Consider the following 71,043-nt stretch of genomic DNA (forward strand, 5'->3'; position numbering starts at 1 on the left):
GGGTGAGGTTGTATCGGCATCCTATGGCAGGTGAGGTTGTATGGGCGTCCTATGTCAGGTGAGGTTGTATGGGCGTCCTATGGCAGGTGAGGTTGTATGGGCGTCCTATGTCAGGTCAGGTTGTATGGGCGTCCTATATCAGGTGAGGTTGTATCTGCGTCCTATAGCAGGTGAGGTTGTATCGGCGTCCTATGGCAGTTGAGGTTGTATCGGAGTCCTATGGCAGGTGAGGTTGTATGGGCGTCCTATATCAGGTGAGGTTGTATCGGTGTCCTATGGCAGGTGAGGTTGTATGGGCGTCCTATAGCAGGTGAGGTTGTATCGGAGTCCTATGGCAGGTGAGGTTGTATGGGCGTCCTATAGCAGGTGAGGTTGTATCGGCGTCCTATGGCAGGTGAGGTTGTATGGGCGTCCTATGGCAGGTGAGGTTGTATGGGCGTCCTATAGCAGGTGAGGTTGTATGGGCGTCCTATAGCAGGTGAGGTTGTATGGGCGTCCTATAGCAGGTGAGGTTGTATCGGAGTCATATGGCGGGTGAGGTTGTATGGGCATCCTGTGTCAGGTGAGGTTGTATCGGCATCCTATAGCAGGTGAGGTTGTATCGGAGTCCTATGGTAGGTGAGGTTGTATGGGCATCCTGTGTCAGGTGAGGTTGTATCGGCGTCCTATGGCAGGTGAGGTTGTATCGGCGTCCTATGGCAGGTGAGGTTGTATGGGTGTCCTGTGTCAGGTGAGGTTGTATCGGCGTCCTATGGCAGGTGAGGTTGTATGGGCGTCCTATGGCAGGTGAGGTTGTATCTGCGTCCTATAGCAGGTGAGGTTGTATCTGCGTCCTATAGCAGGTGAGGTTGTATGGGCGTCCTATGGCAGGTGAGGTTGTATGGGCGTCCTATGGCGGGTGAGGTTGTATCGGCATCCTATGGCAGGTGAGGTTGTATGGGTGTCCTATGTCAGGTGAGGTTGTATGGGCGTCCTATGGCAGGTGAGGTTGTATGGGCGTCCTATGTCAGGTGAGGTTGCATGGGCGTCCTATATCAGGTGAGGTTGTATCTGCGTCCTATAGCAGGTGAGGTTGTATCGGCGTCCTATGGCAGTTGAGGTTGTATAGGAGTCCTATGGCAGGTGAGGTTGTATGGGCGTCCTATATCAGGTGAGGTTGTATCGGCGTCCTATGGCAGGTGAGGTTGTATGGGCGTCCTATAGCAGGTGAGGTTGTATCGGAGTCCTATGGCAGGTGAGGTTGTATGGGCGTCCTATAGCAGGTGAGGTTGTATCGGCGTCCTATGGCAGGTGAGGTTGTATGGGCGTCCTATGGCAGGTGAGGTTGTATGGGCGTCCTATAGCATGTGAGGTTGTATGGGCGTCCTATAGCAGGTGAGGTTGTATGGGCGTCCTATAGCAGGTGAGGTTGTATCGGAGTCATATGGCGGGTGAGGTTGTATGGGCATCCTGTGTCAGGTGAGGTTGTATCGGCATCCTATAGCAGGTGAGGTTGTATCGGAGTCCTATGGCAGGTGAGGTTGTATGGGCATCCTGTGTCAGGTGAGGTTGTATCGGCGTCCTATGTCAGGTGAGGTTGTATCGGTGTCCTATGTCAGGTGAGGTTGTATCTGCGTCCTATAGCAGGTGAGGTTGTATCGGCGTCCTATGGCAGGTGAGGTTGTATGGGCGTCCTGTGTCAGGTGAGGATGTATGGGCGTCCTATGGCAGGTGAGGTTGTATGGGCGTCCTCTGTCAGGTGAGGATGTATGGGCGTCCTATGGTAGGTGAGGTTGTATGGGCGTCCTGTGTCAGGTGAGGTTGTATGGGCGTCCTATAGCAGGTGAGGTTGTATGGGCGTCCTATGGCAGGTGAGGTTGTATGGGCTTCCTATGGCAGGTGAGGTTGTATGGGCTTCCTATGGCATGTGAGGTTGTATGGGCTTCCTATGTCAGGTGAGGTTGTATCTGCGTCCTATAGCAGGTGAGGTTGTATGGGCGTCCTATGGCAGGTGAGGTTGTATCGGTGTCCTATGTCAGGTGAGGTTGTATCTGCGTCCTATGGCAGGTGATGTTTTATCGGCGTCCTATGGCAGGTGAGGTTGTATCGGCGTCCTATGGCACGTGAGGTTGTATGGGCGTCCTGTATCAGGTGAGGATGTATGGGCGTCCTATGGCAGGTGAGGTTGTATGGGCGTCCTATGGCAGGTGAGGTTGTATGGGCGTCCTATGGCAGGTGAGGTTGCATGGGCGTCCTATGGCAGGTGAGGTTGTATGGGCGTCCTATGGCAGATGAGGTTGTATGGGCGTCCTATGGCAGGTGAGGTTGTATGGGCGTCCTATGGCAGGTGAAGTTGTATGGGTGTCCTATGGCAGGTAAGGTTGTATCGGCGTCCTATGTCAGGTGAGGTTGTATCGGCATCCTATAGCAGGTGAGGTTGTATGGGCGTCCTATGGCAGGTGAGGTTGTATGGGCGTCCTGTGTCAGGTGAGGTTATATGGGCGTCCTATGGCAGGTGAGGTTGTATGGGCGTCCTGTGTCAGGTGAGGTTGTATGGGCGTCCTATGGCAGGTGAGGTTGTATGGGCGTCCTGTGTCAGGTGAGGTTGTATGGGCGTCCTATGGCAGGTGAGGTTGTATGGGCGTCCTGTGTCAGGTGAGGTTGTATGGGCGTCCTATGGCAGGTGAGGTTGTATGGGCGTACTATGGCAGGTGAGGGTGTATGGGAGTCCTTTGGCAGGTGAGGTTATATGGGCGTCCTATGGCAGGTGAGGTTGTATGGGCGTCCTGTGTCAGGTGAGGTTGTATGGGCGTCCTATGGCAGGTGAGGTTGTATGGGCGTCCTATGGCAGGTGAGGTTGTATGGGCGTCCTGTGTCAGGTGAGGATGTATGGGCGTCTTATGGCAGGTGAGGTTGTATGGGCGTCGTATGGCAGGTGAGGTTGTATCGGCGTCCTATGGCAGGTGAGGTTGTATGGGCGTCCTATATCAGGTGAGGTTGTATCGGCGTCCTATGGCAGGTGAGGTTGTGTGGGCGTCCTATAGCAGGTGAGGTTGTATCGGAGTCCTATGGCAGGTGAGGTTGTATGGGCGTCCTATAGCAGGTGAGGTTGTATCGGCGTCCTATGGCAGGTGAGGTTGTATGGGCGTCCTATGGCAGGTGAGGTTCTATGGGCGTCCTATAGCAGGTGAGGTTGTATGGGCGTCCTATAGCAGGTGAGGTTGTATGGGCATCCTATAGCAGGTGAGGTTGTATCGGAGTCATATGGCGGGTGAGGTTGTATGGGCATCCTGTGTCAGGTGAGGTTGTATCGGCATCCTATAGCAGGTGAGGTTGTATCGGAGTCCTATGGCAGGTGAGGTTGTATGGGCATCCTGTGTCAGGTGAGGTTGTATGAGCGTCCTATGTCAGGTGAGGTTGTATGGGCGTCCTATGGCAGGTGAGGTTGTATGGGCGTCCTATGTCAGGTGAGGTTGTATGGGCGTCCTATATCAGGTGAGGTTGTATCTGCGTCCTATAGCAGGTGAGGTTGTATCGGCGTCCTATGGCAGTTGAGGTTGTATCGGAGTCCTATGGCAGGTGAGGTTGTATGGGCGTCCTATATCAGGTGAGGTTGTATCGGCGTCCTATGGCAGGTGAGGTTGTATGGGCATCCTATAGCAGGTGAGGTTGTAACGGAGTCCTATGGCAGGTGAGGTTGTATGGGCGTCCTATAGCAGGTGAGGTTGTATCGGGGTCCTATGGCAGGTGAGGTTGTATGGGCGTCCTATGGCAGGTGAGGTTGTATGGGCGTCCTATAGCAGGTGAGGTTGTATGGGCGTCCTATAGCAGGTGAGGTTGTATGGGCGTCCTATAGCAGGTGAGGTTGTATCGGAGTCATATGGCGGGTGAGGTTGTATGGGCATCCTGTGTCAGGTGAGGTTGTATCGGCATCCTATAGCAGGTGAGGTTGTATCGGAGTCCTATGGCAGGTGAGGTTGTATGGGCATCCTGTGTCAGGTGAGGTTGTATTGGCGTCCTATGGCAGGTGAGGTTGTATCGGCGTCCTATGGCAGGTGAGGTTGTATGGGCGTCCTATGGCAGGTGAGGTTGTATGGGCGTCCTATAGCAGGTGAGGTTGTATGGGCGTCCTATAGCAGGTGAGGTTGTATGGGCGTCCTATAGCAGGTGAGGTTGTATCGGAGTCATATGGCGGGTGAGGTTGTATGGGCATCCTGTGTCAGGTGAGGTTGTATCGGCATCCTATAGCAGGTGAGGTTGTATCGGAGTCCTATGGCAGGTGAGGTTGTATGGGCATCCTGTGTCAGGTGAGGTTGTATGGGCGTCCTATGTCAGGTGAGGTTGTATGGGCGTCCTATGGCAGGTGAGGTTGTATGGGCGTCCTATGTCAGGTGAGGTTGTATGGGCGTCCTATATCAGGTGAGGTTGTATCTGCGTCCTATAGCAGGTGAGGTTGTATCGGCGTCCTATGGCAGTTGAGGTTGTATCGGAGTCCTATGGCAGGTGAGGTTGTATGGGCGTCCTATATCAGGTGAGGTTGTATCGGCGTCCTATGGCAGGTGAGGTTGTATGGGCGTCCTATAGCAGGTGAGGTTGTAACGGAGTCCTATGACAGGTGAGGTTGTATGGGCGTCCTATAGCAGGTGAGGTTGTATCGGTGTCCTATGGCAGGTGAGGTTGTATGGGCGTCCTATGGCAGGTTAGGTTGTATGGGCGTCCTATAGCAGGTGAGGTTGTATGGGCGTCCTATAGCAGGTGAGGTTGTATCGGAGTCATATGGCGGGTGAGGTTGTATGGGCATCCTGTGTCAGGTGAGGTTGTATCGGCATCCTATAGCAGGTGAGGTTGTATCGGAGTCCTATGGCAGGTGAGGTTGTATCGGAGTCCTATGGCAGGTGAGGTTGTATGGGCATCCTGTGTCAGATGAGGTTGTATTGGCGTCCTATGGCAGGTGAGGTTGTATGGGCGTCCTATGGCAGGTGAGGTTGTATGGGCGTCCTATGGCTGGTGAGGTTGTATGGGCGTCCTATGGCTGGTGAGGTTGTATGGGCGTTCTATGGCAGGTGAGGTTGTATGGGCGTTCTATGGCAGGTGAGGTTGTATGGGCGTCCTATGGCAGGTGAGGTTGTATGGGCGTCCTATGGCAGGTGAGGTTGTATGGGCGTCCTATGTCAGGTCAGGTTGTATGGGCGTCCTATGGCAGGTGAGGTTGTATGGGCGTCCTATGTCAGGTGAGGTTGTATTGGCGTCCTATGGCAGGTGAGGTTGTATGGGCGTCCTATGTCAGGTGAGGTTGTATGGGCGTCCTATATCAGGTGAGGTTGTATCTGCGTCCTATAGCAGGTGAGGTTGTATCGGCGTCCTATGGCAGTTGAGGTTGTATCGGAGTACAATGGCAGGTGAGGTTGTATGGGCGTCCTATATCAGGTGAGGTTGTATCGGCGTCCTATGGCAGGTGAGGTTGTATGGGCGTCCTATAGCAGGTGAGGTTGTAACGGAGTCCTATGGCAGGTGAGGTTGTATGGGCGTCCTATAGCAGGTGAGGTTGTATCGGTGTCCTATGGCAGGTGAGGTTCTATGGGCGTCCTATGGCAGGTGAGGTTGTATGGGCGTCCTATAGCAGGTGAGGTTGTATGGGCGTCCTATAGCAGGTGAGGTTGTATGGGCGTCCTATAGCAGGTGAGGTTGTATCGGAGTCATATGGCGAGTGAGGTTGTATGGGCATCCTGTGTCAGGTGAGGGTGTATCGGCATCCTATAGCAGGTGAGGTTGTATCGGAGTCCTATGGCAGGTGAGGTTGTATGGGCATCCTGTGTCAGGTGAGGTTGTATTGGCGTCCTATGGCAGGTGAGGTTGTATGGGCGTCCTATGGCAGGTGAGGTTGTATGGGCGTCCTATGGCTGGTGAGGTTGTATGGGCGTCCTATGGCTGGTGAGGTTGTATGGGCGTTCTATGGCAGGTGAGGTTGTATGGGCGTTCTATGGCAGGTGAGGTTGTATGGGCGTCCTATGACAGGTGAGGTTGTATGGGCGTCCTATGGCAGGTGAGGTTGTATGGGCGTCCTATGTCAGGTCAGGTTGTATGGGCGTCCTATGGCAGGTGAGGTTGTATGGGCGTCCTATGGCAGGTGAGGTTGTATGGGCGTCCTATGGCAGGTGAGGTTGTATGGGCGTTCTATGGGAGGTGAGGTTGTATGGGCGTCCTATGGCGGGTGAGGTTGTATGGGCGTCCTATGGCGGGTGAGGTTGTATGGGCGTACTATGGCAGGTGAGGGTGTATGGGCGTCCTATGGCGGGTGAGGTTGTATGGGCGTCCTATGGTGGGTGAGGTTGTATAGGCGTCCTATGGCGGGTGAGGTTGTATCGGCGTCCTATGGCGGGTGAGGTTGTATCGGCGTCCTATGGCTGGTGAGGTTGTATGGGCGTCCTATGGCGGGTGAGGTTGTATGGGCGTACTATGGCAGGTGAGGGTGTATGGGCGTCCTATGGCGGGTGAGGTTGTATGGGCGTCCTATGGTGGGTGAGGTTGTATAGCTGTTCTATGGCGGGTGAGGTTGTATGGGCGTCCTATGGCAGGTGAGGTTGTATCGGCGTCCTATAGCAGGTGAGGTTGTATCGGAGTCATATGGCGGGTGAGGTTGTATGGGCATCCTGTGTCAGGTGAGGTTGTATCGGCATCCTATAGCAGGTGAGGTTGTATCGGAGTCCTATGGCAGGTGAGGTTGTATGGACATCCTGTGTCAGGTGAGGTTGTATTGGCGTCCTATGGCAGGTGAGGTTGTATGGGCGTCCTATGGCAGGTGAGGTTGTATGGGCGTCCTATGGCTGGTGAGGTTGTATGGGCGTTCTATGGCAGGTGAGGTTGTATGGGCGTTCTATGGCAGGTGAGGTTGTATGGGCGTTCTATGGCAGGTGAAGTTGTATGGGCGTCCTATGGCAGGTGAGGTTGTATGGGCGTCCTATGGCAGGTGAGGTTGTATGGGCGTCCTATGGCAGGTGAGGTTGTATGGGCGTCCTATGTCAGGTCAGGTTGTATGGGCGTCCTATGGCAGGTGAGGTTGTATGGGCGTCCTATGGCAGGTGAGGTTGTATGGGCGTCCTATGGCAGGTGAGGTTGTATGGGCGTTCTATGGCAGGTGAGGTTGTATCGGAGTCCTATGGCAGGTGAGGTTGTATCGGCGTCCTATGGCACGTGAGGTTGTATGGGCGTCCTCTGTCAGGTGAGGATGTATCGGCATCCTATAGCAGGTGAGGTTGTATCGGAGTCCTATGGCAGGTGAGGTTGTATGGGCGTCCTATGGCAGGTGAGGTTGTATGGGCGTCCTATGGCAGGTGAGGTTGTATGGGCGTCCTATGGCGGGTGAGGTTGTATGGGCGTCCTATGGCGGGTGAAGTTGTATGGGCGTCCTATGGCGGGTGAGGGTGTATGGGCGTCCTATGGCGGGTGAGGTTGTATGGGCGTCCTATGGCGGGTGAGGTTGTATGGGCGTCCTATGGCAGGTGAGGTTGTATGGGCGTCCTATGTCAGGTGAGGTTGTATGGGCGTCCTATGTCAGGTCAGGTTGTATGGGCGTCCTATGGCAGGTGAGGTTGTATGGGCGTCCTATGGCAGGTGAGGTTGTATGGGCGTCCTATGGCAGGTGAGGTTGTATGGGCGTTCTATGGCAGGTGAGGTTGTATGGGCGTCCTATGGCAGGTGAGGTTGTATGGGCGTCCTATGGCAGGTGAGGTTGTATGGGCGTACTATGGCAGGTGAGGGTGTATGGGCGTCCTATGGCGGGTGAGGTTGTATGGGCGTCCTATGGCGGGTGAGGTTGTATGGGCGTCCTATGGCGGGTGAGGTTGTATGGGCGTCCTATGGCGGGTGAGGTTGTATGGGCGTCCTATGGCGGGTGAGGTTGTATAGGCGTCCTATGGCGGGTGAGGTTGTATCGGCGTCCTATGGCGGGTGAGGTTGTATGGGCGTCCTATGGCGGGTGAGGTTGTATGGGCGTCCTATGGCGGGTGAGGTTGTATGGGCGTCCTATGGCGGGTGAGGTTGTATGGGCGTCCTATGGCGGGTGAGGTTGTATGGGCGTCCTATGGCGGGTGAGGTTGTATGGGCGTCCTATGGCGGGTGAGGTTGTATGGGCGTCCTATGGCGGGTGAGGTTGTATGGGCGTCCTATGGCGGGTGAGGTTGTATGGGCGTCCTATTGCGGGTGAGGTTGTATGGGCGTCCTATGGCGGGTGAGGTTGTATGGGCGTCCTATGGCAGGTGAGGTTGTATGGGCGTCCTATGGCAGGTGAGGGTGTATGGGCGTCCTATGGCGGGTGAGGTTGTATGGGCGTCCTATGGCGGGTGAGGTTGTATGGGCGTCCTATGGCAGGTGAGGTTGTATGGGCGTCCTATGGCAGGTGAGGTTGCATGGGCGTTCTATGGCAGGTGAGGTTGTATGGGCGTTCTATGGCAGGTGAGGTTGTATGGGCGTTCTATGGCAGGTGAGGTTGTATGGGCGTCCTATGGCATGTGAGGTTGTATGGGCGTCCTATGGCAGGTGAGGTTGTATGGGCGTCCTATGTCAGGTCAGGTTGTATGGGCGTCCTATGGCAGGTGAGGTTGTATGGGCGTCCTATAGCAGGTGAGGTTATATGGGCGTCCTATGGCAGGTGAGGTTGTATGGGCGTCCTATAGCAGGTGAGGTTGTAACGGAGTCCTAAGGCAGGTGAGGTTGTATGGGCGTCCTATAGCAGGTGAGGTTGTATCGGTGTCCTATGGCAGGTGAGGTTGTATGGGCGTCCTATGGCAGGTAAGGTTGTATGGGCGTCCTATAGCAGGTGAGGTTGTATGGGCGTCCTATAGCAGGTGAGGTTGTATGGGCGTCCTATAGCAGGTGAGGTTGTATCGGAGTCATATGGCAAGTGAGGTTGTATGGGCATCCTGTGTCAGGTGAGGTTGTATCGGCATCCTATAGCAGGTGAGGTTGTATCGGAGTCCTATGGCAGGTGAGGTTGTATGGGCATCCTGTGTCAGGTGAGGTTGTATTGGCGTCCTATGGCAGGTGAGGTTGTATGGGCGTCCTATGGCAGGTGAGGTTGTATGGGCGTCCTATGGCTGGTGAGGTTGTATGGGCGTCCTATGGCTGGTGAGGTTGTATGGGCGTTCTATGGCAGGTGAGGTTGTATGGGCGTTCTATGGCAGGTGAGGTTTTATGGGCGTCCTATGACAGGTGAGGTTGTATGGGCGTCCTATGGCAGGTGAGGTTGTATGGGCGTCCTATGTCAGGTCAGGTTGTATGGGCGTCCTATGGCAGGTGAGGTTGTATGGGCGTCCTATGGCAGGTGAGGTTGTATGGGCGTCCTATGGCATGTGAGGTTGTATGGGCGTTCTATGGCAGGTGAGGTTGTATGGGCGTCCTATGGCGGGTGAGGTTGTATGGGCATCCTATGGCGGGTGAGGTTGTATGGGCGTACTATGGCAGGTGAGGGTGTATGGGCGTCCTATGGCGGGTGAGGTTGTATGGGCGTCCTATGGTGGGTGAGGTTGTATAGGCGTCCTATGGCGGGTGAGGTTGTATCGGCGTCCTATGGCGGGTGAGGTTGTATCGGCGTCCTATGGCGGGTGAGGTTGTATGGGCGTCCTATGGCGGGTGAGGTTGTATGGGCGTACTATGGCAGGTGAGGGTGTATGGGCGTCCTATGGCGGGTGAGGTTGTATGGGCGTCCTATGGTGGGTGAGGTTGTATAGGCGTCCTATGGCGGGTGAGGTTGTATGGGCGTCCTATGGCAGGTGAGGTTGTATCGGCGTCCTATAGCAGGTGAGGTTGTATCGGAGTCATATGGCGGGTGAGGTTGTATGGGCATCCTGTGTCAGGTGAGGTTGTATCGGCATCCTATAGCAGGTGAGGTTGTATCGGAGTCCTATGGCAGGTGAGGTTGTATGGACATCCTGTGTCAGGTGAGGTTGTATTGGCGTCCTATGGCAGGTGAGGTTGTATGGGCGTCCTATGGCAGGTGAGGTTGTATGGGCGTCCTATGGCTAGTGAGGTTGTATGGGCGTTCTATGGCAGGTGAGGTTGTATGGGCGTTCTATGGCAGGTGAGGTTGTATGGGCGTTCTATGGCAGGTGAAGTTGTATGGGCGTCCTATGGCAGGTGAGGTTGTATGGGCGTCCTATGGCAGGTGAGGTTGTATGGGCGTCCTATGGCAGGTGAGGTTGTATGGGCGTCCTATGTCAGGTCAGGTTGTATGGGCGTCCTATGGCAGGTGAGGTTGTATGGGCGTCCTATGGCAGGTGAGGTTGTATGGGCGTCCTATGGCAGGTGAGGTTGTATGGGCGTTCTATGGCAGGTGAGGTTGTATCGGAGTCCTATGGCAGGTGAGGTTGTATCGGCGTCCTATGGCACGTGAGGTTGTATGGGCGTCCTGTGTCAGGTGAGGATGTATCGGCATCCTATAGCAGGTGAGGTTGTATCGGAGTGCTATGGCAGGTGAGGTTGTATGGGCGTCCTATGGCAGGTGAGGTTGTATGGGCGTCCTATGGCAGGTGAGGTTGTATGGGCGTCCTATGGCGGGTGAGGTTGTATGGGCGTCCTATGGCGGGTGAGGTTGTATGGGCGTCCTATGGCGGGTGAGGGTGTATGGGCGTCCTATGGCGGGTGAGGTTGTATGGGCGTCCTATGGCGGGTGAGGTTGTATGGGCGTCCTATGGCAGGTGAGGTTGTATGGGCGTCCTATGTCAGGTGAGGTTGTATGGGCGTCCTATGTCAGGTCAGGTTGTATGGGCGTCCTATGGCAGGTGAGGTTGTATGGGCGTCCTATGGCAGGTGAGGTTGTATGGGCGTCCTATGGCAGGTGAGGTTGTATGGGCGTTCTATGGCAGGTGAGGTTGTATGGGCGTCCTATGGCAGGTGAGGTTTTATGGGCGTCCTATGGCAGGTGAGGTTGTATGGGCGTACTATGGCAGGTGAGGGTGCATGGGCGTCCTATGGCGGGTGAGGTTGTATGGGCGTCCTATGGCGGGTGAGGTTGTATGGGCGTCCTATGGCGGGTGAGGTTGTATGGGCGTCCTATGGCGGGTGAGGTTGTATGGGCGTCCTATGGCGGGTGAGGTTGTATAGGCGTCCTATGGCGGGTGAGGTTGTATCGGCGTCCTATGGCAGGTGAGGTTGTATGGGCGTCCTATGGCGGGTGAGGTTGTATGGGCGTCCTATGGCGGGTGAGGTTGTATGGGCGTCCTATGGCGGGTGAGGTTGTATGGGCGTCCTCTGGCGGGTGAGGTTGTATGGGCGTCCTATGGCGGGTGAGGTTGTATGGGCGTCCCATGGCGGGTGAGGTTGTATGGGCGTCCTATGGCGGGTGAGGTTGTATGGGCGTCCTATAGCAGGTGAGGTTGTATCGGAGTCATATGGCGGGTGAGGTTGTATGGGCATCCTGTGTCAGGTGAGGTTGTATCGGCATCCTATAGCAGGTGAGGTTGTATCGGAGTCCTATGGCAGGTGAGGTTGTATGGGCATCCTGTGTCAGATGAGGTTGTATTGGCGTCCTATGGCAGGTGAGGTTGTATGGGCGTCCTATGGCAGGTGAGGTTGTATGGGCGTCCTATGGCTGGTGAGGTTGTATGGGCGTCCTATGGCTGGTGAGGTTGTATGGGCGTTCTATGGCAGGTGTGGTTGTATGGGCGTTCTATGGCAGGTGAGGTTGTATGGGCGTCCTATGGCAGGTGAGGTTGTATGGGCGTCCTATGGCAGGTGAGGTTGTATGGGCCTCCTATGTCAGGTCAGGTTGTATGGGCGTCCTATGGCAGGTGAGGTTGTATGGGCGTCCTATGTCAGGTGAGGTTGTATTGGCGTCCTATGGCAGGTGAGGTTGTATGGGCGTCCTATGTCAGGTGAGGTTGTATGGGCGTCCTATATCAGGTGAGGTTGTATCTGCGTCCTATAGCAGGTGAGGTTGTATCGGCGTCCTATGGCAGTTGAGGTTGTATCGGAGTACTATGGCAGGTGAGGTTGTATGGGCGTCCTATATCAGGTGAGGTTGTATCGGCGTCCTATGGCAGGTGAGGTTGTATGGGCGTCCTATAGCAGGTGAGGTTGTAACGGAGTCCTATGGCAGGTGAGGTTGTATGGGCGTCCTATAGCAGGTGAGGTTGTATCGGTGTCCTATGGCAGGTGAGGTTCTATGGGCGTCCTATGGCAGGTGAGGTTGTATGGGCGTCCTATAGCAGGTGAGGTTGTATGGGCGTCCTATAGCAGGTGAGGTTGTATGGGCGTCCTATAGCAGGTGAGGTTGTATCGGAGTCATATGGCGAGTGAGGTTGTATGGGCATCCTGTGTCAGGTGAGGTTGTATCGGCATCCTATAGCAGGTGAGGTTGTATCGGAGTCCTATGGCAGGTGAGGTTGTATGGGCATCCTGTGTCAGGTGAGGTTGTATTGGCGTCCTATGGCAGGTGAGGTTGTATGGGCGTCCTATGGCAGGTGAGATTGTATGGGCGTCCTATGGCTGGTGAGGTTGTATGGGCGTCCTATGGCTGGTGAGGTTGTATGGGCGTTCTATGGCAGGTGAGGTTGTATGGGCGTTCTATGGCAGGTGAGGTTGTATGGGCGTCCTATGACAGGTGAGGTTGTATGGGCGTCCTATGGCAGGTGAGGTTGTATGGGCGTCCTATGTCAGGTCAGGTTGTATGGGCGTCCTATGGCAGGTGAGGTTGTATGGGCGTCCTATGGCAGGTGAGGTTGTATGGGCGTCCTATGGCAGGTGAGGTTGTATGGGCGTTCTATGGGAGGTGAGGTTGTATGGGCGTCCTATGGCGGGTGAGGTTGTATGGGCGTCCTATGGCGGGTGAGGTTGTATGGGCGTACTATGGCAGGTGAGGGTTTATGGGCGTCCTATGACGGGTGAGGTTGTATGGGCGTCCTATGGTGGGTGAGGTTGTATAGGCGTCCTATGGCGGGTGAGGTTGTATCGGCGTCCTATGGCGGGTGAGGTTGTATCGGCGTCCTATGGCGGGTGAGGTTGTATGGGCGTCCTATGGCGGGTGAGGTTGTATGGGCGTACTATGGCAGGTGAGGGTGTATGGGCGTCCTATGGCGGGTGAGGTTGTATGGGCGTCCTATGGTGGGTGAGGTTGTATAGGCGTCCTATGGCGGGTGAGGTTGTATGGGCGTCCTATGGCAGGTGAGGTTGTATCGGCGTCCTATAGCAGGTGAGGTTGTATCGGAGTCATATGGCGGGTGAGGTTGTATGGGCATCCTGTGTCAGGTGAGGTTGTATCGGCATCCTATAGCAGGTGAGGTTGTATCGGAGTCCTATGGCAGGTGAGGTTGTATGGACATACTGTGTCAGGTGAGGTTGTATTGGCGTCCTATGGCAGGTGAGGTTGTATGGGCGTCCTATGGCAGGTGAGGTTGTATGGGCGTCCTATGGCTGGTGAGGTTGTATGGGCGTTCTATGGCAGGTGAGGTTGTTTGGGTGTTCTATGGCAGGTGAGGTTGTATGGGCGTTCTATGGCAGGTGAAGTTGTATGGGCGTCCTATGGCAGGTGAGGTTGTATGGGCGTCCTATGTCAGGTCAGGTTGTATGGGCGTCCTATGGCAGGTGAGGTTGTATGGGCGTCCTATGGCAGGTGAGGTTGTATGGGCGTCCTATGGCAGGTGAGGTTGTATGGGCGTTCTATGGCAGGTGAGCTTGTATCGGAGTCCTATGGCAGGTGAGGTTGTATCGGCGTCCTATGGCACGTGAGGTTGTATGGGCGTCCTGTGTCAGGTGAGGATGTATCGGCATCCTATAGCAGGTGAGGTTGTATCGGAGTCCTATGGCAGGTGAGGTTGTATGGGCGTCCTATGGCAGGTGAGGTTGTATGGGCGTCCTATGGCAGGTGAGGTTGTATGGGCGTCCTATGGCGGGTGAGGTTGTATGGGCGTCCTATGGCGGGTGAAGTTGTATGGGCGTCCTATGGCGGGTGAGGGTGTATGGGCGTACAATGGCGGGTGAGGTTGTATGGGCGTCCTATGGCGGGTGAGGTTGTATGGGCGTCCTATGGCAGGTGAGGTTGTATGGGCGTCCTATGTCAGGTGAGGTTGTATGGGCGTCCTATGTCAGGTCAGGTTGTATGGGCGTCCTATGGCAGGTGAGGTTGTATGGGCGTCCTATGGCAGGTGAGGTTGTATGGGCGTCCTATGGCAGGTGAGGTTGTATGGGCGTTCTATGGCAGGTGAGGTTGTATGGGCGTCCTATGGCAGGTGAGGTTGTATGGGCGTCCTATGGCAGGTGAGGTTGTATGGGCGTACTATGGCAGGTGAGGGTGAATGGGCGTCCTATGGCGGGTGAGGTTGTATGGGCGTCCTATGGCGGGTGATGTTGTATGGGCGTCCTATGGCGGGTGAGGTTGTATGGGCGTCCTATGGCGGGTGAGGTTGTATGGGCGTCCTATGGCGGGTGAGGTTGTATAGGCGTCCTATGGCGGGTGAGGTTGTATCGGCGTCCTATGGCAGGTGAGGTTGTATGGGCGTCCTATGGCGGGTGAGGTTGTATGGGCGTCCTATGGCGGGTGAGGTTGTATGGGCGTCCTATGGCGGGTGACGTTGTATGGGCGTCCTATGGCGGGTGAGGTTGTATGGGCGTCCTATGGCGGGTGAGGTTGTATGGGCGTCCTATGGCGGGTGAGGTTGTATGGGCGTCCTATGGCGGGTGAGGTTGTATGGGCGTCCTATTGCGGGTGAGGTTGTATGGGCGTCCTATGGCGGGTGAGGTTGTATGGGCGTCCTATGGCAGGTGAGGTTGTATGGGCGTCCTATGGCAGGTGAGGGTGTATGGGCGTCCTATGGCGGGTGAGGTTGTATGGGCGTCCTATGGCGGGTGAGGTTGTATGGGCGTCCTATGGCAGGTGAGGTTGTATGGGCGTCCTATGGCAGGTGAGGTTGTATGGGCGTTCTATGGCAGGTGAGGTTGTATGGGCGTTCTATGGCAGGTGAGGTTGTATGGGCGTTCTATGGCAGGTGAGGTTGTATGGGCGTCCTATGGCATGTGAGGTTGTATGGGCGTCCTATGGCAGGTGAGGTTGTATGGGCGTCCTATAGCAGGTGAGGTTGTATCGGTGTCCTATGGCAGGTGAGGTTGTATGGGCGTCCTATGGCAGGTGAGGTTGTATGGGCATCCTATAGCAGGTGAGGTTGTATGGGCGTCCTATAGCAGGTGAGGTTGTATGGGCGTCCTATAGCAGGTGAGGTTGTATCGGAGTCATATGGCAAGTGAGGTTGTATGGGCATCCTGTGTCAGGTGAGGTTGTATCGGCATCCTATAGCAGGTGAGGTTGTATCGGAGTCCTATGGCAGGTGAGGTTGTATGGGCATCCTGTGTTAGGTGAGGTTGTATTGGCGTCCTATGGCAGGTGAGGTTGTATGGGCGTCCTATGGCAGGTGAGGTTGTATGGGCGTCCTATGGCTGGTGAGGTTGTATGGGCGTCCTATGGCTGGTGAGGTTGTATGGGCGTTCTATGGCAGGTGAGGTTGTATGGGCGTTCTATGGCAGGTGAGGTTGTATGAGCGTCCTATGACAGGTGAGGTTGTATGGGCGTCCTATGGCAGGTGAGGTTGTATGGGCGTCCTATGTCAGGTCAGGTTGTATGGGCGTCCTATGGCAGGTGAGGTTGTATGGGCGTCCTATGGCAGGTGAGGTTGTATGGGCGTCCTATGGCATGTGAGGTTGTATGGGCGTTCTATGGCAGGTGAGGTTGTATGGGCGTCCTATGGCGGGTGAGGTTGTATGGGCGTCCTATGGCGGGTGAGGTTGTATGGGCGTACTATGGCAGGTGAGGGTGTATGGGCGTCCTATAGCAGGTGAGGTTGTATGGGCGTCCTATGGTGGGTGAGGTTGTATAGGCGTCCTATGGCGGGTGAGGTTGTATCGGCGTCCTATGGCGGGTGAGGTTGTATCGGAGTCCTATGGCGGGTGAGGTTGTATGGGCGTCCTATGGCGGGTGAGGTTGTATGGGCGTACTATGGCAGGTGAGGGTGTATGGGCGTCCTATGGCGGGTGAGGTTGTATGGGCGTCCTATGGTGGGTGAGGTTGTATAGGCGTCCTATGGCGGGTGAGGTTGTATGGGCGTCCTATGGCAGGTGAGGTTGTATCGGCGTCCTATAGCAGGTGAGGTTGTATCGGAGTCATATGGCGGGTGAGGTTGTATGGGCATCCTGTGTCAGGTGAGGTTGTATCGGCATCCTATAGCAGGTGAGGTTGTATCGGAGTCCTATGGCAGGTGAGGTTGTATGGACATCCTGTGTCAGGTGAGGTTGTATTGGCGTCCTATGGCAGGTGAGGTTGTATGGGCGTCCTATGGCAGGTGAGGTTGTATGGGCGTCCTATGGCTGGTGAGGTTGTATGGGCGTTCTATGGCAGGTGAGGTTGTATGGGCGTTCTATGGCAGGTGAGGTTGTATGGGCGTTCTATGGCAGGTGAAGTTGTATGGGCGTCCTATGGCAGGTGAGGTTGTATGGGCGTCCTATGGCAGGTGAGGTTGTATGGGCGTCCTATGGCAGGTGAGGTTGTATGGGCGTCCTATGTCAGGTCAGGTTGTATGGGCGTCCTATGGCAGGTGAGGTTGTATGGGCGTCCTATGGCAGGTGAGGTTGTATGGGCGTCCTATGGCAGGTGAGGTTGTATGGGCGTTCTATGGCAGGTGAGGTTGTATCGGAGTCCTATGGCAGGTGAGGTTGTATCGGCGTCCTATGGCACGTGAGGTTGTATGGGCGTCCTGTGTCAGGTGAGGATGTATCGGCATCCTATAGCAGGTGAGGTTGTATCGGAGTCCTATGGCAGGTGAGGTTGTATGGGCGTCCTATGGCAGGTGAGGTTGTATGGGCGTCCTATGGCAGGTGAGGTTGTATGGGCGTCCTATGGCGGGTGAGGTTGTATGGGCGTCCTATGGCGGGTGAGGTTGTATGGGCGTCCCATGGCGGGTGAGGGTGTATGGGCGTCCTATGGCGGGTGAGGTTGTATGGGCGTCCTATGGCGGGTGAGGTTGTATGGGCGTCCTATGGCAGGTGAGGTTGTATGGGCGTCCTATGTCAGGTGAGGTTGTATGGGCGTCCTATGTCAGGTCAGGTTGTATGGGCGTCCTATGGCAGGTGAGGTTGTATGGGCGTCCTATGGCAGGTGAGGTTGTATGGGCGTCCTATGGCAGGTGAGGTTGTATGGGCGTTCTATGGCAGGTGAGGTTGTATGGGAGTCCTATGGCAGGTGAGGTTGTATGGGCGTCCTATGGCAGGTGAGGTTGTATGGGCGTACTATGGCAGGTGAGGGTGTATGGGCGTCCTATGGCGGGTGAGGTTGTATGGGCGTCCTATGGCGGGTGAGGTTGTATGGGCGTCCTATGGCGGGTGAGGTTGTATGGGCGTCCTATGGCGGGTGAGGTTGTATGGGCGTCCTATGGCGGGTGAGGTTGTATAGGCGTCCTATGGCGGGTGAGGTTGTATCGGCGTCCTATGGCAGGTGAGGTTGTATGGGCGTCCTATGGCGGGTGAGGTTGTATGGGCGTCCTATGGCGGGTGAGGTTGTATGGGCGTCCTATGGCGGGTGAGGTTGTATGGGCGTCCTATGGCGGGTGAGGTTGTATGGGCGTCCTATGGCGGGTGAGGTTGTATGGGCCTCCTATGGCGGGTGAGGTTGTATGGGCGTCCTATGGCGGGTGAGGTTGTATGGGCGTCCTATTGCGGGTGAGGTTGTATGGGCGTCCTATGGCGGGTGAGGTTGTATGGGCGTCCTATGGCAGGTGAGGTTGTATGGGCGTCCTATGGCAGGTGAGGGTGTATGGGCGTCCTATGGCGGGTGAGGTTGTATGGGCGTCCTATGGCGGGTGAGGTTGTATGGGCGTCCTATGGCAGGTGAGGTTGTATGGGCGTCCTATGGCAGGTGAGGTTGTATGGGCGTTCTATGGCAGGTGAGGTTGTATGGGCGTTCTATGGCAGGTGAGGTTGTATGGGCGTTCTATGGCAGGTGAGGTTGTATGGGCGTCCTATGGCATGTGAGGTTGTATGGGCGTCCTATGGCAGGTGAGGTTGTATGGGCGTCCTATGTCAGGTCAGGTTGTATGGGCGTCCTATGGCAGGTGAGGTTGTATGGGCGTCCTATAGCAGGTGAGGTTGTATGGGCGTCCTATGGCAGGTGAGGTTGTATGGGATTCCTATGGCAGGTGAGGTTGTATGGGCTTCCTATGGCATGTGAGGTTGTATGGGCTTCCTATGTCAGGTGAGGTTGTATCTGCGTCCTATAGCAGGTGAGGTTGTATCGGCGTCCTATGGCAGGTGAGGTTGTATGGGCGTCCTGTGTCAGGTGAGGTTGTATCGGCGTCCTATGGCAGGTGAGGTTGTATCGGCGTCCTATGTCAGGTGAGGTTGTATCGGCGTCCTATGGCACGTGAGGTTGTATGGGCGTCCTGTGTCAGGTGAGGATGTATGGGCGTCCTATGGCAGGTGAGGTTGTATGGGCGTCCTGTGTCAGGTGAGGATGTATGGGCGACCTATGGCGGGTGAGGTTGTATGGGCGTCCTATGGCGGGTGAGGTTGTATGGGCGTCCTATGGCGGGTGAGGTTGTATGGGCGTCCTATGGCGGGTGAGGTTGTATGGGCGTCCTATTGCGGGTGAGGTTGTATGGGCGTCCTATGGCGGGTGAGGTTGTATGGGCGTCCTATGGCAGGTGAGGTTGTATGGGCGTCCTATGGCAGGTGAGGGTGTATGGGCGTCCTATGGCGGGTGAGGTTGTATGGGCGTCCTATGGCGGGTGAGGTTGTATGGGCGTCCTATGGCAGGTGAGGTTGTATGGGCGTCCTATGGCAGGTGAGGTTGTATGGGCGTTCTATGGCAGGTGAGGTTGTATGGGCGTTCTATGGCAGGTGAGGTTGTATGGGCGTTCTATGGCAGGTGAGGTTGTATGGGCGTCCTATGGCATGTGAGGTTGTATAGGCGTCCTATGGCGGGTGAGGTTGTATCGGCGTCCTATGGCGGGTGAGGTTGTATGGGCGTCCTATGGCGGGTGAGGTTGTATGGGCGTACTATGGCAGGTGAGGGTGTATGGGCGTCCTATGGCGGGTGAGGTTGTATGGGCGTCCTATGGTGGGTGAGGTTGTATAGGCGTCCTATGGCGGGTGAGGTTGTATGGGCGTCCTATGGCAGGTGAGGTTGTATCGGCGTCCTATAGCAGGTGAGGTTGTATCGGAGTCATATGGCGGGTGAGGTTGTATGGGCATCCTGTGTCAGGTGAGGTTGTATCGGCATCCTATAGCAGGTGAGGTTGTATCGGAGTCCTATGGCAGGTGAGGTTGTATGGACATCCTGTGTCAGGTGAGGTTGTATTGGCGTCCTATGGCAGGTGAGGTTGTATGGGCGTCCTATGGCAGGTGAGGTTGTATGGGCGTCCTATGGCTGGTGAGGTTGTATGGGCGTTCTATGGCAGGTGAGGTTGTATGGGCGTTCTATGGCAGGTGAGGTTGTATGGGCGTTCTATGGCAGGTGAAGTTGTATGGGCGTCCTATGGCAGGTGAGGTTGTATGGGCGTCCTATGGCAGGTGAGGTTGTATGGGCGTCCTATGGCAGGTGAGGTTGTATGGGCGTCCTATGTCAGGTCAGGTTGTATGGGCGTCCTATGGCAGGTGAGGTTGTATGGGCGTCCTATGGCAGGTGAGGTTGTATGGGCGTCCTATGGCAGGTGAGGTTGTATGGGCGTTCTATGGCAGGTGAGGTTGTATCGGAGTCCTATGGCAGGTGAGGTTGTATCGGCGTCCTATGGCACGTGAGGTTGTATGGGCGTCCTGTGTCTGGTGAGGATGTATCGGCATCCTATAGCAGGTGAGGTTGTATCGGAGTCCTATGGCAGGTGAGGTTGTATGGGCGTCCTATGGCAGGTGAGGTTGTATGGGCGTCCTATGGCAGGTGAGGTTGTATGGGCGTCCTATGGCGGGTGAGGTTGTATGGGCGTCCTATGGCGGGTGAGGTTGTATGGGCGTCCTATGGCGGGTGAGGGTTTATGGGCGTCCTATGGCGGGTGAGGTTGTATGGGCGTCCTATGGCGGGTGAGGTTGTATGGGCGTCCTATGGCAGGTGAGGTTGTATGGGCGTCCTATGTCAGGTGAGGTTGTATGGGCGTCCTATGTCAGGTCAGGTTGTATGGGCGTCCTATGGCAGGTGAGGTTGTATGGGCGTCCTATGGCAGGTGAGGTTGTATGGGCGTCCTATGGCAGGTGAGGTTGTATGGGCGTTCTATGGCAGGTGAGGTTGTATGGGCGTCCTATGGCAGGTGAGGTTGTATGGGCGTCCTATGGCAGGTGAGGTTGTATGGGCGTACTATGGCAGGTGAGGGTGTATGGGCGTCCTATGGCGGGTGAGGTTGTATGGGCGTCCTATGGCGGGTGAGGTTGTATGGGCGTCCTATGGCGGGTGAGGTTGTATGGGCGTCCTATGGCGGGTGAGGTTGTATGGGCGTCCTATGGCGGGTGAGGTTGTATAGGCGTCCTATGGCGGGTGAGGTTGTATCGGCGTCCTATGGCAGGTGAGGTTGTATGGGCGTCCTATGGCGGGTGAGGTTGTATGGGCGTCCTATGGCGGGTGAGGTTGTATGGGCGTCCTATGGCGGGTGAGGTTGTATGGGCGTCCTATGGCGGGTGAGGTTGTATGGGCGTCCTATGGCGGGTGAGGTTGTATGGGCGTCCTATGGCGGGTGAGGTTGTATGGGCGTCCTATGGCGGGTGAGGTTGTATGGGCGTCCTATGGCGGGTGAGGTTGTATGGGCGTCCTATTGCGGGTGAGGTTGTATGGGCGTCCTATGGCGGGTGAGGTTGTATGGGCGTCCTATGGCAGGTGAGGTTGTATGGGCGTCCTATGGCAGGTGAGGGTGTATGGGCGTCCTATGGCGGGTGAGGTTGTATGGGCGTCCTATGGCGGGTGAGGTTGTATGGGCGTCCTATGGCAGGTGAGGTTGTATGGGCGTCCTATGGCAGGTGAGGTTGTATGGGCGTTCTATGGCAGGTGAGGTTGTATGGGCGTTCTATGGCAGGTGAGGTTGTATGGGCGTTCTATGGCAGGTGAGGTTGTATGGGCGTCCTATGGCATGTGAGGTTGTATGGGCGTCCTATGGCAGGTGAGGTTGTATGGGCGTCCTATGTCAGGTCAGGTTGTATGGGCGTCCTATGGCAGGTGAGGTTGTATGGGCGTCCTATAGCAGGTGAGGTTGTATGGGCGTCCTATGGCAGGTGAGGTTGTATGGGCTTCCTATGGCAGGTGAGGTTGTATGGGCTTCCTATGGCATGTGAGGTTGTATGGGCTTCCTATGTCAGGTGAGGTTGTATCTGCATCCTATAGCAGGTGAGGTTGTATCGGCGTCCTATGGCAGGTGAGGTTGTATGGGCGTCCTGTGTCAGGTGAGGTTGTATGGGCGTCCTATGGCAGGTGAGGTTGTATGGGCTTCCTATGGCAGGTGAGGTTGTATGGGCTTCCTATGGCATGTGAGGTTGTATGGGCTTCCTATGTCAGGTGAGGTTGTATCTGCATCCTATAGCAGGTGAGGTTGTATCGGCGTCCTATGGCAGGTGAGGTTGTATGGGCGTCCTGTGTCAGGTGAGGTTGTATCGGCGTCCTATGGCAGGTGAGGTTGTATCGGCGTCCTATGTCAGGTGAGGTTGTATCGGCGTCCTATGGCACGTGAGGTTGTATGGGCGTCCTGTGTCAGGTGAGGATGTATGGGCGTCCTATGGCAGGTGAGGTTGTATGGGCGTCCTGTGTCAGGTGAGGATGTATGGGCGACCTATGGCGGGTGAGGTTGTATGGGCGTCCTATGGCGGGTGAGGTTGTATGGGCGTCCTATGGCGGGTGAGGTTGTATGGGCGTCCTATGGCGGGTGAGGTTGTATGGGCGTCCTATGGCGGGTGAGGTTGTATGGGCGTCCTATTGCGGGTGAGGTTGTATGGGCGTCCTATGGCGGGTGAGGTTGTATGGGCGTCCTATAGCAGGTGAGGTTGTATGGGCGTCCTATGGCAGGTGAGGGTGTATGGGCGTCCTATGGCGGGTGAGGTTGTATGGGCGTCCTATGGCGGGTGAGGTTGTATGGGCGTCCTATGGCAGGTGAGGTTGTATGGGCGTCCTATGGCAGGTGAGGTTGTATGGGCGTTCTATGGCAGGTGAGGTTGTATGGGCGTTCTATGGCAGGTGAGGTTGTATGGGCGTTCTATGGCAGGTGAGGTTGTATGGGCGTCCTATGGCATGTGAGGTTGTATGGGCGTCCTATGGCAGGTGAGGTTGTATGGGCGTCCTATGTCAGGTCAGGTTGTATGGGCGTCCTATGGCAGGTGAGGTTGTATGGGCGTCCTATAGCAGGTGAGGTTGTATGGGCGTCCTATGGCAGGTGAGGTTGTATGGGCGTCCTATAGCAGTTGAGGTTGTAACGGAGTCCTATGGCAGGTGAGGTTGTATGGGCGTCCTATAGCAGGTGAGGTTGTATCGGTGTCCTATGGCAGGTGAGGTTGTATGGGCGTCCTATGGCAGGTGAGGTTGTATGGGCGTCCTATAGCAGGTGAGGTTGTATGGGCGTCCTATAGCAGGTGAGGTTGTATGGGCGTCCTATAGCAGGTGAGGTTGTATCGGAGTCTTATGGCAAGTGAGGTTGTATGGGCATCCTGTGTCAGGTGAGGTTGTATCGGCATCCTATAGCAGGTGAGGTTGTATCGGAGTCCTATGGCAGGTGAGGTTGTATGGGCATCCTGTGTCAGGTGAGGTTGTATTGGCGTCCTATGGCAGGTGAGGTTGTATGGGCGTCCTATGGCAGGTGAGGTTGTATGGGCGTCCTATGGCTGGTGAGGTTGTATGGGCGTCCTATGGCTGGTGAGGTTGTATGGGCGTTCTATGGCAGGTGAGGTTGTATGGGCGTTCTATGGCAGGTGAGGTTGTATGGGCGTCCTATGACAGGTGAGGTTGTATGGGCGTCCTATGGCAGGTGAGGTTGTATGGGCGTCCTATGTCAGGTCAGGTTGTATGGGCGTCCTATGGCAGGTGAGGTTGTATGGGCGTCCTATGGCAGGTGAGGTTGTATGGGCGTCCTATGGCATGTGAGGTTGTATGGGCGTTCTATGGCAGGTGAGGTTGTATGGGCGTCCTATGGCGGGTGAGGTTGTATGGGCGTCCTATGGCGGGTGAGGTTGTATGGGCGTACTATGGTAGCTGAGGGTGTATGGGCGTCCTATGGCGGGTGAGGTTGTATGGGCGTCCTATGGTGGGTGAGGTTGTATAGGCGTCCTATGGCGGGTGAGGTTGTATCGGCGTCCTATGGCGGGTGAGGTTGTATCGGCGTCCTATGGCGGGTGAGGTTGTATGGGCGTCCTATGGCGGGTGAGGTTGTATGGGCGTACTATGGCAGGTGAGGGTGTATGGGCGTCCTATGGCGGATGAGGTTGTATGGGCGTCCTATGGTGGGTGAGGTTGTATAGGCGTCCTATGGCGGGTGAGGTTGTATGGGCGTCCTATGGCAGGTGAGGTTGTATCGGCGTCCTATAGCAGGTGAGGTTGTATCGGAGTCATATGGCGGGTGAGGTTGTATGGGCATCCTGTGTCAGGTGAGGTTGTATCGGCATCCTATAGCAGGTGAGGTTGTATCGGAGTCCTATGGCAGGTGAGGTTGTATGGACATCCTGTCTCAGGTGAGGTTGTATTGGCGTCCTATGGCAGGTGAGGTTGTATGGGCGTCCTATGGCAGGTGAGGTTGTATGGGCGTCCTATGGCTGGTGAGGTTGTATGGGCGTTCTATGGCAGGTGAGGTTGTATGGGCGTTCTATGGCAGGTGAGGTTGTATGGGCGTTCTATGGCAGGTGAAGTTGTATGGGCGTCCTATGGCAGGTGAGGTTGTATGGGCGTCCTATGGCAGGTGAGGTTGTATGGGCGTCCTATGGCAGGTGAGGTTGTATGGGCGTCCTATGTCAGGTCAGGTTGTATGGGCGTCCTATGGCAGGTGAGGTTGTATGGGCGTCCTATGGCAGGTGAGGTTGTATGGGCGTCCTATGGCAGGTGAGGTTGTATGGGCGTTCTATGGCAGGTGAGGTTGTATCGGAGTCCTATGGCAGGTGAGGTTGTATCGGCGTCCTATGGCACGTGAGGTTGTATGGGCGTCCTGTGTCAGGTGAGGATGTATCGGCATCCTATAGCAGGTGAGGTTGTATCGGAGTCCTATGGCAGGTGAGGTTGTATGGGCGTCCTATGGCAGGTGAGGTTGTATGGGCGTCCTATGGCAGGTGAGGTTGTATGGGCGTCCTATGGCGGGTGAGGTTGTATGGGCGTCCTATGGCGGGTGAGGTTGTATGGGCGTCCTATGGCGGGTGAAGGTGTATGGGCGTCCTATGGCGGGTGAGGTTGTATGGGCGTCCTATGGCGGGTGAGGTTGTATGGGCGTCCTATGGCAGGTGAGGTTGTATGGGCGTCCTATGTCAGGTGAGGTTGTTGGGGCGTCCTATGTCAGGTCAGGTTGTATGGGCGTCCTATGGCAGGTGAGGTTGTATGGGCGTCCTATGGCAGGTGAGGTTGTATGGGCGTCCTATGGCAGGTGAGGTTGTATGGGCGTTCTATGGCAGGTGAGGTTGTATGGGCGTCCTATGGCAGGTGAGGTTGTATGGGCGTCCTATGGCAGGTGAGGTTGTATGGGCGTACTATGGCAGGTGAGGGTGTATGGGCGTCCTATGGCGGGTGAGGTTGTATGGGCGTCCTATGGCGGGTGAGGTTGTATGGGCGTCCTATGGCGGGTGAGGTTGTATGGGCGTCCTATGGCGGGTGAGGTTGTATGGGCGTCCTATGGCGGGTGAGGTTGTATAGGCGTCCTATGGCGGGTGAGGTTGTATGGGCGTCCTATGGCAGGTGAGGTTGTATGGGCGTCCTATGGCGGGTGAGGTTGTATGGGCGTCCTATGGCGGGTGAGGTTGTATGGGCGTCCTATGGCGGGTGAGGTTGTATGGGCGTCCTATGGCGGGTGAGGTTGTATGGGCGTCCTATGGCGGGTGAGGTTGTATGGGCGTCCTATGGCGGGTGAGGTTGTATGGGCGTCCTATGGCGGGTGAGGTTGTATGGGCGTCCTATAGCAGGTGAGGTTGTATCGGAGTCATATGGCGGGTGAGGTTGTATGGGCATCCTGTGTCAGGTGAGGTTGTATCGGCATCCTATAGCAGGTGAGGTTGTATCGGAGTCCTATGGCAGGTGAGGTTGTATGGGCATCCTGTGTCAGATGAGGTTGTATTGGCGTCCTATGGCAGGTGAGGTTGTATGGGCGTCCTATGGCAGGTGAGGTTGTATGGGCGTCCTATGGCTGGTGAGGTTGTATGGGCGTCCTATGGCTGGTGAGGTTGTATGGGCGTTCTATGGCAGGTGAGGTTGTATGGGCGTTCTATGGCAGGTGAGGTTGTATGGGCGTCCTATGGCAGGTGAGGTTGTATGGGCGTCCTATGGCAGGTGAGGTTGTATGGGCGTCCTATGTCAGGTCAGGTTGTATGGGCGTCCTATGGCAGGTGAGGTTGTATGGGCGTCCTATGTCAGGTGAGGTTGTATTGGCGTCCTATGGCAGGTGAGGTTGTATGGGCGTCCTATGTCAGGTGAGGTTGTATGGGCGTCCTATATCAGGTGAGGTTGTATCTGCGTCCTATAGCAGGTGAGGTTGTATCGGCGTCCTATGGCAGTTGAGGTTGTATCGGAGTACTATGGCAGGTGAGGTTGTATGGGCGTCCTATATCAGGTGAGGTTGTATCGGCGTCCTATGGCAGGTGAGGTTGTATGGGCGTCCTATAGCAGGTGAGGTTGTAACGGAGTCCTATGGCAGGTGAGGTTGTATGGGCGTCCTATAGCAGGTGAGGTTGTATCGGTGTCCTATGGCAGGTGAGGTTCTATGGGCGTCCTATGGCAGGTGAGGTTGTATGGGCGTCCTATAGCAGGTGAGGTTGTATGGGCGTCCTATAGCAGGTGAGGTTGTATGGGCGTCCTATAGCAGGTGAGGTTGTATCGGAGTCATATGGCGAGTGAGGTTGTATGGGCATCCTGTGTCAGGTGAGGTTGTATCGGCATCCTATAGCAGGTGAGGTTGTATCGGAGTCCTATGGCAGGTGAGGTTGTATGGGCATCCTGTGTCAGGTGAGGTTGTATTGGCGTCCTATGGCAGGTGAGGTTGTATGGGCGTCCTATGGCAGGTGAGGTTGTATGGGCGTCCTATGGCTGGTGAGGTTGTATGGGCGTCCTATGGCTGGTGAGGTTGTATGGGCGTTCTATGGCAGGTGAGGTTGTATGGGCGTTCTATGGCAGGTGAGGTTGTATGGGCGTCCTATGACAGGTGAGGTTGTATGGGCGTCCTATGGCAGGTGAGGTTGTATGGGCGTCCTATGTCAGGTCAGGTTGTATGGGCGTCCTATGGCAGGTGAGGTTGTATGGGCGTCCTATGGCAGGTGAGGTTGTATGGGCGTCCTATGGCAGGTGAGGTTGTATGGGCGTTCTATGGGAGGTGAGGTTGTATGGGCGTCCTATGGCGGGTGAGGTTGTATGGGCGTCCTATGGCGGGTGAGGTTGTATGGGCGTACTATGGCAGGTGAGGGTGTATGGGCGTCCTATAGCGGGTGAGGTTGTATGGGCGTCCTATGGTGGGTGAGGTTGTATAGGCGTCCTTTGGCGGGTGAGGTTGTATCGGCGTCCTATGGCGGGTGAGGTTGTATCGGCGTCCTATGGCGGGTGAGGTTGTATGGGCGTCCTATGGCGGGTGAGGTTGTATGGGCGTACTATGGCAGGTGAGGGTGTATGGGCGTCCTATGGCGGGTGAGGTTGTATGGGCGTCCTATGGTGGGTGAGGTTGTATAGGCGTCCTATGGCGGGTGAGGTTGTATGGGCGTCCTATGGCAGGTGAGGTTGTATCGGCGTCCTATAGCAGGTGAGGTTGTATCGGAGTCATATGGCGGGTGAGGTTGTATGGGCATCCTGTGTCAGGTGAGGTTGTATCGGCATCCTATAGCAGGTGAGGTTGTATCGGAGTCCTATGGCAGGTGAGGTTGTATGGACATCCTGTGTCAGGTGAGGTTGTATTGGCGTCCTATGGCAGGTGAGGTTGTATGGGCGTCCTATGGCTGGTGAGGTTGTATGGGCGTTCTATGGCAGGTGAGGTTGTATGGGCGTTCTATGGCAGGTGAGGTTGTATGGGCGTTCTATGGCAGGTGAAGTTGTATGGGCATCCTATGGCAGGTGAGGTTGTATGGGCGTCCTATGGCAGGTGAGGTTGTATGGGCGTCCTATGGCAGGTGAGGTTGTATGGGCGTCCTATGTCAGGTCAGGTTGTATGGGCGTCCTATGGCAGGTGAGGTTGTATGGGCGTCCTATGGCAGGTGAGGTTGTATGGGCGTCCTATGGCAGGTGAGGTTGTATGGGCGTTCTATGGCAGGTGAGGTTGTATCGGAGTCCTATGGCAGGTGAGGTTGTATCGGCGTCCTATGGCACGTGAGGTTGTATGGGCGTCCTGTGTCAGGTGAGGATGTATCGGCATCCTATAGCAGGTGAGGTTGTATCGGAGTCCTATGGCAGGTGAGGTTGTATGGGCGTCCTATGGCAGGTGAGGTTGTATGGGCGTCCTATGGCAGGTGAGGTTGTATGGGCGTCCTATGGCGGGTGAGGTTGTATGGGCATCCTATGGCGGGTGAAGTTGTATGGGCGTCCTATGGCGGGTGAGGGTGTATGGGCGTCCTATGGCGGGTGAGGTTGTATGGGCGTCCTATGGCGGGTGAGGTTGTATGGGCGTCCTATGGCAGGTGAGGTTGTATGGGCGTCCTATGTCAGGTGAGGTTGTATGGGCGTCCTATGTCAGGTCAGGTTGTATGGGCGTCCTATGGCAGGTGAGGTTGTATGGGCGTCCTATGGCAGGTGAGGTTGTATGGGCGTTCTATGGCAGGTGAGGTTGTATGGGCGTCCTATGGCAGGTGAGGTTGTATGGGCGTCCTATGGCAGGTGAGGTTGTATGGGCGTACTATGGCAGGTGAGGGTGTATGGGCGTCCTATGGCGGGTGAGGTTGTATGGGCGTCCTATGGCGGGTGAGGTTGTATGGGCGTCCTATGGCGGGTGAGGTTGTATGGGCGTCCTATGGCGGGTGAGGTTGTATGGGCGTCCTATGGCGGGTGAGGTTGTATAGGCGTCCTATGGCGGGTGAGGTTGTATCGGCGTCCTATGGCAGGTGAGGTTGTATGGGCGTCCTATGGCGGGTGAGGTTGTATGGGCGTCCTATGGCGGGTGAGGTTGTATGGGCGTCCTATGGCGGGTGAGGTTGTATGGGCGTCCTATGGCGGGTGAGGTTGTATGGGCGTCCTATGGCGGGTGAGGTTGTATGGGCGTCCTATGGCGGGTGAGGTTGTATGGGCGTCCTATGGCGGGTGAGGTTGTATGGGCGTCCTATGGCGGGTGAGGTTGTATGGGCGTCCTATTGCGGGTGAGGTTGTATGGGCGTCCTATGGCGGGTGAGGTTGTATGGGCGTCCTATGGCAGGTGAGGTTGTATGGGCGTCCTATGGCAGGTGAGGGTGTATGGGCGTCCTTTGGCGGGTGAGGTTGTATGGGCGTCCTATGGCGGGTGAGGTTGTATGGGCGTCCTATGGCGGGTGAGGTTGTATGGGCGTCCTATGGCAGGTGAGGTTGTATGGGCGTTCTATGGCAGGTGAGGTTGTATGGGCGTTCTATGGCAGGTGAGGTTATATGGGCGTTCTATGGCAGGTGAGGTTGTATGGGCGTCCTATGGCATGTGAGGTTGTATGGGCGTCCTATGGCAGGTGAGGTTGTATGGGCGTCCTATGTCAGGTCAGGTTGTATGGGCGTCCTATGGCAGGTGAGGTTGTATGGGCGTCCTATAGCAGGTGAGGTTGTATGGGCGTCCTATGGCAGGTGAGGTTGTATGGGCGTCCTATAGCAGGTGAGGTTGTAACGGAGTCCTATGGCAGGTGAGGTTGTATGGGCGTCCTATAGCAGGTGAGGTTGTATCGGTGTCCTATGGCAGGTGAGGTTGTATGGGCGTCCTATGGCAGGTGAGGTTGTATGGGCGTCCTATAGCAGGTGAGGTTGTATGGGCGTCCTATAGCAGGTGAGGTTGTATGGGCGTCCTATAGCAGGTGAGGTTGTATCGGAGTCATATGGCAAGTGAGGTTGTATGGGCATCCTGTGTCAGGTGAGGTTGTATCGGCATCCTATAGCAGGTGAGGTTGTATCGGAGTCCTATGGCAGGTGAGGTTGTATGGGCATCCTGTGTCAGGTGAGGTTGTATTGGCGTCCTATGGCAGGTGAGGTTGTATGGGCGTCCTATGGCAGGTGAGGTTGTATGGGCGTCCTATGGCTGGTGAGGTTGTATGGGCGTCCTATGGCTGGTGAGGTTGTATGGGCGTTCTATGGCAGGTGAGGTTGTATGGGCGTTCTATGGCAGGTGAGGTTGTATGGGCGTCCTATGACAGGTGAGGTTGTATGGGCGTCCTATGGCAGGTGAGGTTGTATGGGCGTCCTATGTCAGGTCAGGTTGTATGGGCGTCCTATGGCAGGTGAGGTTGTATGGGCGTCCTATGGCAGGTGAGGTTGTATGGGCGTCCTATGGCATGTGAGGTTGTATGGGCGTTCTATGGCAGGTGAGGTTGTATGGGCGTCCTATGGCGGGTGAGGTTGTATGGGCGTCCTATGGCGGGTGAGGTTGTATGGGCGTACTATGGCAGGTGAGGGTGTATGGGCGTCCTATGGCGGGTGAGGTTGTATGGGCGTCCTATGGTGGGTGAGGTTGTATAGGCGTCCTATGGCGGGTGAGGTTGTATCGGCGTCCTATGGCGGGTGAGGTTGTATCGGCGTCCTATGGCGGGTGAGGTTGTATGGGCGTCCTATGGCGGGTGAGGTTGTATGGGCGTACTATGGCAGGTGAGGGTGCATGGGCGTCCTATGGCGGGTGAGGTTGTATGGGCGTCCTATGGTGGGTGAGGTTGTATAGGCGTCCTATGGCGGGTGAGGTTGTATGGGCGTCCTATGGCAGGTGAGGTTGTATCGGCGTCCTATAGCAGGTGAGGTTGTATCGGAGTCATATGGCGGGTGAGGTTGTATGGGCATCCTGTGTCAGGTGACGTTGTATCGGCATCCTATAGCAGGTGAGGTTGTATCGGAGTCCTATGGCAGGTGAGGTTGTATGGACATCCTGTGTCAGGTGAGGTTGTATTGGCGTCCTATGGCAGGTGAGGTTGTATGGGCGTCCTATGGCAGGTGAGGTTGTATGGGCGTCCTATGGCTGGTGAGGTTGTATGGGCGTTCTATGGCAGGTGAGGTTGTATGGGCGTTCTATGGCAGGTGAGGTTGTATGGGCGTTCTATGGCAGGTGAAGTTGTATGGGCGTCCTATGGCAGGTGAGGTTGTATGGGCGTCCTATGGCAGGTGAGGTTGTATGGGCGTCCTATGGCAGGTGAGGTTGTATGGGCGTCCTATGTCAGGTCAGGTTGTATGGGCGTCCTATGGCAGGTGAGGTTGTATGGGCGTCCTATGGCAGGTGAGGTTGTATGGGCGTCCTATGGCAGGTGAGGTTGTATGGGCGTTCTATGGCAGGTGAGGTTGTATCGGAGTCCTATGGCAGGTGAGGTTGTATCGGCGTCCTATGGCACGTGAGGTTGTATGGGCGTCCTGTGTCAGGTGAGGATGTATCGGCATCCTATAGCAGGTGAGGTTGTATCGGAGTCCTATGGCAGGTGAGGTTGTATGGGCGTCCTATGGCAGGTGAGGTTGTATGGGCGTCCTATGGCAGGTGAGGTTGTATGGGCGTCCTATGGCGGGTGAGGTTGTATGGGCGTCCTATGGCGGGTGAGGTTGTATGGGCGTCCTATGGCGGGTGAGGGTGTATGGGCGTCCTATGGCGGGTGAGGTTGTATGGGCGTCCTATGGCGGGTGAGGTTGTATGGGCGTCCTATGGCAGGTGAGGTTGTATGGGCGTCCTATGTCAGGTGAGGTTGTATGGGCGTCCTATATCAGGTCAGGTTGTATGGGCGTCCTATGGCAGGTGAGGTTGTATGGGCGTCCTATGGCAGGTGAGGTTGTATGGGCGTCCTATGGCAGGTGAGGTTGTATGGGCGTTCTATGGCAGGTGAGGTTGTATGGGCGTCCTATGGCAGGTGAGGTTGTATGGGCGTCCTATGGCAGGTGAGGTTGTATGGGCGTACTATGGCAGGTGAGGGTGTATGGGCGTCCTATGGCGGGTGAGGTTGTATGGGCGTCCTATGGCGGGTGAGGTTGTATGGGCGTCCTATGGCGGGTGAGGTTGTATGGGCGTCCTATGGCGGGTGAGGTTGTATGGGCGTCCTATGGCGGGTGAGGTTGTATAGGCGTCCTATGGCGGGTGAGGTTGTATCGGCGTCCTATGGCAGGTGAGGTTGTATGGGCGTCCTATGGCGGGTGAGGTTGTATGGGCGTCCTATGGCGGGTGAGGTTGTATGGGCGTCCTATGGCGGGTGAGGTTGTATGGGCGTCCTATGGCGGGTGAGGTTGTATGGGCGTCCTATGGCGGGTGAGGTTGTATGGGCGTCCTATGGCGGGTGAGGTTGTATGGGCGTCCTATGGCGGGTGAGGTTGTATGGGCGTCCTATTGCGGGTGAGGTTGTATGGGCGTCCTATGGCGGGTGAGGTTGTATTGGCGTCCTATGGCGGGTGAGGTTGTATGGGCGTCCTATGGCAGGTGAGGGTGTATGGGCGTCCTATGGCGGGTGAGGTTGTATGGGCGTCCTATGGCGGGTGAGGTTGTATGGGCGTCCTATGGCAGGTGAGGTTGTATGGGCGTCCTATGGCAGGTGAGGTTGTATGGGCGTTCTATGGCAGGTGAGGTTGTATGGGCGTTCTATGGCAGGTGAGGTTGTATGGGCGTTCTATGGCAGGTGAGGTTGTATGGGCGTTCTATGGCAGGTGAGGTTGTATGGGCGTCCTATGGCATGTGAGGTTGTATGGGCGTCCTATGGCAGGTGAGGTTGTATGGGCGTCCTATGTCAGGTCAGGTTGTATGGGCGTCCTATGGCAGGTGAGGTTGTATGGGCGTCCTATAGCAGGTGAGGTTGTATGGGCGTCCTATGGCAGGTGAGGTTGTATGGGCTTCCTATGGCAGGTGAGGTTGTATGGGCTTCCTATGGCATGTGAGGTTGTATGGGCTTCCTATGTCAGGTGAGGTTGTATCTGCGTCCTATAGCAGGTGAGGTTGTATCGGCGTCCTATGGCAGGTGAGGTTGTATGGGCGTCCTGTGTCAGGTGAGGTTGTATCGGCGTCCTATGGCAGGTGAGGTTGTATCGGCGTCCTATGTCAGGTGAGGTTGTATCGGCGTCCTATGGCGGGTGAGGTTGTATGGGCGTCCTATGGCAGGAGAGGTTGTATGGGCGTCCTATGGCAGGTGAGGGTGTATGAGCGTCCTATGGCGGGTGAGGTTGTATGCGCGTCCTATGGCGGGTGAGGTTGTATGGGCGTCCTATGGCAGGTGAGGTTGTATGGGCGTCCTATGGCAGGTGAGGTTGTATGGGCGTTCTATGGCAGGTGAGGTTGTATGGGCGTTCTATGGCAGGTGAGGTTGTATGGGCGTTGTATGGCAGGTGAGGTTGTATGGGCGTTCTATGGCAGGTGAGGTTGTATGGGCGTCCTATGGCATGTGAGGTTGTATGGGCGTCCTATGGCAGGTGAGGTTGTATGGGCGTCCTATGTCAGGTCAGGTTGTATGGGCGTCCTATGGCAGGTGAGGTTGTATGGGCGTCCTATAGCAGGTGAGGTTGTATGGGCGTCCTATGGCAGGTGAGGTTGTATGGGCTTCCTATGGCAGGTGAGGTTGTATGGGCTTCCTATGGCATGTGAGGTTGTATGGGCTTCCTATGTCAGGTGAGGTTGTATCTGCGTCCTATAGCAGGTGAGGTTGTATCGGCGTCCTATGGCACGTGAGGTTGTATGGGCGTCCTGTGTCAGGTGAGGATGTATGGGCGTCCTATGGCAGGTGAGGTTGTATGGGCGTCCTGTGTCAGGTGAGGATGTATGGGCGACCTATGGCAGGTGAGGTTGTTGGGGCGTCCTGTGTCAGGTGAGGATGTATGGGCGTCCTATGTCAGGTGAGGTTGTATGGGCGTCCTATGGCAGGTGAGGTTGTATGGGCGTCCTATGGCAGGTGAGGTTGTATGGGCGTCCTATGGGAGGTGAGGTTGTATGGGCGTCCTATGGCAGGTGAGGTTGTATGGGCGTCCTATGGCAGGTGAGGTTGTATGGGCGTCCTATGGCAGATAAGGTTGTATCGGCGTCCTATGTCAGGTGAGGTTGTATCGGCGTCCTATAGCAGGTGAGGTTGTATCGGCGTCCTATGGCAGGTGAGGTTGTATGGGCGTCCTGTGTCAGGTGAGGTTGTATGGGCGTCCTGTGTCAGGTGAGGTTGTATGGGCGTCCTATGGCAGGTGAGGTTGTATGGGCGTCCTATGGCAGGTGAGGTTGTATGGGCGTCCTGTGTCAGGTGAGGATGTATTGGCGTCCTATGGCAGGTGAGGTTGTATGGGCGTCGTATGGCAGGTGAGGTTGTATCGGCGTCCTATGGCAGGTGAGGTTGCATGGGCATCCTATAGCAGGTGAGGTTGTATGGGCGTCCTATGGCAGGTGAGGATGTATGGGCGTCCTGTGTCAGGTGAGGTTGTATGGGCGTCCTATGGCAGGTAAGGTTGTATCGGCGTCCTATGTCAGGTGAGGTTGTATGGGCGTCCTATGGCAGGTGAGGTTGTATGGGCGTCCTGTGTCAGGTGAGGTTGTATGGGCGTCCTGTGTCAGGTGAGGTTGTATGGGCGTCCTGTGTCAGGTGAGGTTGTATCGGCATCCTATAGCAGGTGAGGTTGTATGGGCGTCCTATGGCAGGTGAGGTTGTATCTGCGTCCTATGGCAGGTGAGGTTGCATCGGCGTCCTATGTCAGGTGAGGTTGCATCGGCATCCTATGTCAGGTGAGGTTGTATCTGCGTCCTATAGCAGGTGAGGTTGTATCGGCATCCTATGGCAGGTGAGGTTGTATCTGCGTCCTATAGCAGGTGAGGTTGTATCGGCGTCCTATGGCAGCTGAGGTTGTATCGGCGTCCTATGGCAGGTGAGGTTGTATGGGCGTCCTGTGTCAGGTGAGGTTGTATCGGCGTCCTATGGCAGGTGAGGTTGTATGGGCGTCCTATGGCAGGTGAGGTTGTATCTGCGTCCTATAGCAGGTGAGGTTGTATCTGCGTCCTATAGCAGGTGAGGTTGTATGGGCGTCCTATGGCAGGTGAGGTTGTATGGGCGTCCTATGGCGGGTGAGGTTGTATCGGCATCCTATGGCAGGTGAGGTTTTATATGCGTCCTATGTCAGGTGAGGTTGTATGGGCGTCCTATGGCAGGTGAGGTTGTATCGGCGTCCTATGTCAGGTCAGGTTGTATGGGCGTCCTATATCAGGTGAGGTTGTATCTGCGTCCTATAGCAGGTGAGGTTGTATCGGCGTCCTATGGCAGTTGAGGTTGTATCGGAGTCCTATGGCAGGTGAGGTTGTATGGGCGTCCTATATCAGGTGAGGTTGTATCGGCGTCCTATGGCAGGTGAGGTTGTATGGGCGTCCTATAGCAGGTGAGGTTGTATCGGCGTCCTATGTCAGGTGAGGTTGTATCTGCGTCCTATGGCAGGTGAGGTTGTATGGGCGTCCTATGGCAGGTGAGGTTGTATGGGTGTCCTATGGCAGGTAAGGTTGTATCGGCGTCCTATGTCAGGTGAGGTTGTATCGGCATCCTATAGCAGGTGAGGTTGTATGGGCGTCCTATGGCAGGTGAGGTTGTATGGGCGTCCTGTGTCAGGTGAGGATGTATTGGCGTCCTATGGCAGGTGAGGTTGTATGGGCGTCGTGAGGCAGGTGAGGTTGTATCGGCGTCCTATGGCAGGTGAGGTTGTATGGGCATCCTATAGCAGGTGAGGTTGTATGGGCGTCCTATGGCAGGTGAGGATGTATGGGCGTCCTGTGTCAGGTGAGGTTGTATGGGCGTCCTATGGCAGGTAAGGTTGTATCGGCGTCCTCTGTCAGGTGAGGTTGTATGGGCGTCCTATGGCAGGTGAGGTTGTATGGGCGTCCTGTGTCAGGTGAGGTTGTATGGGCGTCCTGTGTCAGGTGAGGTTGTATGGGCGTCCTATGTCAGGTGAGGTTGTATGGGCGTCCTATGGCAGGTGAGGTTGTATGGGCGTCCTGTGTCAGGTGAGGTTGTATGGGCGTCCTGTGTCAGGTGAGGTTGTATGGGCGTCCTGTGTCAGGTGAGGTTGTATCGGCATCCTATAGCAGGTGAGGTTGTATGGGCGTCCTATGGCAGGTGAGGTTGTATCTGCGTCCTATGGCAGGTGAGGTTGCATCGGCGTCCTATGTCAGGTGAGGTTGCATCGGCATCCTATGTCAGGTGAGGTTGTATCTGCGTCCTATAGCAGGTGAGGTTGTATCGGCATCCTATGGCAGGTGAGGTTGTATCTGCGTCCTATAGCAGGTGAGGTTGTATCGGCGTCCTATGGCAGCTGAGGTTGTATCGGCGTCCTATGGCAGGTGAGGTTGTATGGGCGTCCTGTGTCAGGTGAGGTTGTATCGGCGTCCTATGGCAGGTGAGGTTGTATGGGCGTCCTATGGCAGGTGAGGTTGTATCTGCGTCCTATAGCAGGTGAGGTTGTATCTGCGTCCTATAGCAGGTGAGGTTGTATGGGCGTCCTATGGCAGGTGAGGTTGTATGGGCGTCCTATGGCGGGTGAGGTTGTATCGGCATCCTATGGCAGGTGAGGTTTTATATGCGTCCTATGTCAGGTGAGGTTGTATGGGCGTCCTATGGCAGGTGAGGTTGTATGGGCGTCCTATGTCAGGTCAGGTTGTATGGGCGTCCTATATCAGGTGAGGTTGTATCTGCGTCCTATAGCAGGTGAGGTTGTATCGGCGTCCTATGGCAGTTGAGGTTGTATCGGAGTCCTATGGCAGGTGAGGTTGTATGGGCGTCCTATATCAGGTGAGGTTGTATCGGCGTCCTATGGCAGGTGAGGTTGTATGGGCGTCCTATAGCAGGTGAGGTTGTATCGGCGTCCTATGTCAGGTGAGGTTGTATCTGCGTCCTATGGCAGGTGAGGTTGTATGGGCGTCCTATGGCAAGTGAGGTTGTATGGGTGTCCTATGGCAGGTAAGGTTGTATCGGCGTCCTATGTCAGGTGAGGTTGTATCGGCATCCTATAGCAGGTGAGGTTGTATGGGCGTCCTATGGCAGGTGAGGTTGTATGGGCGTCCTGTGTCAGGTGAGGATGTATTGGCGTCCTATGGCAGGTGAGGTTGTATGGGCGTCGTGAGGCAGGTGAGGTTGTATCGGCGTCCTATGGCAGGTGAGGTTGTATGGGCATCCTATAGCAGGTGAGGTTGTATGGGCGTCCTATGGCAGGTGAGGATGTATGGGCGTCCTGTGTCAGGTGAGGTTGTATGGGCGTCCTATGGCAGGTAAGGTTGTATCGGCGTCCTCTGTCAGGTGAGGTTGTATGGGCGTCCTATGGCAGGTGAGGTTGTATGGGCGTCCTGTGTCAGGTGAGGTTGTATGGGCGTCCTGTGTCAGGTGAGGTTGTATGGGCGTCCTGTGTCAGGTGAGGTTGTATCGGCATCCTATAGCAGGTGAGGTTGTATGGGCGTCCTATGGCAGGTGAGGTTGTATCTGCGTCCTATGGCAGGTGAGGTTGCATCGGCGTCCTATGTCAGGTGAGGTTGCATTGGCATCCTATGTCAGGTGAGGTTGTATCTGCGTCCTATAGCAGGTGAGGTTGTATCGGCATCCTATGGCAGGTGAGGTTGTATCTGCGTCCTATAGCAGGTGAGGTTGTATCGGCGTCCTATGGCAGCTGAGGTTGTATCGGCGTCCTATGGCAGGTGAGGTTGTATGGGCGTCCTATGGCAGGTGAGGTTGTATGGGTGTCCTATGGCAGGTAAGGTTGTATCGGCGTCCTATGTCAGGTGAGGTTGTATCGGCATCCTATAGCAGGTGAGGTTGTATGGGCGTCCTATGGCAGGTGAGGTTGTATGGGCGTCCTGTGTCAGGTGAGGTTGTATGGGCGTCCTATGGCAGGTGAGGTTGTATGGGCGTCCTGTGTCAGGTGGGGATGTATGGGCGTCTTATGGCAGGTGAGGTTGTATGGGCGTCGTATGGCAGGTGAGGTTGTATGGGTGTCCTATGGCAGGTAAGGTTGTATCGGCGTCCTATGTCAGGTGAGGTTGTATCAGCATCCAATAGCAGGTGAGGTTGTATGGGCGTCCTATTGCAGGTGAGGTTGTATGGGCGTCCTGTGGCAGGTGAGGTTGTATGGGCGTCCTATGGCAGGTGAGGTTGCATGGGCGTCCTGTGTCAGGTGAGGATGTATGGGCGTCTTATGGCAGGTGAGGTTGTATGGGCGTCGTATGGCAGGTGAGGTTGTATCGGCGTCCTATGGCAGGTGAGGTTGTATGGGCGTCCTATGGCAGGTAAGGTTGTATCGGCGTCCTTTGTCAGGTGAGGTTGTATCGGCATCCTATAGCAGGTGAGGTTGTATGGGCGTCCTATGGCAGGTGAGGTTGTATGGGCGTCCTGTGTCAGGTGAGGTTGTATGGGCGTCCTGTGTCAGGTGAGGTTGTATCGGCATCCTATAGCAGGTGAGGTTGTATGAGCGTCCTATGGCAGGTGAGGTTGTATCTGCGTCCTATGTCAGGTGAATTTGCATCGGCATCCTATGTCAGGTGAGGTTGTATCGGCATCCTATGTCAGGTGAGGTTGTATCGGCGTCCTATGTCAGGTGAGGTTGTATCTGCGTCCTATAGCAGGTGAGGTTGTATCGGCATCCTATGTCAGGTGAGGTTGTATCTGCGTCCTATGTCAGGTGAGGTTGTCTCTGCGTCCTATGTCAGGTGAGGTTGTCTCTGCGTCCTATGTCAGGTGAGGTTGTATCGGCATCCTATGTCAGGTGAGGTTGTATCTGCGTCCTATAGCAGGTGAGGTTGTATCGGCATCCTATGGCAGGTGAGGTTGTATCTGCGTCCTATGGCAGGTGAGGTTGTATCGGCGTCCTATGGCAGGTGAGGTTGTATGGGTGTCCTGTGTCAGGTGAGGTTGTATCGGCGTCCTATGGCAGGTGAGGTTGTATGGGCGTCCTATGGCAGGTGAGGTTGTATCTGCGTCCTATAGCAGGTGAGGTTGTATCTGCGTCCTATAGCAGGTGAGGTTGTATGGGCGTCCTATAGCAGGTGAGGTTGTATGGGCGTCCTATGGCGGGTGAGGTTGTATCGGCGTCCTATGGCGGGTGAGGTTGTATGGGCGTCCTATGGCAGGTGAGGTTGTATGGGCGTCCTATGTCAGGTCAGGTTGTATAGGCGTCCTATATCAGGTGAGGTTGTATCTGCGTCCTATAGCAGGTGAGGTTGTATCGGCGTCCTATGGCAGTTGAGGTTGTATCGGAGTCCTATGGCAGGTGAGGTTGTATGGGCGTCCTATATCAGGTGAGGTTGTATCGGCGTCCTATGGCAGGCGAGGTTGTATGGGCGTCCTATAGCAGGTGAGGTTGTATCGGAGTCCTATGGCAGGTGAGGTTGTATGGGCGTCCTCTAGCAGGTGAGGTTGTATCGGCGTCCTATGGCAGGTGAGGTTGTATGGGCGTCCTATAGCAGGTGAGGTTGTATGGGCGTCCTATAGCAGGTGAGGTTGTATGGGCGTCCTATAGCAGGTGAGGTTGTATCGGAGTCATATGGCGGGTGAGGTTGTATGGGCATCCTGTGTCAGGTGAGGTTGTATCGGCATCCTATAGCAGGTGAGGTTGTATCGGAGTCGTATGGCAGGTGAGGTTGTATGGGCATCCTGTGTCAGGTGAGGTTGTATGGGCGTCCTATGTCAGGTGAGGTTGTATGGGGGTCCTATGGCAGGTGAGGTTGTATGGGCGTCCTATGTCAGGTGAGGTTGTATGGGCATCCTATATCAGGTGAGGTTGTATCTGCGTCCTATAGCACGTGAGGTTGTATCGTCGTCCTATGGCAGTTGAGGTTGTATCGGAGTCCTATGGCAGGTGAGGTTGTATGGGCGTCCTATATCAGGTGAGGTTGTATCGGCGTCCTATGGCAGGTGAGGTTGTATGGGCGTCCTATAGCAGGTGAGGTTGTATCGGAGTCCTATGGCAGGTGAGGTTGTATCGGCGTCCTATGGCAGTTGAGGTTGTATCGGAGTCCTATGGCAGGTGAGGTTGTATGGGCGTCCTATGGCAGGTGAGGTTGTATGGGCGTTCTATGGCAGGTGAGGTTGTATGGGCGTCCTATGGCAGGTGAGGTTGTATGGGCGTCCTATGGCAGGTGAGGTTGTATGGGCGTTCTATGGCAGGTGAGGTTGTATCGGAGTCCTATGGCAGGTGAGGTTGTATCGGCGTCCTATGGCACGTGAGGTTGTATGGGCGTCCTGTGTCAGGTGAGGTTGTATCGGCATCCTATAGCAGGTGAGGTTGTATCGGAGTCCTATGGCAGGTGAGGTTGTATGGGCGTCCTATGGCAGGTGAGGTTGTATGGGCGTCCTATGGCAGGTGAGGTTGTATGGGCGTCCTATGGCGGGTGAGGTTGTATGGGCGTCCTATGGCGGGTGAGGGTGTATGGGCGTCCTATGGCGGGTGAGGTTGTATGGGTGTCCTATGGCGGGTGAGGTTGTATGGGCGTCCTATGGCAGGTGAGGTTGTATGGGCGTCCTATGGCAGGTGAGGTTGTATGGGCGTCCTATGTCAGTTCAGGTTGTATGGGCGTCCTATAGCAGGTGAGGTTGTATGGGCGTCCTATAGCAGGTGAGGTTGTATGGGCGTCCTATAGCAGGTGAGGTTGTATCGGAGTCATATGGCGGGTGAGGTTGTATGGGCATCCTGTGTCAGGTGAGGTTGTATCGGCATCCTATAGCAGGTGAGGTTGTATCGGAGTCCTATGGCAGGTGAGGTTGTATGGGCATCCTGTGTCAGGTGAGGTTGTATGGGCGTCCTATGTCAGGTGAGGTTGTATGGGGGTCCTATGGCAGGTGAGGTTGTATGGGCGTCCTATGTCAGGTGAGGTTGTATGGGCATCCTATATCAGGTGAGGTTGTATCTGCGTCCTATAGCAGGTGAGGTTGTATCGTCGTCCTATGGCAGTTGAGGTTGTATCGGAGTCCTATGGCAGGTGAGGTTGTATGGGCGTCCTATATCAGGTGAGGTTGTATCGGCGTCCTATGGCAGGTGAGGTTGAATGGGCGTCCTATAGCAGGTGAGGTTGTATCGGAGTCCTATGGCAGGTGAGGTTGTATCGGCGTCCTATGGCAGTTGAGGTTGTATCGGAGTCCTATGGCAGGTGAGGTTGTATGGGCGTCCTATGGCAGGTGAGGTTGTATGGGCGTTCTATGGCAGGTGAGGTTGTATGGGCGTCCTATGGCAGGTGAGGTTGTATGGGCGTCCTATGGCAGGTGAGGTTGTATGGGCGTTCTATGGCAGGTGAGGTTGTATCGGAGTCCTATGGCAGGTGAGGTTGTATCGGCGTCCTATGGCACGTGAGGTTGTATGGGCGTCCTGTGTCAGGTGAGGTTGTATCGGCATCCTATAGCAGGTGAGGTTGTATCGGAGTCCTATGGCAGGTGAGGTTGTATGGGCGTCCTATGGCAGGTGAGGTTGTATGGGCGTCCTATGGCAGGTGAGGTTGTATGGGCGTCCTATGGCGGGTGAGGTTGTATGGGCGTCCTATGGCAGGTGAGGGTGTATGGGCGTCCTATGGCGGGTGAGGTTGTATGGGCGTCCTATGGCAGGTGAGGTTGTATGGGCGTCCTATGGCAGGTGAGGTTGTATGGGCGTCCTATGTCAGGTCAGGTTGTATGGGCGTCCTATGGCAGGTGAGGTTGTATGGGCGTCCTATGGCAGGTGAGGTTGTATGGGCGTCCTATGGCAGGTGAGGTTGTATGGGCGTTCTATGGCAGGTGAGGTTGTATGGGCGTCCTATGGCAGGTGAGGTTGTATGGGCGTACTATGGCAGGTGAGGGTGTATGGGCGTCCTATGGCGGGTGAGGTTGTATGGGCGTCCTATGGCGGGTGAGGGTGTATGGGCGTCCTATGGCGGGTGAGGTTGTATGGGCGTCCTATGGCGGGTGAGGTTGTATAGGCGTCTTATGGCGGGTGAGGTTGTATGGGCGTCCTATGGCGGGTGAGGTTGTATGGGCGTCCTATGGCGGGTGAGGTTGTATGGGCGTCCTATGACGGGTGAGGTTGTATGGGCGTCCTATGGCGGGTGAGGTTGTATAGGCGTCTTATGGCGGGTGAGGTTGTATCGGCGTCCTATGGCGGGTGAGGTTGTATGGGCGTCCTATGGCGGGTGAGGTTGTATGGGCGTCCTATGGCGGGTGAGGTTGTATGGGCGTCCTATGGCGGGTGAGGTTGTATGGGCGTCCTATGGCGGGTGAGGGTGTATGGGCGTCCTATGGCGGGTGAGGTTGTATGGGCGTCCTATGGCGGGTGAGGTTGTATGGGCGTCCTATGGCGGGTGAGGTTGTATGGGCGTCCTATGGCGGGTGAGGTTGTATGGGCGTCCTATGGCGGGTGAGGTTGTATGGGCGTCCTATGGCGGTTGAGGTTGTATGGGCGTCCTATGGCGGGTGAGGGTGTATGGGCGTCCTATGGCGGGTGAGGTTGTATGGGCGTCCTATGGCAGGTGAGGTTGTATGGGCGTCCTATGGCGGGTGAGGTTGTATGGGCGTCCTATGGCAGGTGAGGTTGTATGGGCGTCCTATGGCGGGTGAGGTTGTATGGGCGTCCTATGGCAGGTGAGGTTGTATGGGCGTCCTATGGCAGGTGAGGTTGTATGGGCGTTCTATGGCAGGTGAGGTTGTATGGGCGTCCTATGGCAGTTGAGGTTGTATGGGCGTCCTATGGCAGGTGAGGTTGTATGGGCGTCCTATGTCAGGTCAGGTTGTATGGGCGTCCTATGGCAGGTGAGGTTGTATGGGCGTCCTATGGCAGGTGAGGTTGTATGGGCGTCCTATGGCAGGTGAGTTTGTATGGGCGTTCTATGGCAGGTGAGGTTGTATCGGAGTCCTGTGGCACGTGAGGTTGTATGGGCGTCCTATGGCAGGTGAGGGTGTATGGGCGTCCTGTGTCAGGTGAGGTTGTATCGGCATCCTATAGCAGGTGAGGTTGTATCGGAGTCCTATGGCAGGTGAGGTTGTATGGGCGTCCTATGGCAGGTGAGGGTGTATGGGCGTCCTATGTCAGGTCAGGTTGTATGGGCGTCCTATGGCAGGTGAGGTTGTATGGGCGTCCTATGGCAGGTGAGGTTGTATGGGCGTCCTATGGTAGGTGAGGTTGTATGGGCGTTCTATGGCAGGTGAGGTTGTATCGGAGTCCTGTGGCATGTGAGGTTGTATGGGCGTCCTATGGCAGGTGAGGTTGTATGGGCGTCCTATGGCAGGTGAGGTTGTATGGGCGTCCTATGGCAGGTGAGGGTGTATGGGCGTCCTATGGCGGGTGAGGTTGTATGGGCGTCCTATGGCAGGTGAGGTTGTATGGGCGTCCTATGGCAGGTGAGGTTGTATGGGCGTCCTATGTCAGGTCAGGTTGTATTGGCGTCCTATGGCAGGTGAGGTTGTATGGGCGTCCTATGGCAGGTGAGGTTGTATGGGCGTCCTATGGCAGGTGAGGTTGTATGGGCGTTCTATGGCAGGTGAGGTTGTATGGGCGTCCTATGGCAGGTGAGGGTGTATGGGCGTCCTATGGCAGGTGAGGGTGTATGGGCGTCCTATGGCGGGTGAGGTTGTATCGGCGTCCTATGGCGGGTGAGGTTGTATGGGCGTCCTATGGCGGGTGAGGTTGTATGGGCGTCCTATGGCGGGTGAGGTTGTATGGGCGTCCTATGGCGGGTGAGGTTGTATGGGCGTCCTATGGCGGGTGAGGTTGTATGGGCGTCCTATGGCGGGTAAGGTTGTATGGGCGTCCTATGGCGGGTGAGGTTGTATGGGCGTCCTATGGCGGGTGAGGTTGTATGGGCGTCCTATGGCGGGTGAGGTTGTATGGGCGTCCTATGGCGGGTGAGGTTGTATGGGCGTCCTATGGCGGGTGAGGTTGTATGGGCGTCCTATGGCGGGTGAGGTTGTATGGGCGTCCTATGGCGGGTGAGGGTGTATGGGCGTCCTATGGCGGGTGAGGTTGTATGGGCGTCCTATGGCAGGTGAGGTTGTATGGGCGTCCTATGGCAGGTGAGGTTGTATGGGCGTCCTATGGCAGGTGAGGTTGTATGGGCGTCCTATGGCGCGTGAGGTTGTATGGGCGTCCTATGGCAGGTGAGGTTGTATGGGCGTCCTATGGCAGGTGAGGTTGTATGGGCGTCCTATGGCGGGTGAGGTTGTATGGGCGTCCTATGTCAGGTGAGGTTGTATGGGCGTCCTATGGCAGGTGAGGTTGTATGGGCGTCCTATGGCGGGTGAGGTTGTATGGGTGTCCTATGGCGGGTGAGGGTGTATGGGCGTCCTATGGCAGGTGAGGTTGTATGGGCGTCCTATGGCAGGTGAGGTTGTATGGGCGTCCTATGGCGGGTGAGGTTGTATGGGTGTCCTATGGCGGGTGAGGGTGTATGGGCGTCCTATGGCGGGTGAGGTTGTATGGGCGTCCTATGGCAGGTGAGGTTGTATGGGCGTCCTATGGCGGGTGAGGTTGTATGGGCGTCCTATGGCAGGTGAGGTTGTATGGGTGGTCTCCGGAGCTGATCCTGCTCCATATACTGTTTTTTTCAGCCAAATACTTGCTTTTTAAAGCAACGACCAGAGAACGCTCCAGTCGCTGCTGTTTCACTATTTGGATGCAACTGTTCATCTCTAGTAGCTGAATGATCAGTTGGGTAGTCAGTGTAGCCACTGGGCTAACAAGGAACCTATCGCCTCCATCTTGGTGCGCCTATGATGTCGATTATTGTAGTAGTTCCTCACGGATTCAAGTTTTCTAGGAAAAATTAATTAAAAATTTATTTGAAAAACATAACATTTATACCATCCCGTCCCCAATTCAACACAAACAATCGGCAGAGAGAAAAAATATCGAAATCTGATCTACTTTGATAGCTGCATGGCAATGCTTGTCCACTGGGTGGCAGTGTTGTAGGTGAAATCCGCTCCTTTATGTTCTGTTGACTCATAGAATCATAGAATCATAGAATGGTAGAGTTGGAAGGGACCTCCTGGGTCATCTGGTCCAACCCCCTGCTCAAAGCAGGATTCACTAAATCATCTCAGACAGATGTCTGTCCAGCCTCTGTTTGAAGGCGTCCATTGAAGGGGAACTCACCACCTCTCGTGGCAGACTGTTCCACTCATTAATCACCCTAACTGTCAAAAAGTTTTTTCTAATATCTAATCTGTGTCTCCTCCCATTTAGTTTCATCCCATTGCTTCTAGTCTTTCCTTGTGCAAATGAGAATAAAGATGATCCTTCTACAATGTGACAGCCCTTGACATATTTGTAGACAGCTATTAAGTCTCCTCTCCATTCGTATCTACAATGCAGACACTGCGATATATAGATCCAGCGTCATAGTATATACAGTGCACAGGATGAGATGGGCAGCACACTCTATACCTTCCTGGATGATAACATGCAAACGTCACTATTCATCTCCCGCCTGCTAATATCTATAGAACAACCCCATATTAAATGATAGGATTTACCTGTCACTGTGACAGATGTGGCAGTATTGAGAGTCAATGTGAATCTAATTACCCTGTGCTATTTTTTATACCTCTGTGGGAGGAATCAGGTTCATTCTTTCCTTTATTTGGACAGTTATGCTGTGAAGAAGGTCACAGTTGCAGTGTTGGGGTGACCCAGACCATCTTATTCTTATGATGCTCATGCAATGTGTCATGGGAAGATGGAGTAACGTAAAGCATTTTCCACCCAACAGTAATATTATACATTTTCAGAATTTTTATTCTATTGAAAGTTTTTTTTTTAGTTACAGTGCATTGTGAAAGTATTTGCCCCCTTGAACTTTTCTACCTTTAGCCACATTTCTGGCTTCAAACATAAAGATATAAAATTCTAATTTTTTGGGGAAGAATCGACAACAAGTGGGACACAATCGTGAAGTGGAGCGAAATTTATTGGATATTTTTAACTTTTTTAACAAATTAAAAACTGAAAAGTGGGGCGTGCAATATTATTCGGCCCCCTTGAGTTAATACTTTGTAGCGCCACCTTTTGCTGCGATTACAGCTGCAAGTCGCTTGGGGTATGTCTCTATCAGTTTTGCACATCGAGAGGCTGAAATTCTTGCAAATTCTTCCTTGCAAAACAGCTCGAGCTCATTGAGGTTGGATGGAGGGCGTTTGTGAACAGCAGTTTTCAGCTCTTTCCACAGATTCTCGATTGGATTCAGGTCTGGACTTTGACTTGGCCATTCTAACACCTGGATACGTTTATTTTTGAGCCATTCCATTGTAGATTTTGCTTTATGTTTCAGATCATTGTCTTGTTGGAAGATAAATCTCCGTCCCAGTCTCAGGTCTTTTGCAGACTCCAACAGTATTTCTTCCAGAATGCTCCTGTATTTGGCTCCGTCCATCTTCCCATCAATTTTAACCATCTTCCCTGTCCCTGCTGAAGAAAAGCAGGCCCAAACCATGATGCTGCCACCACCATGTTTGACTGTGGGGATGGTGTTTTGAGGGTGATGAGCTGTGTTGCTTTTACACCAAACATATAGTTTTGCATTGTGGCCAAAAAGTTCGATTTGGGTTTCATCTGACCAGAGCTCCTTATTCCACATGTTTGGTGTCTCCCAGGTGGCTTGTGGCAAACTTCTAATGAGACTTTTTATGGATATCTTTGAGAAATGGCTTTCTTCATGCCATTCTTCCATAAAGGACAGATTTGTGCAGTGTATGACTGATTGTTGTCCTATGGACCGACTCTCCCACCTCAGCTGTAGATCTCTGCAGCTCATCCAGAGTGATCATGGGCCTTTTGGCTGCATCTCTGATCAGTCTTCTCCTTGTTCGAGATGAAAGTTTAGAGGGACGGCCGGGTCTTGGTAGATTTGCAGTGGTCTGATACTCCTTCCATTTCAATATGATCGCTTGCACACTGCTCCTTGAGATGTTTAAAACTTGGGAAATCTTTTTGTATCCAAATCCGGCTTTAAACTTCGGCACAACAGTATCTCGGCGCTGCCTGGTGTGTTCCTTGGTCTTCATGATACTCTCTGCACTTGAAACAGACCCCTGAGACTATCACAGAGCAGGTGCATTTATACCGAGACCTGATTACACACAGGTGGATTCTACTTATCATTACCAGTCATTTAGGACGACATTGGATCCTTCAGAGATCCTCACTGAACTTCTGCACTGAAAGTAAAGGGGCGGAATAATATTGCACGCCCCACTTTTCAGTTTTTAATTTGTTAAAAAAGTTTAAAATATCCAATAAATTTCGCTCCACTTCACGATTATGTCCCACTTGTTGTTGATTCTTCCCCCAAAAAAATAGAATTTTATATCTTTATGTCTGAACCCAGAAATGTGGCAAAAGGTAGAAAAGTTCAAGGGGACCAAATACTTTCACAATGCACTGTATATCTTAACTTATGTTCATCCAAGAAACCCCTGATCACCAATCCGTAGGTAAGGTGATAACTTATTGATCAATGGGGTCCTACCGCTGGGACCGTTAACTCCTCTCTGGGGCTGACAAGCGCTTTGCTCGGCTTTTTCCGCCAACCCCATAGAGAGTAAATTGATCGTCAGTTGGGTGTCCGACCTGCTGCTCCATTTTGTAAAGGGGGTAAAATGCCCCATTAGGGATAAAATTCCCTGTTTTGCTGATCAGTGACGGTATAAGTTGTCGGACCCTCACCGAACAGTAAGTTGGATGTAGCTGTCCTGTAGCTACATCACACATTATCTGAGATATTTGTGAAGCATTGGCTGACAGGACATTGCTTATTTGTTTGTTTTTTTACATAAAATGTAATCAGTCACCGGCTTTAACAGTACAAGTTGCACACATTTTTTCAATAGATCTTAAACCCGATGAGGCTGGTGTACTTACTTTGAGAATCATCGTCAGAATGGTATACAATACGTTTTGAAAGTCTAAACTCAATCTCTGCCCAACTGGTCTGATTGACAGCTCCTCAGTGTCCCTCCTGCATGCTGCTGCTGAATTCTTACACTGCTCAGTACAATCTGCAGTTCTCAGGCTGACTGAGTGGGTGGGCAGAGACAGAAAACACTTGGACTCATGAGTTCTTTTTGTGGCTGGACTCATAAACTACTGATTTTGTACTCAGGACTATACAGCCATTCTGATGTGGCTTTTCAAAGTAAGTACATCAGCCTCATCAGGGCGAAGATTAAATAATGTGTGCAGTTTATATTGTGAAATCTGGTGACAGATCTGTTTACTGTTCTCCGCTGCTTTCATCTGATCACATGCACAGTTCTTCTAATATATCTGTCTCTGTACATGGATGGTAAAAAAATATAAACTATTCCCAGACAGATAATGTATAAAAATCTGACATTGTCTTTTTTCTCCCATAGGTTACTACACAAGGACAGCCATAACCTGGAAGCCATCAGGATGTTGGGGATTCATTACTTGTGCAGAGAAGGAAATATTCCCGAGGTAAGAGAAGAAACCGCTCTGCACTGTTTCTGGTGTCGGTGCTCAGACCGGCCGGCTGTATACTGGCTGCTCTTTCCTTTAAATTCAACTTATATATTTTTTTTATTTTTGCTAGAGTCATTTTCAAGAGCCACAATAAACTGAAAAACCTGATTTTGTGTTATTTCTGTGTTAAAAAAGCAATTTTTTTTCCCTCCATCAAATTTTCTATGTTGCTAATTTCTACGTTTAAAAAAACTTCTTTCAATTTTCACATTGGCCGCTAAACCTAAAAGCAGACTCATCCTTTCTGTTCTGTAATACTTCACAGCAGTCTCATTATCATCACAGACAGGGTTACATGACAAATGTCACCTTGATGCAAGATAAATAACTCAGAACCCACCATTTAAATAGGTGATATTACAGCTCACCTACTCCTCCTCCCTCCGCAATGACCTTTGCCTAGGTCAGAGCATGCATAGAAAGCTTTCCTATACAGGTCAATAGGGTCAGTCAGTCTATTCCTGCTGAAAAGAAAGGAAATATGAGTCTAATATTAAGCCTCGTTGCCAGTGTGAAAATTACAAGATTTCTATTTATTTTTTTTTTCAAATGTAGAAAGTAATTTGCAAAAAAAAATTATAAAAAAACTATTTATGTTCTGGGCTGTCGGGGGTCAGGGTCGCACTTTATTCATAGTCCAGGGTCTGTGGTCCTTAGCCGTTGGTTCTGCTCCGTATTTTTTTTCTTTGCCACCGTATGTGACTCCCATCTCTTATCTCTCATTACCCCCCTGTTATTCCCCATCGCCCCCTGTCACCTCTGGTTATTTCCTACAACCCCATCTTACCCTCTGATACCTTTTTCTCTTGCTCTCTCCTCCTGCCGGAGTTAGTGTAAGAGCTTTGTTATGTTGTGTTGAGAGCAGCGCAGGGAAGCAACAATAGAGATCAGAATCAGTAGGGATCGGCAGGATTATTAATTTCTGTGGAAAACCACTATCGGTGTATGGGGCCACACTGCACAAATTGTGTAATGCATCGTGGCACACGACATTAATAGCCTAACCTGTCAGCCGTCGTGTTAACAATGGGAACACGTTTTAGGCAAGTAAAGGATCATCAATTCATCATCTCTTAGGACATAGAATTTTTGTAGACGAATAAAGAACACAATTGACACCAGGGCTTTGGTATAAAAATATATATCTCTTATTTACAATATTTACACTATGTACAAAATATAAAAAAATATATCAATAGAGTAAAAATATAAAAGTAAATATAAAACTCAGTAAAAATAACAATAGGTGGTGAAAATGATGCATAGATGGTACTGGCAGGCGCAAGATAGGCTTAAATGGTACAGGCAGGTGGTAGTTAGCCGATGGTACAGGCTGGTGGTAGTTAGACATTGATGGTACTGGCAGGTGGTAGTTAGACATTGATGGTACTTGCAGGTGGTAGTTAGACATTGATGGTACTGGCAGGTGGTAGTTAGACATTGATGGTACTTGCAGGTGGTAGTTAGGCGTTGATGGTACTGGCAGGTGGTAGTTAGCCGATGGTACTGGCAGGTGGTAGTTAGACATTGATGGTACTTGCAGGTCGTAGTTAGGCGTTGATGGTACTGGCAGGTGGTAGTTAGCCGATGGTACTGGCAGGTGGTAGTTAGACATTGATGGTACTTGCAGGTGGTAGTTAGGCGTTGATGATACTGGCAGGTGGTAGTTAGCCGATGGTACTGGCAGGTGGTAGTTAGACATTGATGGTACTTGCAGGTGGTAGTTAGGCGTTGATGGTACTGGCAGGTGGTAGTTAGGCGTTGATGGTACTGACTGGTTGTAATTAGGCGTTGATGGTACTGGCTGGTGGTAGTTCGGCATTGATGGTACTGGCTGGTGGTAATTAGGCATAGTTGTTGGTGGCAGATGGATGTTAGCCACTTTGGTATAAAAAATATAGATCTCTTATTTATAATAAATATAATATACAAAAATAGAAATAGAATAAAAAATATAAAAATCATTAACTATTAAAATAAATGCTCAAACATTAATTAAATCTAAAAATATCAATGGATGAATAAGAAAAAACTAGTCCTATAAATAAAATAGATAATAGAAATATCCTAAATGATGGTGGCAGCTGGCGGTTGATCTTGGCATTTAGTGGCAGCTTTTCTTGTATGGTTGGAGTGGCTGGTGGTCATAGCTGGTGATGCAGTCACCACCTAGAACAAGAAACAAAAAGAAAACCAAAGTTTAGTGAAATCTTCATTCGCAGCAAACATATAATTATGGTTCTTTTCACCATTCCTGGCCACTGTGATGTGTCGGACTTTATTACAATATGTTGCATGTCATTATGTTATGTGTTTCCCAATCGCTCGGTCCTCCTCTCCCTTCCCCCACAGAGAAATGAAGGCAGCGGCGCTCTGCCTTACCTCATCACTATTCTTTTTTGCTCTTTTCTTGGGGGGCGGCTTGCTGGTCTTATTAGCTCTTTTCCTTGAGTTTTGAGTTTTTTGCTCTTTTCCTTGAGTTTTCCTTGAGCTCTTTTCCTCTTTTGTATTTTTAGCTCTGAAAATGAATATAAGGTCCTGACGTTCTACATGTGTAACGGAGAAGAAATAAGCTCTTGAGATGAGGTTATAGAGTGAGGCCGGGGCCATCGCTGTAACTCACTGCTCAGTTGCTCTGCGCTCCTCCCAATTCTTTGATAGATCCATAAGAGCGACCGCTGCATCAATCTCTTCTCTGTTTAGATTAGACAATGAATACATTAGGGTTAGCCGTGCATTTGGCTCAGATGCAGCCAGTCGCATTCAGTCATGGGTCTGATGGGAGAGAGTTGCTGCTTTGACGTACACCAGCTATGAGGCTTAAGAGACGTCGGGTATTTGTATGTATTTTGTATATTTATGTCTCAGTCATCTCCTGAGTGACATATGGGGGAATCAGGAGTTATATTTTACTGCTCTAATTGTAGTTATTTATTGGGGTTGTTTAATGCTATGATGAATATAAGTTACATTTTATCCCTTTCTCAGTGAGTCTGTGTAACGGACAAGAAATAAGAAGTTCAGATGAAGTTATAGAGTGAGGCCGGGGCCATCGCTGAGTGTAACTCACTGGTTAGGGATTCTCTTCTCCTCAAATTGTCTTGACATTTCCACAAGAGCGAGCGATGCGTCAATCTCCTCTCTATTTAGAGAAGACAATGAATGCATTTAGAACTGTGAGATTTTGCACTTAATGTATAAAGAAACAAGACCCCTTCTACCCCTGATACATGGACATAAAAGTTAATGACCCTCTGACACGGCAGGTACAGTACTATACAAATGGTGACTTACGTTGTGTACAGTCTGCCGTCTGCTTCTGTATCGGGATCTCCGATCTCAGGGAGTACGGCGGTCTGTTCCAAGATGTATTTTAGTGTTCTTCCCTTTCTTGGGTATACTGTTTCAAGACGACGAACAACTACTATTGGAGAAAATGGGGATTATTAGGAGAATTATCTCCTTAGGAAATGATAGCAGCCGATTTGGGGGTTAAATTTTACGTTGAACTTCCTTCCTGAAGGTTTTCTCCCCTTATCAATAATTTAGATCTATTTTACTATGGATATTGGTGATAATAAATATCAGCAAATATCTGTTAATCCAGCACTTGTCAGGCTGCTCTAATACCATATTAAAGGGGACCTGTGACTCAATTCATCCTGCCCAATCCACGGACAGCATAAATCAGAGCCTGGTTACACGATTTCAGCCAGGTATGTTTTTCTCTAAAAATGCTGTTGTGTTTCAGAGAAAACATAATTTAAGGAGTCGTCCGTCTCCCTGCCACCGTCCAGTGACCATCCTGGGTTATCCCTGCTGTTGATTGACCGATCGCTCCCTATATTCACACTTGAGAGACCTATCAATCAACTAGAGTGGTGCGGGGAAAAGCCACTGGAGCATTTCAGCAAAAAACATACCTGGCTGCAGTCGTGCACCAAGCTCAGACTCATGCTGCCCATAGTTCGGGAAGTATTTATCTAATGACCGGGATTCCTGTTAAAGGAACTTTATTGTACAGCTATTTTAGGTCTTCATTTTACACTTACATGGTTTTTCCTTTTCCCAGAAAAAGTTGAGCAGGCCATCAGCTACAAATTCCTTGTATCTGGCCCCTTTATTTGCTCTGGTAGACCTTCTTTCAGTCATAATTGGAGATAACAATCTCGATTTTGGTTCTCACTTCACAGAAAGCGAATATGAAATGTCGCGTTTTCACTGTGTCAGTAAAGCGGTTACTGGCGGAATGTCCGGTTGCCATAGAGATGGAATGTTTGGATTGTTGCATCATGAGGCAGTTTGTGATGCCATCGCTCACTGGTCACCACTACTTGCTGCAGGGTCGTATTCACCTCTTATTTAAAGTGCCCCTGTCTTCTAAATACTGTTTTTGCATGCAGTCACATATAATAATGATATATTGTATAATTTGATGAAGAATGTATTGACTTTCACATGTTTCTTCATCAAAATATTACATAATTAAATAAATAGAAGACATTCTCCTCCCCCTATGATGTAAAATATGGTATCTTCCACTAAATGCTGGTAGCTCATTGGCTGGTAATTTGATTATCTTGGCAACATGGAGCGCAATTATTTAAAGGCCTCCCCTGAAGTTATTTCCACCCCATAGACTCATCATAGAGAGACACTTTTATTCTGATTTATTTTATTCATTTTTTTTTTAAGTAAAACATAACTCCAATAAAAAGTGGTTGAGAGTCTCTTTTTTTAGTCTGATGCAAATGTATTGCCATAAGCTGTGCCAGAAAACAAGCTGTTTTGTTAAAGTATAAGAATGTGTCCCTTGGTATTTTTACATAGGACTGCAGAGTTATATTAACTCATTGGTTATCATGGTACACAAAAGAAACAGTTAAAGAGGCTCCCATGAAAGAGTCAGCGGCACTCACCCAGTACAGGTTCAGGTCCCCCCTTTCATTATTGCCTCCTGATAGCGGCCTCCGCTCATTACACTGATACTCCTAGAAATGTAGCGAGCGGCTTCAGAGCGGAGGAGAGGATCCTGTCTTCAGTGCATCACAGAATAGGTCAGGATCACCGCTGACATTGACCTATTGTGTGATGCACTGAAGACAGGAGGAGGAGCACGTAACTGACCCTCTCCTCCTCTCTGAAGCCGCTGTCTACACTTCTGGGTGCATCAGTGTATGGAGTGGTGGCTGCTGTGTGCCCTCCGCTGACTCCTGCATAGTCTGTGTGCACACACAGCACTGATGTGGGGGTTCAGGCAGCGTTCTCTATGGGCAGGCGAGTGATGCCAATCAGAGTCAGGGGAACTGCTCAAAATGGAAATTGAGGGGTGTAAAAGTGAGCTCTTGGCCACTGAAAGGGTCCAGTCAATCCCCCTCATTTGCTTATGGTGTAAAACGAGTTTTAAAAGTAATTACAGCAATGAAATATACACTCCTCATATGATTTTTATAATGGCTAAGTCTCCTACTTAATTGTTTAATTTTGATTTTTGGGGTGACAAACTCCTTTTAACGGGTCAAAGGCCCCCAGTCTTTTGAAATGGTGGCCACCGTGTATGTCATTAGTACTTGCGTCTCCTTGCTTCTGCAGTGTGTTATTACTCTGCTCTTTGACATGAAAAATATATATGTTGGCAGCCATCAGTCACCGTGTTTGTATGCGATGCCGTGAAGAATGGAGGATGCCAATCCAGTAGTAAGTGGTTTATGGGTCCTAATTAATCCTTAGACTAATAAACCTCTTACTACTGGATTGGCATCCTCCACTCTTTCATTGTAGCGCAGAACAACCAATTTTCTCCTTCTTTTTATGCATTCTTCTTAAATTAAGCCCACTGATGGCATTGTCCGGCCTAAATCGATAAGTCTGCAGTCATTCTGTGTGACTGCAGACTTATGAATCCCCCCAGTGCAATCACTGTGCATAGTGAGGATTCGCCAATTTCTTTGCCGAGACAGGCGGGTACGTATGGTTATGTATACACTTGTATGGAGCGAGGCTGCTCCCTGTCTAGTGACGTGGTTGTCCACTAGTCGGGCTCTGGCTGGGAGTGTGCATAACGCATCCATACCCTCCTGTCCCAGCTCAGAAACCGGCGAATCCCCGCAGTGCACAGTGCATGCACTGGGGGGATTCATGATACTGCAGTCACACAGAGTGACTGTAGACTTATCGATTTAGACCAGACAACCCCTTTAAAGGGGTTATTCACTGATGTACATCTCCTTTTGAATGCCATCACTGGACTTAATTTAAAGGAGAATGCATAAAAAGAAGGAGCAAATGGGTTGTTCTGCTCTGCCATGAAAGAGTGGAGGATGCCAATCCAGTAGTAAGAGGTTTATTAGTCTAAGGACTAATTAGGACTAATAAACCACTTATACTGGATTGGCATCCTCCATTCTTTCACAGCAGTGCAGAAAAACCCATTTGCTCCTTCTTTTCTGCATTCATCTCCTCGTGGGTCTGCAGCAGCCTTAAGCGCTATAAGTGGTTGTGTGCACACAAGCAAATCAGCTGAGCACATTTTGTGCATTTCTATTTATTTTGTTACCCAGATAAGACCCTATTTGTGCTTTTGTTTTTTTCCAGTGTTTTTCCTTTTCGTAATTTAAAGGAGACAAAGCGCATACAAGTCTACTGGATAGGTGACTCTTTTCCGCTCCGAGGTCTGTGTCCCCCCGTGATCTTATGGTATTATTATGTCACACAAGTGCTGTAACCCTTCAAAGTTCACATTTTTGCAGATGGAGCAGTTACGTCTGACTAACTGTGAGCACTGCAGTCCATCAACGGCTGCTGATTGACTGCATCGCTCACGTGACATAAACAATGTCATGAGATCGGTGTAGCACACAGGGCTTGGAGCAGAGAAGCAGTGCTGGTTTGTGAGGTAAGTATACTTATGAATATAAAGTGGTCACCTGGCAGCTATAAAAATGGCTTCCTCGGATATGCCTACCACTCCATTTACCAGATACCAGTGGTTGTCCTTCACCCTTTAACCAATGCGTAGGAATCTGGATTTACACAGGGGCCACTGGGCTGGAGCAACGTGGTTGTCTGCTGGCCGGTGGTGCAGGCTGGCAGAAGTGGTCAGATCCCCTAGCACCAAGCTGTGTAGATTCTGCAAGTGTGGTCCAGGGCTCCACTTCCACTGGGATTGAATCAAGCACTCAAATAAATTAAGCTCAAATAGGGTGATGTTAAAATGGCCCTTTCATTGCGTCTCCACCTAAAAGTACATAAAGTGCGATAATGGCGACGTTTCAGCCGGCTACTGACCTTTTTCCTGCCATAACCACTATCGTCCACATGTCGGATTTGCGCATCATATCGTAAGAACCACAGTTCACAATTTGAACAGCCGCAGGTCAATCAATGGGGTAATTTGTGTCAGGTTTTTCAAGTTGCTTTTCCTGTGCAGATTCTGTAGAAATGCTGCTTTATCTAACTAATATTTTCCATCCCATATGAATTTCACTGCCAAAGACTCCTTCACATACATAGTTTGCAGATTGTCATCTGTGCTAACAAGGTTTTCAGTTTGGAATCTGTAGTAAAATTTGTGTCATAACCTTGAATTTGAGCATGAAACTATATAAAATCCTTGGCTGGCGGGGTCAGGGTCACACGTTCTTCACAGCACAGGGCCATGATCCTTAGCTGTCGGTTCTGCTCTGTCTTCCTCTCTCTGCTACAGACTGTCACTCCCCTTCATCCATCTGGAATATCTCATTACCCCCTGTTATTTCTTATCGCCCCATTATTATCCTTTCTATTTAACCTCTTCTCCGCCGTGTGATTTTTCCATTTTTTTAGTTTTTTTCCTCCCTTCTTCAAAGAGACATAACTTTTTTATTTTTCCGTCCACATAGCCGTATGAGGGCTTGTTTTTTGCTGGCGAGTTGTACTTTTCAATGACATCATTCATTTTACCACATAGTGTACTGGAAAATGGGAAAAATAATCCAAGTGCTTTGAAATTGAAAAAAAAGTGTAAATCCACAATTGTTTTTTTGTTTACCATATTCGCTATATGTTGAAACTGACCGGTCAGTATGATTCTGCAGGTCAGTGTGAGTACGAGTAAGTGCTGAAAAAAATTCGGAAACTTGTAAAGAAAAAAAAATTGCTTTTGTCCCCATTTTTCAAGACCTGCAACGTTTTCATTTTTAGGGATATAGTGCTGTGAAATGGCTACTGTATTTTTCGGACCATAAGGCACACCCCAAATATTGAGGTGGAAAATAGAAAAAAAATATTTTCTATAAGATGGGGACCCGTCTTATAGTCTGAATAGGTACGGTATCTAACCTGGGGGGCGGTGGAGCGAGGTTCACAGGAGGCAGAGTCCCTCAGAAAGCCGACGGCTTCAGCAGAAGAGGTGAGAAGCTTTGGAGCCTGTGCCGGGCCGGGGCCTGTGCCTGGCTGGGCCCTTAGCCTGGCCGGTTCTGTGCTGGGGCTTGTGGCTGGGGCCGGGGCCTCTGGCTGGGGCTGAGGCCGGGGCATCTGGCTGGGGCTGGGGCCGGGCCGAGGCCTCTGGATGGGGCTGAGGCCGGGGCATCTGGCTGGGGCCGGGCCGAGGCCTCTGGCTGCTGCTGAAAAGAAAGGAAGTATGAGTCTAATACTAAGCCTCTTTGTCAGCGTGAAAATTACAAGATTTCTATTTTTTTTTTTCAAATGTAGAAAGTAATTTGAAAAAAAATATATATATATATTATAGGGATTTGTACTCACTGAGCAGCGTTGAAGGTAGGCTCAGGTTCCCACAGTGATGCAGTCCACGGGTTCAAACAAACTGGTGGTTTATTTAGTGTCCATACACCAGTGAAGAAACAAAAGTATCAGCCTTTTACTGGCACAAAAAGGAATAACAGAACAAAGCTCAAAATAACAAGTCCATGCAGCACGGCCTCAGCCGTTTAAACAGAGTGCCTTCCTCTGCCTCCTGCAGAGTCTGAGAAACACATGCAAGGTCTGCTCACCTTGCCCAACACACACAAACTGCCAGAGACAGGCGTATATGTCTTAAATCAGCCTTCCAAGACCTGGACTGGAGGTAAGTGAGCAGCTGTCCTCACCCCCCCCCCCCAGCTTTTTCAGGTGCTCGTAAAACCCGGCCCTATAATCCGGGGCCCTTAAATTCCTCTCAGCACTATGTGTGCTGGAGCCTGCTTCTCCGGGACCTACATCACCGAAGCTTGGCACTTTGGGGACATGTGTGGCGCCCTGCTGCGCTTGGTGCCACAGATCCTAGAGGGGTGCATGGACGGATTCCTCCACAAGAGGCCCTCATAGCACACACACACCTCCACCTTCCACCTCAGCCCACCAGAGGGAGCCCGTTAGGGATATAAATAGGGAAGGTGGAGCTAGGCAGTTGAGTCTGGTCTGGAGTCTGAGAAGAGTTCCGCAGTGGAGCACGAGGCTCCTGCAAGCTAGACTCATTGAGCTCAGGTTAGTGAGCCAAAGGCGTGCCCACGACATAAGAGCGGTGAAGCGCGGCAAGCTGCCGCTAGTGTGTATAGCCTAGTGAGGGCCTCGAGCGAGGCCGAAGGCTAAAGGAGTGAGTAGCGTTGGGGGCAGAGGAGCTGTACAAGCTCACCCCAGAAAGCATATACCGGACACCGGGTCCATGTCTACAGAGTCGTATACCCCCTGTAGAGACAACTGGAGACCCCTGGAAGACTTCAGGTCCCAGGATCACCCAAGAGCTGATACGTACCAGAGCCAGGAGTCACAGAGGCGCCGCAAGCTGGGAGCGTGTACTCCAAGAGAAGGCCCTACCACAAAGTCAGCCGGTGCAGGATAGCGACAAAGTTAGGCATAGCTCCAGGCAGGTGAGAAACTTATAAACCTATAAAAAGCGTCACTCAAGGTGACCACAACCCAAATCAATGAGTATACCAAGAAAAAATTGTCATTCCCGAATCTCTAATATAAACAGCAGTATGTCTCAAAACACAGAGAATTAACTAAACTGTGGAGTCAGTTTATGCAAAGGTGATACATTTTATTTTTAATAATACATAATAACAAAAACAGAAAAACAGGTCAGAAACTTACTACACAAAGGCAAGAAACTGGAGGCCCTATACCCGCTCACTGGGGAGGATCCTGATATGCACCATTCACCCTACAGTGCTCCAGGATGTGCCTGAGCTTCCATCAATAAAAGGTACTGAAGTGAACTGTGCGTTTGCCTATCCTTCTGCAGACCCAGCTGGGTCTCCTCCGTCCTGCATCCCTTTTCCTATGCTGCCCTGAGGCCTAGCTCCGCCTGTGGGGAGCTATACCACCCAAGCTGCCTTAACACCGGCCTCAATGGGCTGCCGCAGCGCTGGTGATCCTCACCAGACACCACAGGTGGCGTCACGAACTTCCACATCATTTCCATCCCTTTTAAAAGAGAGGCCCATGGTACGGGCCCGGGAGCCAACAACCACGACATCCCTTACAAAACTAACAACGAGGCCTGGGCGCCGAGTCCTCCCCATCCCATGGGCGCGACACGTGACGCGCCCCTGGGCCTGTGTCGCGCTGCGTTGCGCACGCGGGAGCTTACCCGGAGCCGGATCTGTTTAGGGTTGTAGACTCGTGGCGGTGACCCGGTCCGTGCCCAGGGAGTCAAACTGGACGGCAGTCTGTTAGCGGTAGAAAATGGTTGATGACTACGCCACCCGTTGAATGCAGCCAGGGGGCTGCTGCTGCAGGGCAGACCGCTGAGGCCGGTGGAAGGATGGTGCAGCGTGATAGTATAACCCCCAACGGGAGGGGTATGGCCTCAGGGCAGCCGACGTGGATGATGGGGGTAGCAGGAACCACTCAGAGACGGTATGGTAGCGTTCAGGGTCTTTACTGGTAACAACGATAGACCCTCCCGGAGTACTTGCTAGCGAACGGGGCCTGGTCAGTCCTTGAGCAGATGGGATCTCCCCTGGCCAGGCGTAGTTGTAGGCCTCCCAAGCTGACTGTACTCTTCTGGCTACCTTGCTAGAAGCTGATGTAAGTAGCCCACGTCCCTGAGTGTACCGTGTGGTGCTCACCCGTATGGCCGGTGACTCGGGGCCTTCTAATGGCTTCCGCTCCACGATGGCGGTGCTGGTCCCACGCGTGTGACCGGGCCTTCGGGCTTCTGGGCCAGGGGACCTGAAATCCCCTGCCTGACGGATTCTGCTGCTGGGTAGAAGTTAGTCCCCACAGCCTCGGACTCCGGGTCCGGTAAAGAATCTTCTTAGTCAGGGCGAGCTCTTTAGCTGCCAGCCCCTGACTCCTTGTGACTCTGCTGCTTCCTATGCTGCTCTTGTCTCTACTCTTCCTGGACTCCAGGCTCAGGCCCCAGGACAGGGCCTGCCTGTGGAGCAGAGCCCATAGAGCAGCTCTGCTCCCTGTCTTCTCCTCTCAGAACTCCCTACCCTGCCTCAGCCCCAGGTTTATATAGGGGAAGTCCTTCCCCTCCCAAGACTGGGCAGGAGGTGTGGCATGCACAGGATCCCTGACCAAAGGACCTCCCACCTGCTCTCAGACGTAATATCTCTATCACTGTGACAACCAGACCCCTGGGGTGTCACACTCCCCCCTAGTGAAATTTAGTACTCCGGGACTAAACACTTTTTAGAAAAATATAACAAGGTATATCAAAGAACAATAAAATACAATAAGGAAACACAATAAGATGGTCACGGATGTCCGCAACCGGGTGCAGTCTTTGAAGAAAAGCAAAGGTGTCCATTTCACCAACACAGGGAGACGTAACCAGGTAGGGGTCTGTCCTACCCCGAGTCCTTAACAGTCTCTAGTCCATCCTGGGTTACGCTCCAACTATGTACAAGGATTCCCGGTAAATCCACCAAGGACTCCTATAAATAACTGGAAACACATAATATTTACAAGATATGGCCGCTCTCAGTCCTCGGCCAGTGGGGATAAGGATTGGCTGCTCACAGTCCTCAGCCTGTGGGGAGATGGGATGGCTGCTCACAGTCCTCAGCCTGGTTAAGGATAGGGGACACACGGGAACAGTTCACACTTGTCCCAACGGGGACCATATTTTAATTAGCAACACAAGTACCCCTACGGGTAACTATGTACAGTTCCACTTTACCGTACTTCAGTAACGGCATCCTCCTGCTCCTTCTTGTGTGTAGGCTTCAGACCCGTCCGGGTCCTCTTGGCTTTCCTCGTATTGGTAGTACTGCAGCTCCTCCTTGGTTAACGTGGAGGGCGTACAGTCCTTTTGCACCTGGGGAGTTCAGGCCTTGCGACCAGGCGTGGAGAGGGTCGCCGTTGATGACGCCCGGGGCTGGAGAGCTTGGCCGCAGGGCTTGTTGCGGGGGCTGGAGCAGGTCGGTGTCTGCAGCGCCCGGAATCGGCGGCTCCACCAGGGGGCCCGGGAGCAGGCTGACGCTGGCAGCGTCCGGGACAGGGAGACTCCTCTTACCTGCTCCCGCGACCGCTCCTGCGTCACGCGTCTTCTCCCGGCGCTGGTCGGGGCCGGCGACGACTGGGGCACTGCCGATGCTGGGCAGCTTAGTCTGCTGCCGGTCCGCCATCTTGCTGTCCGTTCCTGGTGTCCTCCTCCCCCCTAGTGGACCGTGGCCTACCTTCCGGAGATCCTCTTCCGTAGGCCGCGGCTCCGCAGTCAATCGTCGGGGTAGAGGACCTGGCGTCGCGCTCCTGTGACGTCGGCGTCTGCTGGGCTCCTTCCAGGACCTTACGCAACGTCCGGACGTGAGGCGGGGCTTCAGTTCTCGCGCGCTTTCGGAGTCCACGCCCCTCTTCTTCCCGCGCGGCGTCTCCAAGATGGCGCCGGATGGCGGGAAAACTCCTCGGATGGCGGGAAGAAGGCAGAAGATGGCGCCGGATGGCGGGAAAACTCCTCGGATGGCGGGAAGAAGGCAGAAGATGGCGCCGGATGGCGGGAAAACTCCACGGATGGCGGGAATCTTCACAGATGGCGGGAATCTTCACCACTGGTAAGTTTGAACAGTCTTTGCTTTTCAGGCACGCAGTACCCGGTGGTTGCGGGCACGTGATCCTGTCGACTACGCCAAAGTTGACGCGCCCCTGGGCCTGTGTCGCGCTGCGTTGCGCACGCGGGAGCTTACCCGGAGCCGGATCTGTTTAGGGTTGTAGACTCGTGGCGGTGACCCGGTCCGTGCCCAGGGAGTCAAACTGGACGGCAGTCTGTTAGCGGTAGAAAATGGTTGATGACTACGCCACCCGTTGAATGCAGCCAGGGGGCTGCTGCTGCAGGGCAGACCGCTGAGGCCGGTGGAAGGATGGTGCAGCGTGATAGTATAACCCCCAACGGGAGGGGTATGGCCTCAGGGCAGCCGACGTGGATGATGGGGGTAGCAGGAACCACTCAGAGACGGTATGGTAGCGTTCAGGGTCTTTACTGGTAACAACGATAGACCCTCCCGGAGTACTTGCTAGCGAACGGGGCCTGGTCAGTCCTTGAGCAGATGGGATCTCCCCTGGCCAGGCGTAGTTGTAGGCCTCCCAAGCTGACTGTACTCTTCTGGCTACCTTGCTAGAAGCTGATGTAAGTAGCCCACGTCCCTGAGTGTACCGTGTGGTGCTCACCCGTATGGCCGGTGACTCGGGGCCTTCTAATGGCTTCCGCTCCACGATGGCGGTGCTGGTCCCACGCGTGTGACCGGGCCTTCGGGCTTCTGGGCCAGGGGACCTGAAATCCCCTGCCTGACGGATTCTGCTGCTGGGTAGAAGTTAGTCCCCACAGCCTCGGACTCCGGGTCCGGTAAAGAATCTTCTTAGTCAGGGCGAGCTCTTTAGCTGCCAGCCCCTGACTCCTTGTGACTCTGCTGCTTCCTATGCTGCTCTTGTCTCTACTCTTCCTGGACTCCAGGCTCAGGCCCCAGGACAGGGCCTGCCTGTGGAGCAGAGCCCATAGAGCAGCTCTGCTCCCTGTCTTCTCCTCTCAGAACTCCCTACCCTGCCTCAGCCCCAGGTTTATATAGGGGAAGTCCTTCCCCTCCCAAGACTGGGCAGGAGGTGTGGCATGCACAGGATCCCTGACCAAAGGACCTCCCACCTGCTCTCAGACGTAATATCTCTATCACTGTGACAACCAGACCCCTGGGGTGTCACACACGTGCCTCCCGTCCACGAACTGTCCGGCAGCCACCTTACATACCCCCCCCCTCTGCCCAAAGCCTGGGGGCTTGGCACCTTATGTCACCATACAATAAACCCTTGACAAGGCATCAGCATTCCCATGTTGTTTCCCAGGCCTATGCTCTACCCGGAAATTAAAATCTTGTAGAGCCAGGAACCACCTAGTCACTCTGGCATTGTTCCCCTTCTTTTCTCGCATCCGCCTCAGTGGGGCATGGTCCAACACTAACCTGAACCTTCTACCTAACAGGTAATACCTCAGAGTGTCTAACGCCCCCTTAATGGCCAAACATTCTTTTTCTACAATGGAGTAGTTCTTCTTACAAGTGGAGAGCTTCCAGCTGAGGTATATTACAGGGTGTTCTTCTCCGTTAATCTCCTGGAACAAGACTGCTCCCAGCCCGACATCCGATGCATCCGTCAGGACCACAAACTCCTTTCAGAAGTTGGGCGCCACCAAGACTGGCTGTTTACAGAGGACCAGTTTCAATTCCTGGAAGGATGCTTCTGCTTCCGGGGACCACTTGGCCATAGCCGACTTTGTCCCTTTCAGAAGATCCGTCAGTGGGGCTGCTATCAGGGCAAAGTTAAGGACAAATCTTCGATAGTAGCCAACAATGCCTAGAAACGCCCTGACCTGCTTCTTCGAGAGGGGCTGTGGCCAGTTCAAGATCGCCTCGACCTGTTTTATTTGTGGTTTTATTTCCCCTCTACCAACCACATACCCTAGGTACTTGACTTCCTCCATCCCCATGGCACATTTTTTCAGGTTGATAGTAAAGCCCGCCTTCCTTAGGGCATCAAGTATCGCTTGAACTTTGTCCAGATGACTTTCCCAGTCCTGGCTGAACATGACGATGTCCTCTAGGTAGGCCGCTGCATACTTTTTGTGGGGTGCTAAGATCCGGTCCATGGCTCTCTGGAAGGTGGCCGGAGCTCCCTGCAACCCAGACGACATCCTGACGTATTGATAACATCCGTCTGGCGTCGAGAAGGCTGTCTTCTCCTTGGCCTCTTTGGACAGGGGAATTTGCCAATATCCTTTGGTGAGGTCCAGAGTGGTGATGTACCGAGCGGGTCCTAGCCTTTCGATAAGCTCATCTACCCTAGGCATTGGGTAGGCATCGAACTTCGAGACCTCGTTCATCTTCCCATAGTTGTTGCAAAACCGCCATTCCCCATCTGGTTTCGGCACTAAGACTAAAGGACTGGACCATCCACTTTTGGACTCTTCAATGACTCCCAGTTTAAGCATCCGCCTCACTTCTTTTGAGATCACCTCTTTCCGGGCCTCGGGGATCCGTTATGGTTTTAGATTGACGCGAACATGAGGCTCTGTGAGAACCTCATGGTCTATGACCTGAGTGAGTCCTGGCAACTCCGAAAACAGGTCTTGATTTCGCTGTAGCAACTCTTTGCACTGTTGCTTTTGGGCATGTGACAGTGACTCTGCCACCTTGACCTCTTTCACATCGGCCTCAGCCACTAAACAGGGAGCTTCCTCAGTGTCTCGCTGTGACGGCATCCAGATGAGCCGAGTTCATGTCCAATGAACTCAGCTCACCTCTTGCACGTCACTGACAGCGTGGGAGAATCCTCCTGCGCATGCTGTAAGCTCAGGAGAATTCTCCCACGCTGGGATGGCATTGAGATGACAGGCTGGATCGCAGCTGAGCGCTGCCATCCAGCTTGTCATCCTTCATAGACACTGCAGAGCGCAAGCAGGCCTGCGCTCTGCAGTGTCTATGAAGGATGGCATGCTGGATGGCAGCGCTCAGCTGCCATCCAGCCTGTCATCTCAATGCCATCCCAGCGTGGGACAATTCCCCTGCGCTCACCGCATGCGCAGGAGAATTCTCCCACGCTGTCAGTGACGTGCATGAGGTGAGCTGAGTTCATTGGACATGAACTCGGCTCATCTGGATGCCGTCACAGCCAGACACTGAGGAGCGCAAGCATGCCTGCGCTTCTCAGTGTCTGCGGCATGGCAAGCTGGATGGCAGCGTTCTGCTGCGATCCAGCCTGTCATGTGAATGTAGCAGAGCTGGAGCCGTCCTGGGAACCATGGAAAGGTAAGGATGATGTTGGTTTATTATTTTACTTGTATTGCAGAAGACATTGGCTTCAGCTGGAATGGGCGTGATGGTAAGTATGGTTTAATTTAGAACAATAAAGAATTGTGTGTTTATTTCAATTAACTGCTTCCCGACCGCCCACTGTAGATAAACGTCCGCGCTGCCTGGGCTCTGTGCAGCGTGGACGTTTAAAAACGGTGGGTGGTCTCGCAGCGCTCAGGACCCCCAGGGTCCTGCAAGCGCTGTGGGAGCGGTGCAGAGCGATAGCTCTGACAGGGAACATCATCGGGACCTGATTAGATCAGGTCCCAGTGATGTTAACCCTTTGCTGTCTTCTATATACCGCGATCTATAGTGATCGCGGCATATAGAAGACAGCAGGAGGAGAGGGGGTCGTCCACTTACCTCTCCGACGACCCCTGATTCCTTTCAGGACCTTGGGTTGCTATGGCAGCTGGAGGTCACATGACCGCCTCCAGCTCTGCCATATAAGGTGTCCTGCCTGGCTCAGCATGCAGCTGTAGCCTGGCAGGAGACTGACTGTGTGAAGATCTCATGTAATGTAATATATGTCTATTACATTACATGAGATTAGGGATCAGAAAAATAAAAATTAATGTCCCATACAGGGACTAAGTAAAAATGTAAAAAAAAGTTAAAAAAATGTTTTGAAACTGTTAAAAAAAAAATACAAAATAAATTAAAATAAATAAATAAAATATTAAACCGATAAATCCATATATTTTTGCAAAAATAAAAAAAGTACACATATTTGGTATTGCCGCGTCCGAAACAACCCGAGCTATAAAACTGTCACAGTAATTAACTCCTTCTGTGCACACCGTAATAAAAGTAAATAAAAAAGGAGCAAAAAACTGCTTTTTCCTCATATTGCCAAACAAAAAGTGGAAAAAAATGCGATCAAAAAGCAAAATGGAAATAAAAATGTTACCACTGAAAACGTCATCTTGTTCCGCAAAAAACAAGCTGCCATACAGCTCCATCAGCCGAAAAATAAAAAAGTTATACCTCTCAGAATAAAGCAATGCAAAAAAAATATTTTTTCTATAAAATTGTTTTATTGTGTAAAAGCGCCAAAACATAAAAAAATATACAGTACGTGTAGTATCGCTGTAAATGTACTGACCCGAAGAATAATGCTGCCTTATCACTTTTACCACACACAGAACGGCATAAAAAAAACCCTCAAAAGACAATTCCTGAATTGTTGGTTTTTGTTAATTTTACCTCCCAAAAAACGGAATAGAAAGCGATCAAAAAATGTCAGGTACCCAAAAATGGTACCAATAAAAATGTCAACTCGTCCCGCAAAAAACAAGCCGTCACATGACTCTGTCGGCCGAAATATGGAAAAATTATAGCTCTCAAAATATGGCGATGCAAAAACTAGATTTTGCAAAAAAAAGCGTCTCTTAGTGTGTGACAGCTGTCAGTCATAAAAACCCGATATAAATCTGGTATCTCTGTAATCGCACCGACCCGAAGAATAAAGTAATCTCATCACTTATACCGCACGAGGAACGGCGTAAAAAAATAAATAAAACCAATTCTTCACCTGCTACTGATTTGTTTATTATGTCTCCCAAAGATCGCAGTAAGGCTCTGCTCACATTTATCCTGCGCTCTGCGCTGAGCACTTACGCCAGAGTTTCCGTGTAAATCTCTGAAATATGTGATTCAGCCGGAACCCATGACGGAAGATTCCCTGTAATGAGGCAGATATAGGCCACTGTGGATGCCGTCTGGCCTGTGATCCCACGGTGTCATTTGTTTTAGGCGTGCATAAAAGTGCGGTTGGCCACAGTTTTGTGCACTTCTGAAAAAAAGGACACCGCTAAACAGAGGCCAGACGGAGTCCAGAGTAACTCTGCTGCCTCATTACAGTGAATGGATCCCGCAGGGGTTTCATCTGAATTATATCACTTGGAAATTTAGATGGAAACCCCGATGTAAGTGCTCAGCCTAGAGCGCCGGATAAATGTTACGTAAAATGTTCCCAATAAAAGCTTCAACTCAGTCCTCAAAAAAAGCTAGTCCCAACTCAGGTCCGTCATCTGTTAAAAATATAAGGAGCTTCCAAGTTACTGGTAGCAGAAAGGCTCTGGAAAAGCGAAATGGCCCTTGCCCCCCAAAAGAAATTCAGAAAATTTTGTGCTCCCAAATCCAAATGCCTATTCTACAATAATTTGTTCTCCAATTGTCAAATAGCGCTCCGTCCCTCCCAGATCTCGCCGTATGGCTAAGCGGTACGATACAGCCACATATGGGGTATTGCCACTTTTAGAAGAAATTGTGTGACACATTTCGGCACCATTTTTACCCATTGCCCTGTGTGAAAATGTAAAATCTGAGGGTAAAACATTTTTTTGTGGTAAAAATATAATTATGCTTTTTTCACTGCCCAATGGTATAAATTTAAAAATTAAAAAATACTCACTACTTCCCTAGATGAATTCCTTGAGAGGTGTAGTTTACAAAATGGGGTCACTTGTGGGGGTTTCGGCATGTCAGCGACTCTTCAAATGTAACATGGTGTCTGCTGCCTATCCCAGCCAACATAGCGCTCCTTTCTCTTCCGAACCCTGCCGTACACCAAAGCAGTGATTTTCACCCACATATGGGGTATTGGCGTGTTCAGGAGAAATTGCACAACAAATTTCATGGTGCAATTTATCCTGTTACCCTTATGATAATGCAAAATCAGGGAATGAAAAACATTTTTTGTGGGAAAAATGTGAAAATTTTATTTTTATGGCTCAATATTATAAACTTCTGTGAAGCACCTTGGGGTTCAAGGTGCTCACCACACATCTAGATATGTTCCCTAAGGGGTCTAGTTTCCAAAATGGTGTCACTTGTGGGGGGTTTCCACTGTTTAGGAACATCAGGGGCTCTCCAAACGCAACATGGCGTCTGCTAATTATTCAGACAAATTTTACATTCAAAAAGTCAAATGGCGCTCCTTCCCTTCCGAACCCTGCAGTGTGCCCAAACAGTGGTTTTCCCTCACATATGGGGTATCAGCTCGCTCAAGAGAAATTGCACAAAAAATTTTGGGGTCCATTTTTTCCTGTTACCCCTGTGAAAATAAAAAAAATTGGGTCTAAAGTCATTTTTTGTGAAAAAAGTTAAATGTTATTTTTTTTCTTCCACATTCCAAAAATTCCTGTGAAGCACCTGAAGGGTTAATAAAGTTCTTGAATGTGGTTATGAGCACCTTGAGGGGTGCAGTTTTTAGAATGGTGTCACTTTTGGGTATTTTCTGTCATAAAGACCCCTCAAAGTGACTTCAAATATGATGTGGTCCCTAAAAAAATGTTTTTGTAAATTTTGTTGGAAAAATGAGAAATCGCTGGTCAACTTTTAACCCTTATAGCTCCCTAACAAAAAAAAATGTTGGTTCCAAAATTGTGCTGATGTAAAGTAGACATGTGGGAAATGTTATTTATTAACTATTTTGTGTGACATATCTCTCTGATTTAAGGGCATGAAAATTCAAAGTTTGAAAATTGCAAAATTTTCAACATTTTCGCCAAATTTCTGATTTTTTCACAAATAAACGCAAGTGATCTCAAAGAAATGTTACCACTATCATGAAGTACAATATGTCACAAAAAAACAGTCTCAGAATCAGGGGAATCCGTTGAAGCGTTCCAGAGTAATTGCTTCATAAAGTGACAGTGGTCAGAATTGAAAAAATTGGCCCGGTCACGAAGGCAAAAACAGGCTCTGGCGCGAAGTGGTTAAAGGACTTTATTCTGGGTGTTTGTGTTTTTTTGTTAATTTTGACTATGGGGTTAGTAATGGGGATGTCTTATAGACGCCTCTCCATTATTAACCTGGGCTTGATGTCAGCTGGCATTATAAGCTGACATCAACCCCAGCCCTATTACCCCACTGCCACCGCTACAGGGCAGTGGGAAGAGCGAGGCTAAGTGCCAGAATTGGCGCATCCTATGGATGCGCTATTTCTGGGGTGGCTGGCGGCTGGTTTTTCTAGCCTGGGAGGGGGCCAATATTCATGGCACCCTTCCTGGGCTATTAATATCAGCCCCCAGCTGTTTGCCTAGCCTTTGCTAGCTATTAAAATAGCGGGGACCCCACGTCATTTTTTTTTTGGGTCCCCCATTTTAATATCTAGTAAAGGCTAGGTATTCAGCTGGGGGCTGATATTAGTAGCCTGGGAATCTCCGTGGGTATTACCCCCTTCCCAGGCTTCAAACATCTGCCCGAGCCGTCTGCTTAACCTCCGCTAGAGACTAAAATTACGGGGAACCACACGCCAATTTTTTTTTAATAAATCCTTTATTTTAACACTAAATGACAAGTACAGTAGCCAACACTGTCACTGTACTTATTATACACTCCCTGACAGAAGTTATGTCGCTTATCCATGTTATGTAAATAAAAGCTTATAACCTTACGTTAAATTCATCCATTGGTTTTATAAATTACTCTTTTGAAAGCTGAAACCCTCCCAAATTTGGTTTAGGTTAAGAAAATAAATTGCCATCAATGCTGAAATATTGATCATTTAATGAACACAGAATGGTCAGATTTTGGCAAGACAAAAGTTTTGTCGCCTGGTCATATAATGCACCCAATCCTAGTTTACATCCTCACCAGCGCTCAGTAAAGGATCGGTTAATTAGTGGGAGTGTATAAAAAGAAACCCAGCACCCCAGACCTTCAGTTGAACTGCAACCTCTGTCCTGTGTCCTTGCTTGTACCACATTGAGCATGGAGAAAAGAAAGAAGACCAAAGAACTGTCTGAGGACTTGAGAAACCAAATTGTGAGGAAGCATGAGCAATCTCAAGGCTACAAGTCCATCTCCAAAGACCTGAATGTTCCTGTGTCTTCCGTGCGCAGTGTCATCAAGAAGTTTAAAGCCCATGGCACTGTGGCTAACCTCCCTAGATGTGGACGGAAAAGAAAAATTGACGAGAGATTTCAACACAAGATTGTGTGGATGGTGGATAAAGAACCTCGACTAACATCCAAACAAGTTCAAGCTGCCCTGCAGTCCAAGGGTACAACAGTGTCGACCCGTACTATCCGTCGGCGTCTGAATGAAAAGGGACTGTATGGTAGGATACCCAGGAAGACCCCACTTCTTACGCCGAGACATAAAAAAGCCAGGCTGGAGTTTGCCAAAACTTACCTGAGAAAGCCTAAAACGTTTTGGAAGAATGTTCTCTGGTCAGATGAGACAAAAATAGAGCTTTTTGGGAAAAAGCATCAACATAGAGTGTACAGGAAAAAAAAGAGGCATTCAAAGAAAAGAACACGTTCCCTACAGTCAAACATGGCGGAGGTTCCCTGATGTTTTGGGGTTGTTTTGCTGCCTCTGGCACTGGACTGCTTGTCCGTGTGCATGGCATTATGAAGTCTGAAGACTACCAACAAATTTTGCAGCATAATGTAGGGCCCAGTGTAAGAAAGCTGGGTCTCCCTCAGAGGTCATGGGTCTTCCAGCAGGACAATGACCCAAAACACACTTCCAAAAGCACTATAAAATGGTTTGAGAGAAAGCACTGGAGACTTCTAAGGTGGCCAGCAATGAGTCCAGACCTGAATCCCATAGAACACCTGTGGAGAGATCTCAAAATGGCAGTTTGGAGAAAGCAGTTCTTTGGGCTAAAGGTTGTGCAACCAAGTATTAGGCTGAGGGTGCCAATACTTTTGTCTGGCCCATTTTTGGAGTTTTGTGTGAAATGATCAATGATTTGATTTTTGCTTCATTCTCTTTTGTGTTTTTTCCTTGCAAGCAAATTAAATGAAGATAATAAGACCAAAGAATTTGTGATTGCAATCATTTTCAGGAAGAAACTGAGTATTATCTGACAGAATTGCAGGGGTGCCAATACTTTTGGCCACCACTGTATATGTGACTGACATGTTTCTATCTATCTAATCTATGTGTGATGCTCTATTCTTTCTGTTGTAAATTGTCGGGTACCGATGCTGAATTGCCGGCCGGCTTTTTTAAAGAGACGGTGCATGAAAACATTTTTTTTAATAAATCCTTTAACACTAAATGACAAGTACAGTAACCAATACTGTCACTGTACTTCTTATATATGTGACTGACATGTTTCTATCTATCTAATCTATGTGTGATGCTCTATTCTTTCTGTTCTAAATTGTTGGGTACCGGTGTATGCCGCTGATGAATTGCCGGCCGGCTTCTTTAAAGAGACGGGTGCATGAAAATCGGAGGGCACTAGTGTGTTCCAAGTGCCCTACTATGTTTTTCATGCACCCTCCTATATACCCTGCTTGCCTGTCTGCCTATATATTCTGCCTGCCTGATGTTTAATTGAGCACCGTTCCCATCGATTTGAGCAATTTTGGCCTTCTGCAGACCGCCGGGGGGGGACCACCAGAAAAATGCTTGAGTTTCCCATAGACTTACAAATGTGCTCGACCCGAGCTTCGAGCACCCGAGCATTTTAGTGCTCGCTCATCACTACTTACTCCCCTTCTCTCTGCCATCAATAACATAACTACCTGATTGGTGTCACCATTACCTAAAAACGCATTAAATACCAATATAACTGTTATACACAAAGAAGGAAAAGGCCCTGCTCAATGCTCTAGTTATTGCAAAATCTCTCTACTTAATGTAGATCTTAAACTTAATACCAGGATCCTGGCAACTAGATTGGCACCTCCGCTCGGAGGCATCATTCACCATGACCAGGCTGGCTTCATGGCTGGCAAAGAGGCGAGAGATAACACTACCAAAGCCCTGAACCTTATTCCTAGAGCAAAATCAGATGATACCGCTTTGATGCTGCACTCCTCGGATGTTGAAAAAGTATTTGATAGAGTTAATTGGGTATCATGGAAGAATTACTAAAGATAATTGGATTACAGAGTTCCGTGTTAAAATGGATAAGGGTCCCTTTATAATTCACCTACAGCCTGTGTCCGGGTAAATGGTTTCCTTTCCGATGGCTTTCCTATTATTATTATTTATTTATATAGCGCCATTGAATCCATGGCACAGTACATAAGGAGGGGTTACATACCAAATATAGATATCACTTACCGTAAACAAACTAACAATGATAGACTGGTACAGAGGGAAAGTGACCCTGCCCTTGCGGGCTTACATTCTGCA

The sequence above is a fragment of the Phyllobates terribilis genome, unplaced genomic scaffold (assembly GCF_046119375.1).
Source record: "Phyllobates terribilis strain yellow unplaced genomic scaffold, ASM4611937v1 Scaffold_9__5_contigs__length_417890890, whole genome shotgun sequence".
Taxonomy (NCBI): Eukaryota; Metazoa; Chordata; class Amphibia; order Anura; family Dendrobatidae; genus Phyllobates; species Phyllobates terribilis.